This window comes from Pongo pygmaeus, chromosome 13 (assembly GCF_028885625.2).
Source record: "Pongo pygmaeus isolate AG05252 chromosome 13, NHGRI_mPonPyg2-v2.0_pri, whole genome shotgun sequence".
In the NCBI taxonomy this organism is placed as follows: Eukaryota; Metazoa; Chordata; class Mammalia; order Primates; family Hominidae; genus Pongo; species Pongo pygmaeus.
The window spans coordinates 77,482,335-77,541,364 of NC_072386.2; the positions used below are offsets into that span (position 1 = coordinate 77,482,335).

The 59,030-nt window shown below is 43.7% G+C and overlaps 1 protein-coding gene across 1 annotated transcript; it reads left to right on the forward strand.

The window, feature by feature from the left end:
• Window positions 1-11,128: 11,128 nt before the first annotated feature.
• Window positions 11,129-29,817, forward strand: LOC129044604 (putative inactive cathepsin L-like protein CTSL3P). Its single transcript, XM_054502612.1, has 6 exons — window positions 11,129-11,254; window positions 11,567-11,689; window positions 11,790-11,936; window positions 12,142-12,335; window positions 23,485-23,577; window positions 29,130-29,817. The coding sequence occupies exons 1-6, from the start codon at window positions 11,129-11,131 to the stop codon at window positions 29,269-29,271; spliced, it is 825 nt and encodes a 274-aa protein (XP_054358587.1). The 3' UTR covers window positions 29,272-29,817.
• The last annotated feature ends 29,213 nt before the right edge of the window (window positions 29,818-59,030 follow it).

Sequence of the window (59,030 nt, forward strand, 5' to 3'; positions counted from 1 at the left end):
TTTGTCTATGTTTATTTAGGCTCATTTTGAGTAAAATGATTCTTAAATCTTTTATTAAGCTGAACCACATCAATTTGCCACTTTGAAGGTCAAAAATAGTCAAATTTCAGCAATGTCATATGAATCAGTGAAAACCTTACCAGCACTCTTGTCTATACCACAGCCAATTTATGTTAAAATGTCCAGGCCTTTCCGCAGGGCAGTTTGAACAATACCACAAAGTGCTGAGACTCCCGTGAATTAGTTTGGTTGTTTTATGATCTGATTCAGGCTCTTGCCCCATCTCCTTGTTGCTTTGATTATCAACTGGGTGGGAGTTTTGGTAGCAGTTTTGGTAGCAGCCTGAACCAAGGCAAGCAGCTGTGTCTCCTACATGAAGTATCTGCTTACAGGGGCAATATTTTCCAAAAGTTCTTTCCTTTGCAGAGAAACCTTTTTGGTTCTGAGTGGAAATAGTGACTAGACACTGGTCTGTGTTGCTCTGAGGTGTGAAATATCACCTGTTTGCTGAAGGAACATCCCATAACCACTGCATCTGGGCCTCTCCAGCCAGATGATTCCTCATGTCACAGGACCATTCGTTTTCATCAAGATCCTCATCCCCGCCACTTAGCATCTTCAGGACATCCTCGATGAGATGACACTGCTCTTGATGCTTCCCAGAATACAAGGAAGATGAAGACTACAACTGATCCAGTCATCTGCTGGATCTGCACATTTGAGTATGAAACAGAGCTCAAACATACCTCTAAATCTGAGTCTATCCAGCCCACACACGGTCGAATAAACTCAATGCACCTGACCATGGAGCTTCACAATGGCTATTTGTGTTGCAACAGAGGATGAAGCAGATGGTCTTTCTAATGAAAAGATGTTGAGAAAGGCTTCGGGTGTCCCGGGGGGATCCCAGAATCAGAGTAAAGATTTGGAAGGGCCTTTGTTAACCACTGAGTCAAACTCCCCAGAATCCTTTTACAGAATCCCTGACCACCAATCCTTCAAAGATTTCAGGAATTTGCATACCTCAGGGAAGATTTCATGAGTGAAGAGATGAGAAATTCTGGAAACAAAACACACTTGAAATTATCATAAGAAGAATAAAATGCAATTTTGTTCCAGTTAGTAGTCCTTACTAAAAGAGATTTTAGGCAGGCATTGTATTGAACCAAAACCATTTTCTTCCACTGTGGCCATTCTAATTTCAAATTGCTCCTTCTGCTTCATAACCTCTTCAATTCCATCTTGTGTCAGATAGAGCCAGAATAGAAAGAAACACTGTTTAAAAAAACCCATTTGTGTCAGCTTGAAGGATGAACACCTGTCATGGGAGCATCTCAAGCTTTCTACAAGATTTCAACAGGGTCACTCCAGTTCATAGGCAGGTTGTGTGTCTTCAGTGTGTGGCCATTCTCTGTTTGGATAACAAGACATATTTTCCCTGGAGACCCTGCACCAGACTCTGCTTTTTTTCAGTCTTCCTCCTATTTTCTGTCCTCCCCAACACACTAAAACTGGAAGTACACCATGTCATCACACAAGCAATGCACCAGTGTCATAAAATACCTTGCAGATGGACAGTACACATCTCCATGTAGTAGGTAAGGATGATATTATTATTTACATTTTTCTATTGGAAGTTCAGAGGCACAGAGTGTTCAAATTACTTGCCTGAGGGCACACAAATGACTTCCCTTTTGTGTTTCAATTATACCATGGCTTAGTGATTGATTCTTTCTTCAGATGGTAGTTGTGAGGAGTGAAGGAAATTAAATCAAGTCTGGAAAGGAAATTAAATTAGTGAAGGGTCTGGCATGTGGGTTCTCAATGCAGGGTGATTATTGTTAGCATCAATTATTTATGGCAATGACCATAATATTGGTAAACATGATGGGGAAAATAATAATACCATAAATTAATAATAATAATAGGGTTGAAGTTAGAATGCTCCCCCAAATACATGGAAATTAGGGCAACAAATTACATCACATTTTGCATATAAAATGAGTTAGTTTATAAATTGAGAAGGAACGGGCATCTTCATTCACTGCAGGCATGAGCACACAATGGAAAAACTCTTGTCAGCAAGCTGATCCATTTCTAGGGATTAATTTGGTAATTATACCTGCACAAGTGAAAAAAATACATGTGCAAAGATATTCAATGCAGTATTGTTCCTAAATGAAACACAAAAAAGTTTGAAATGCCCATCAAGAGCAGAAAAGGAGATTGTTAAATACATTATGATGTGGTCTAACAATGGAATGCTCTAGCTATTGACAAAGAAAGATGTCCATGGTATAATATTGGATCTAAAATAGATGTGCTTGTATGATTTGATGCCACTTTTGAGCCTGGACATTTTGCTACTACGTCTGCTGGTGGACAGCAGGTGGATTCTTTACTCATTCTGTTAACATGGACACATTTTGACCCATGAGAAAGAATTTTAAGGTGTTGATGGCATTTGGGTTGACTCTTCCAAGGCTATAGGCCTCCAGTAGCTGTCGCATCCTCATTTGTTCTCCCCAAGTGGAAACACCAGCCCTTGATTTGGAGATCACCAACAGGACTCACTGTGCAGGAGCCTGAGGTCCAAAGGTGCAGCAATGTGACTCTTTCGAAATGGAAACCAGACACCAGGTCCCAATAGGGTGAGCTAGGGCAGAGCCAGGTGACAGATGGTGGGCCCTCATGATTAAGACAGAAAACCTGAATCGGCAAGGCACATTCTATCCAGGATGAAAGGCACCAGGCACCCTTGGTCAAATGTCTTTTGAGACAATGGGTAGCACATTGAGCTTTTACGTAAAGTCTTTCAGAACTTCCCTTTTTCCTGATGAAATCTGGAGAAGAGATGGCCATACTTTTTCAGATTTCCTGTGTTAGGGGGATGGAATGGCTACATGAGAACCTCCCACTCAGGGACCCACAAATAAGAAAACTGCCAAGATATTTAGGTCAATGGGGAAGAAAAGAGGTGTAAAGTCTGTAAATTATTCAAAGGGGTTATTGATTCTTGCCTACCACCCCATTTGACTATACGCTCCTGCAGCACAGGGAATGTCTCAGTGTTGGTTCATCCTTGATTCCTCAGCACAAGGCCTGACATAAAGGGACTCAAGAAGGATTTTCAGAATGAATGAATGAAAAAACACTGCTTCCTGAATCCCGCCATGGCACTGCCATAATCCCAAGCTCCCTGCCCTTCTCACCCCAATGTTTCATACTCTCTCCCTGAGAAAAATAGAGTGGAGACCACTGCAAAGGAAGAAATGAGGCCAATGGCCAGCCCCACAGCTCCAGCTAAGGGCTGGAGGTTAGAGCAAGGCCTTGTCTTTCATTTCACTCTGGACTCAGGCCTGGTCTCCTAGGACAGTGCCAGGTGAATCAGGCCTAAACTGCTCAACACCCTCTGCCTCAATTCCCAAGTGGAATTAGGAGCATACTTGACAATTTTATCACCCTTGTTGTGGGACTTCAAATTCATTCATGTTCATGTGGAATCTCTGCAGGAAAGGGCTTTCAGTGACGATGAGGTTAAAAAATGGAAGAAGCTTTGCAGATGAACATCCTCAATAGGAGAGTACCAGCTCCTATGGTTCAATGGTTATTGAGGATGTTTCCCTGTATTGAGTTAAATACTTCTGTAGTGCATTACACTAGGATTTCAGGTGGGTGAAAAATGGTCAAGGCAATAAACATGATCAATATACAGTATCTCAAGGTCAACAGTCTTTCCTGTAGAATTAGTATGTCTTCGGATTGAATGTCATTTCTCAAGGATATGTGGATATTTGAGGGAGAAATTCTGGATGTGGTTGGTTACATAAATACTCATGTTACCTTGTGTAATTTTTTAACACAACCTTATAAGGTCATTGAAATGTAAATACCATTTACATTTTATAGTAGATGAAACCACGGCTTGGAGAAGGTATGTCATTTGCCAAACATTTATGCCTACCAAAGATGAGGCTGGCATTGTCTACATTGCAAAGCCAACATAAATTGGGTACTAATTTGGGTCAAGGATTATATACATATATATAAAATCCAGAAGAGTCTTCTACCCTGATCTTCTTTTATAATCATTGTGAGAAATGTACAGTATTCGTAATTGAATTATTTCTAGCATATATATAAACATTGCTACATAAAACTCAATCCCTGTGTTGCTTTGGTGAGTGGTGAGGATAGAGAAGCCGCCGTGCTGTGAGAAGCTCAGCTTGTAGATGCACCTGCCCTGGGGGTTGCTCCAGGGGAAGGGTGTCTCTGTTTGTGAGTTTCTGGGACTCCTGGAAATTAAAGCATCATTAGAAAAGATCCCAGCCATGATGATGATGATGACGATGATGATGATGATGATGATGATGATGATAGGAATAGCTAAGTAACTCTTAGGCACCAGAAGCTGTTCTGAGCATTTTACAGGGGCTCCTCATGTCACCTTCACAACAACCCTATGGCAGTGGCTCTCAAACTTCAGTGTGCATCAGAATTACCTGGAGGCTCCTGAAAACTGTTATATCTGAATCTATCCCCAAGTTTCTGATTCAGTATCTGGGCTGGGGCTCTAGAATTTGCCTTCTGACAAGTTCCCAAGGGATGCAGGCGCTACTATCAGGGACCCCCCACTCAGAACCACTGCCCCAGGAGATGAGGGCTCTTCTATGCCCCATTTTATAGGTGAGGGTGATCACGGTAGTAAGGATACAGGATCAAGAGTGGGGTCAGGTTCCTTTCTAAAGTAAAGACATAACTTAAGTGCACACCAGGCCAGCAGGGCTTAGAAAAGGAAGCTGGGATTTTGAGCCTTCACCTCCTCCCTCCCCAAGCTCCCTCACTTGTTTGGCAAACTGAACTCTGGGAGTCAGAGAACACCAGGAGAACTGGAATATGAGCCCCCAGGCCATCAAGGTAAAGCCCGGAGTCTCCCCAACGCCAGTCTCTACAGTTCAATTAGGTTGAGGCTCAGCTAGTGTCATGCTGAAAGCAGGAAAAGACAGGTGAATCTCTGTTAAAAAATTATTCAGGCCGGGTGTGGTGGCTCATGCCTGTAATCCCGGAACACTGGGAGGCCAAGGCGGGCGGATCACAAAGTCAAGAGATCGAGACCATCCTGGCCAATATGGTGAAACCCCGTCTCTACTAAAAGTACAAAAATTAGCTGGGCATGGTGGCGTGTGTTTGTAGTCCCAGCTACTTGGGATGCTGAGGCAGGAGAACGCTTGAACCCGGGAGGCCGAGGTTGCAGTGAGCTGAGATCACGCCACTGCACTCCAGCCTGGATGGCAGAGTGAGACTCCGTCTCAAAAAAAAAAAAAAAAAAAAATTATTAAATGATACCTGTTACAGAATGATAAGAAATAATTTATTTAGGTCCTTGAGGTAGGTATAGGGACCACTGCAAGGAAGTCTTGCAATGAGAAGGAGAGACTGGGCTCAACTCTGAATACAGCATGGGCAAGCAGGAAATTATAGCCAAGGAAAAGGGTGGGGTGGGGGGGGTGGTGGTCAGTGGATGGGAAATGACTATGTGGAAACATCAGGAGTAAGGGAGGATTCTAGCTAAACTCACCTAACAGGATTCTCACTGAGAACAAGCCAAGGCTATCTGACATCACCTGGAGGATGGGGGAGGCTGAGGACTCTGATCAGATATGGAGAATGGGGATTCTTGCTAAACTGACTTAGCAGGTTTCTTTGCTAAAACTGAAATTTCACAAGGAAGTGCATAGATGAGTCTAGCACAACATTAAGAAGCCTGACTAAAGTCTGGTCAAACAAAACATTTTCTGTCACCACACAGAATGTATGCTGCTGGGAACAGACTGGTCCTCAGCATCTTCCTACCCCACCAGCTTCTGGGAGGGCATTTTGCCCTGCGCCTCCTGGGTGTTTCCTTGCTTGATCATGTCTAGGAGACAAAAGACTTGCACCTTATCATTTAGGATAAATTCAGTGTCAGATTTTTAATCCTAAATCAGGTGACAATGCTTCAGTGAACAATCTCAAGAATTAAAATAATGAAGTTCATTCATTCACCAATTCTTTGTGTGTGTGTGGTTTAAGACAATTTATTTTGCTCATGATTTTGTGGATTGGAGCCCAGCCACATTTGATCAGATGGAGAAATGGATTCCACCTCTTGAAGACAAGCAGAAGCATCACAGTACAGAAGAGCATACAGGCTGGAAGAGATTTCTGCAGCCATCTTTGGAGAATACAATACGCTACATACGTTATTAAAGATTCTTCATAACTGCAATGACTGAATCGTATTCTAATTAAAAATGTATCACCATCAATTTAGTGAATTTCAATTGCTGGAAACTTTAGAAACAATATTATAAACATCTTAATGATGAACATCATTCTACATAAAACTATCTTCACCCCTGAAAATTTTTTATTATGTTAATTAAGGCAGAATTACCAGATTATAAAGTTAAAACTATTTGATATAAATGGCCAACTTAATTCCCAGCAAAAACCCAATTGAGATCCACTTCATTTAAAAATATTTTACTCTTTGAAAGAAAAGCATTCCCATCAACACATAAAAATACTCGTGACTATTTTCATTTATTATTTTTACCAATAATTTTTAGATATAAACAAACTTCCCACTAAAATTTGTATTAGAATTCAATTAAACCTATAAATGAACATAGGATGTACTGGCCCATCTTAAATATAAGTCTTGTGGTCCAGAAGTCTTCTACTGTGATCTTCTTTTATAATCATTGTGAGAAATGTATAGTATTCGTAATGGAATTATTTCTAGCATTTTACACTTTTGTAATTGTTTAAGGAGGAGCTTTTTCCCCCATTATATACTTAAGTTACTTATTGATGCATAATTGGGAAAGTGATTGTTTTGTGTATTTATGCATGTTCAGAAATCTTTCTAAATTCTTTTTTGTTCTAATAGTTTTTAATTGATTATCTTAGGCTTTCTGGGTAGACAATCATATTAACAGCAGGTTGTGATCGATACTTTTTTTTCATTAGGTTAGAATGGGGAGAATTGATGGGCTTTTCTGTTTTTTACATTTTTAATTATTATGAATACATAATAGTGTACATATTTATGGGGTAAATGTGATTTTTTCCAACTTTTATTTTGGATTCAGAAGGTAAATGTGCAGGTTTGTTACCTGGGTATATTGCATGATCCTGAAGTCTGGAGTAAGAATGATCCAATCACCCAAATACTGAGCATCCAAGTTAGTTGTTCAGCCTTTGTTACCACCCCCCACACTCCTCTAGTAGTCCCCAGTTTCTATTGTTGCCATTTTTAGTACACAAAGTTTAGTTCCCATTTATAAGTGAGAATGTGTGGTATTTGATTTTGTTCCTGTATTAATTCACTTAGGATAATGGCCTCCAACTGCATCCATGTTACTGTAAAGGACCTGATCTCCTTTTTTATGGCTGTATAGCATTCCGTGATGTATATATACTATATTTTCTTTATCCCATCCACCATCGATGGGCAACTAAGTTGATTTCATGTCTTTGCTATTGTGAATAGTGCTGCAATTAATGTGTGAATGCATGTGTCTTTTTTGTAGAATGATTTGTTTTCTTTTGGACATATATCCAGTAATAGTTTTGCTGGTTCAAGAGGTAGTTCTGTTTTAAGTTCTTTGAGAAATCTCCAAACTGCTTTCCACAGTGGCCGAAATAATTTACAATCCCACCAAGAGTACATAGGTGTTCCCTTTTCTCCACGGCCTCCCCAGCAGCTGTTATTTTTTTACTTTTTAATAAAAGCCATTCTGACTGGTGGGAGATGGTATCTCATTGTGGTTTTGAACTGCATTTCTCTGATGATTAGTGATGTTGAGCATTTTTTCATATGTTTGTTGGCCATTTGTATGTATTCTTTTGAGAAGTGTCAGTTCATGTCTTTCACTCATTTTCCATGGGGTCATTTGGCTTTTGCTTGTTGAGTTGTTTAAATTCCTTACAGAGTCAATATTTGACCTTTGTTAGATGTATAGTTTGTGTCATTTACCAATTCTAAAAATACACATAAACATTTTTTTTTTCCACTTTAAGCTCAGGGGATTAGTGTGCAGGTTTGTTGCATGGGTAAATTTCATGTCACTGAGGCTTGGTGTACAAATGATCTCCTCACCGTGGTAGTAAGTGGAGTACCCAACAGGCAGCCTTCCAATCAAGGTACCCCTCTCAGTCTTCCACCACAAGTAGCCCTCAGTGTCATTGTTCCCATATTTGTGTCCATGTGCATTCAATGTTTAGCCCCCACTTATAAGTGAGACCATGTGGTATTGGTAAAACATTCTTTTTAAAAATGTTTGAGACCATGAAAAAGAAATAGAACTGAATAATCAAACACCCCCAATTGCTTACATGATCCCTTCAAAACCCCCAACCGGGGGAATCTTCTCCATATAAACTTTGGAACTTCTGTTAATCTCTCACTGCACTCTGGAGGTTTATACTTGTTTTTCTTATGCCCTGTTTTTCTCCCCCCTCCCACGCCCAGCCCTGCAGCAGCGGCTGCCTCTCTGTCTTGGTCTCTGTCTTGTCTCATTGTCTTCAAATCAGACCTGCAGCTATGGTCCCAAGCAATTCCAATTTCCCCCTCAAATCCACAGGATACCTCAAGGACCCAACTTCTACTGTTGAGAACTAACTCACCCTCTGAATAAGGGGTCTGATCTTTATTTGGGATCATTGCTAAGATAGAAAAAGAAAATAGCATGTAAGAATTCTGTGTAGAACTCAGTTCTGATTGGAGGAGGCAACAACTGCTTCTCTTAATCACTTCATTTTACGTTCACAGTATCCACAGATGTGGATACTCCTATTGTAGGAGGAGAAATCAGGCAGATGGCAGAAGGAACAGGTCAGATCTTGAGAAGAGATCCTCTGGCCTTCAAAGAAAAGTTTGTGGATTACAGATTCAGGAGTGAAGATTAGGAATCTGGGGAGACATTCTACAAGATCAGCAGCCTCTGCCTCCCAGGTTTATGTGATTCTCTTGCCTCAGCCTCTCGAGTAGCTCGGATTACAGGCACCCGCCCCACAGCCAGGCTAGTTTTTGTATTTTTAGTAGGGATGGGGTTTCACCATGTTGCTCAGGCTGGTCTCCAGCTCCTGGCCTCAAGTGATCTGCCCACCTCGGCTTCCCAAAGTGCTGGGATTACAGGCGTGAGCCACCGCGCCCGGCCAGCCACCTTCTTACCTAATGCATCAGGAGGCTTGGCCATAATTTTTTTAAAATATCTGTCAAACTCTGTGCCCATTTGCCGTAAAAGCAAGATTACTGAGTTAATCTTAGATTTTAAAATGGAAAGGCTGGACCTCAGAAAAGCAGTTAGGAAGGCTACTTGGACATTTCTAAGTTTCTAAGGCAATGCTCCAACTGTCCCAAGCAAAGGACAATAAGCACAAAGTTAGAGGAGCTTCATTAATTATTGACGACTGATTCATTCACTTACTTAATGAAAGACTTGAAGGAAGGAAGAATCCCCGAATGGAGGAGACTGGAAAGGACGCATGACAAAACGCCCGCGGTCTCTGGAGACCCAGCCAGTCCCCTCCCTGGTCCCCAGGGTCTGGCCTTGACCATTGCATGGCTTTTTTGGGGGGTGGGGGGTGCCTTTCCCTACCAGATTCTTCTAAAGCTCAGCTGCACCCACCCTTAAATGGGAGAGAAGGCTTCTGCTCGCGGGCTCTGCATTCTTCCACCCGGACCCACCTTTCTGTGGACTAAACAGGAACCACTGGACTAGAGTAAATCTCAGCCCTGCAGGAGATTTTAGTCAAAAACTAGGACTAAAGAAAAGCAGGGTTGGGCTGGTAATTCACACAGGGCTAGCTTTAAACTTCTTTCCATGAATCACTCGCCCAGCGCATTAACTCGGGTACTTTGTTGATCCAGACCCTAGAGGGAGAATTCCCACCCTCCACTCGGCAGCCCCTGGATGGCGCAGCTCCACCTCCCCCCACCCGACTCCTGCCTCGGGTCCTCTAGGCAGAAGCGCCGCGTCCTGCGACAGGTTGGGACTGAGCTGCATCGTGCTGCGCTGCGTCCCAGTGCCCTGAGACTACGCCCAGAGGCGGCGCAGCCAATCGCAGTGCGGCAGGCGGTGGGGACAGAGCCGCCTGGGTGGCATTCTGGTGGGGGACTTCAGAGGTCAAACTGGCAACCTTGAGGCGACCGCAGAGGACTGAAGACCCCTGGACCCTGCACTTGCCAACTGTGCCTGTACAGATGGGACAGGGGCCACCCCGGTGCCCGGCGAGTACCTCTGCTCTGTGAGTGGGGGTATTTCTGTGGTGCTGAGCTATGGTATTCCTAGGGCTGGTCGGGCAGGACAGGGAAGCTCGACCCCTGCAAGTCAGGTGGAGATGCCCCTTGCTCCTTGCACCACCGCACAGGCCCCGTGGCCACAGTGAGCCTGAGCAGAGGGTGGGGGCAAGCAGCATGGGACCTGGCCTGGGACCCGAGCCAGGAGCCCTGGTTTTGGAGAGGCAGATGAGGTGTTGGCAGCACTGGCGACATGTAGGGCTGCGGGAGCAGTGTGTGCTCTCCTTCCCACTGTCTCCTGGGAAGGCATTCCAGAAAGGTTTCCTGCAAGAAGGGGAGATTGGAAAACATAGCTCACCTCCTGCTGTGTATTAGCCAAAAACAAGGTGTGAAGTGACCCCCCAATTATTGGGGATCACTTTGTCCCTACTTGGGATTAGAAGTTTCCATTGGTGAGGTTTTGCCTGAATGGCCTCAGTACAATTGGTACAAAACCTAGATCAGTTGGTTTCCTAGCTGTTGCCTTAACCTTCTCACACACGAGGTACTTTCATATTTTTCTCATAACCTAAATTATCATCGCATAAACTGTTTCAGCTCCTACAGCTCTGGACAGGCCACTTTTCATTTTGGTGAGTCCATCCAGTACCTCCACTTGCCCTGTTTTTCTCCAACCAGATCCTTGGCCTCTTCCACAGTCCTTGGGTAAAAGCTTGGGAGAATAATTTAAATATTTTTATTCTACCATGGTGGCCAAAGTTTCTCAGGGAGCAGTAAGATGGCTTTTTAGGATTGGTCTAATCAGATCCTCATTTTTGTTCCCTTCCTAGGTTTTGAAACATGAATCCTTCACTCCTCCTTGCTGCCTTTTGCCTGAGATTAGCCTCAGCTAGTCTAACACTTGATCACAGTTTAGATGCACAGTGGAACCAGTGGAAGGCAAAGCACAAGAGATTATATGGCATGGTTGGTAGCACCTGAAACCGTCCAGAGGGATTCCTGGGAGAATGGTCCTTGGTGTTTGGAGATTATAGCCAAAGAGTAGCTACTAGAGGCCAGCTCTTACCAATAACCTAATGCAATAACGTAATGGCACCGATTATGAGTACGATATGGGCATACGCTCCTGTTGTTTCTTGGCTTGGAGAACATCTCCCAGAGGTGTCAAGCCTTCTCTGGCCATGGTTTCTTTTTCACTTTTGTCTGCAGATTCACTCGGTGAGCATGGGTTGGGTTTTAGTTAGAAATAAAGAGCATCAATTACATATTTGCCTCTAGAATGAAGAAGGATGGAGGAGAGCAGTGTGGGAGAAGAACATGAAGATGATTGAACTGCACAATCAGGAATACAGGGAAGGGAAACACAGCTTCGCAATGGTCATGAACGCCTTTGGAGACATGGTGAGTGTGCTGTGGACTGCTGAACTCTGTGCTTCCTCTCCTCGGTTCTTTACTAAAGTAATCTCTTGCTTTTCAACATTTTATTTCCTTTTCCTTGAAGACCAGTGAAGAATTCAGGCAGGTGATGAATGGCTTTCAATACCAGAAGCACAGGAAGGGGAAAGTGTTCCAGGAACCTCTGCTTCATGACATCCCCAAATCTGTGGATTGGAGAGAGAAAGGCTACGTGACTCCTGTGAAGGATCAGGTAAGATAGTGTCAGATTCAGACCTCCCATCTCCCCAGGAAAGCCAAGAGGTGATCGACCTCTTTGCTTTAGTGGCGTGTAGAACAACTTGCAGTTCATAGTATTCAGATATATGAGCTGTTGTCAAAGTTTTGCTGTTTGCTTTGTGAATGACAGCTTTTTTATTCTTTTATCAGGGTAAGTGTGCATCTTCTTATGCTTTTAGTGCAGCTGGGGCTCTGGAAGGACAGATGGTAGGAAAACTGAGAAACTAGTTTCACTGACTGTGCAGACCTGGTGGACTGCTCTAGGCTTCAAGGCAATGTTGGCTGCATTTTTGGAGAACCGTTATTTTGCTTCCAGTATGTTGCCAACAATGGAGGCCTGGACTCTGAGGAATCCTTTCCATATGAAGAAAAGGTAAGTGGAGCTCTTTACCTTGCTGTCATTCCAGCTCTGCTTTTGGAAAGTGGAACGTTTTCAGAGGTAACACACAGTTTTTTCAGAACTCACATTTTAGATGGTAGAATCTATATCTGCAAACTGTCAGTGCTGTCATTATAAATTATTAGGCTTTGCACAGTTTTATAATTATGTGGTTAATATATAGCTGTTCTTGCTATATTGTAGCAAGAACATATAACATAGAGAATATCCAAACATAGTAACATTGAGAAAATACAAACTATTTTACATATAATACACATTTCTCCACTGTGAAAAATTTCTTGTGGATAGTAAGCCTAAGGGTCTCATTCAAGAGACTTGAGCTAATGTTTAGTATCAAGTCAACTAATAGCATTTCATTTCCTGGGAAATCCTAAGTTGCAAACTGCTGAGCGTTGTGGTTCTAACTCATGTTGTCCAGGAGGAGGATGGTGGTAATCAAGTCTCTTCCCCTTTTACTTTTAAAAAGAAAAAGCCTGTAGGTACAATCCCAAGTGTTCTGCTACTAATGACACTGGGTACATGCAAATACTCCCTGTGGAAGAGAAGGCCCTAATGAAGGCTGTGGCAACTGTGGGGCGCATCTCTGCTATTGTTTACGGACTTCTTGATTCCTTCTGGTCCTATAAAAAAAGAAGGTAGGAGTTTTTCTTTGTAGACATCGAGGAAGAAAAATTGAAAACGACCATGACACACAAGCAAAAAAATTCAATGTTAATATTTGGGTTCGTAAATTTCACATAGTTTATTTTATACATGTAATCTTTCTTTCTTCCTTCTTTCTTTCTTTCTTTCTTTTTCTTTCTTATTTGAGATGAAGTCTTGCTCTTGTCTCCCAGGCTGAAGTGCAATGGCACAATCTCAGCTCACTGCAACCTCCACCTCCTGGGTTCAAGCAATTCTCCTGCCTCAGCCTCCTGAGTAGCTGGGATTACAGGCGCCTGCCACCACGCCCGGCTAATTTTTGTGTTTTTAGTAGAGATGGGGTTTCCCCATATTAGCCAGGCTGGTCTTGAACTCCTGACCTCAGGTGATCTGCCCGCCTCGACCTCCCAAAGTGCTGGGATTATATGCATAAGCCACCACACCTGGCCTACATGCAATATTTCTACCTGGTGTTTCCATACAATATATAACTACTTATTTATTTATTTATTTATTTATTATTTTTTGAGACGGAATCTTGCTCTGTCGCCCAGGCTGGAGTGCAGCGGCATGATCTCAGCTCACTGCAACCTCCACCTCCTGGGTTCAAGTGATTCTCCTGTCTCAGCCTCCCAAGTAGCTGAAATCACAGGTGCGCACCACCACACCTGGCTAATTTTTGTATTTTTAGTAGAGATGGGATTTTGCCATGTTGGCCAGGCTGGTCTCAAACTCCTGACCTCAGGTGATCCTCTTGCCTCGGCCTCCCAAAGTGCTTGGATTACAGGTGTGTGCCACTGCGCCAAGCCATAAATAACAATCCATAAAGCGTTATGAAGTATTTACATTCATGGGCACATAACCCCATGAATGCAAGTAATTCATAACGCTTTATGAATTGTTATTTATTATATAGCTTAATTTACTTAAGTTCTCTCCAATTGTTGGATATTTCAAATTGTTCCAAAGATTTTTTTACCTCTGTTATTAAATCTGAAAAGAGCCCTTGATTCAAAGATTTCAGTGTTCTGTACCTTAGACATACTAGAGTGAAGTAACAAGCTTTCCAAGAGTGGTCTTTTATGCCTCTGGGCAAGTTTTTACAAAAGGATTTATGCTCATTTGTATTTCTGCTAGCTTTAGATGGGAGCCTAAATCCCTAGCCTTGATAACAATAGGTCTTCTTGTTAGGCCTGATCTGGAATGTGTGTCATTTCATTGAATTTAGAGCTGCCTCCCTCCCTGTGGGTGACAGGGTGGCTTACTCTCGCGTGTCCCCTAGCGCTTCTCGCCCCAGCATTCCTTTCACTCTCACAGGCATTTATTATGATCCAACCTGCAAAGGAGGATATGTGAGTCAGGGTGCTCTTGTGGTCGGCTATGGCTTTGAAGAAGAGGAATATTACAGCAAGAGATATTGGCTGGTGAAGAACAGGTATAAATTGTCAAAAAAAAAAAAACCACCTACATTTGAAACACAAAAGGGAATTCTTGTTTGCAGTCAGCATTTGGATACAGTTCCACAAACCCTTAAGCACATTTCTGAAATCCCAGAAGTCTTTATCCTACTTAGGTTGAACACAGGATATGAATGTTTGAGTATAACATCAAGATGCTGTCACAAGTTGCGTTAGTGTAATATTTGTACCACCACATTTCTAAATTCTGAACATTTTCTTAATTCCGAAGCACATCTAGCTGGAAAGACATCCTATCCTTTCCTGCTTCTGATTTTGCAGCTCTTTGAAAGGTCTGGGATGGAAGTTATGTGCAGTTTAGACTCAATAATTCATAAAGGATGAACAGAAACACCTGACTTTCTTGATTCTCTCCATTAAGCCTATGGCCTCCAGCACAGTGTTTAAGCTGAGTGATCCTGTTAATAAACCAATGTTGGCCCAGTGCGGTGGCTCATGCCTGTAATCCCAGCACTTCGGGAGGCCGAGGCAGGCGGATCACCTGAGGTCAGGAGTTCGAGGCCAGCCTGGCCAACATGGCAAAACCCCGTCTCTACTAAAAATACAAAACTTAGCCAGGCATGGTGGCATGCACCTGTAATCCCAGCTACTCAGGAGTCTGAGACAGGAGAATCACTTGAACCTGGGAGGCGGAGGTTGCAGTGAGCCGAGATCACACCACTGTACTCCAGCTTGGGTGACAGAGTGAGACTCCATCTCAAAACAAAAAAAATCATAATTAATATATTTAAAGACTTTTTCATGTTTATCCTTAAGTCTTTATTGGGCCTCTCCTATGAGATGGTGCTGTGCTGGCCTTGAGGACATACAAATGAAGCATATACTCACGGCTCCTTCCTCTGGCGCTCCTATTCCCACGTAAACAAGCAAATCAAAGCCTGGCACAAATTCACAGGCAAGTGCAGCACTGTGGAGGCTCTAAAGGGAGCCGGGGACAGTCAGGGCACACACTAGGAAGGTGCTTCCCTCTAGGGGCCAGGGCCGGCCTAAGCAAGTAGCATCTGATCTCGATTTCAATTGTTCATAGCTGTCATATTTTGGATAGGGCATGAGGGGGCAGTTTCTCTTTGTGCTGTATTATTTCAATTTTTAAGTAATGAGCGTTCATTATTTTCATGAGATAAGAGATTCAGAAAGTATGCAGTTCAAGAAAAAAGTTAAAGAATTGATAAAGGAGAAGAAGCAGGAGGAAGAGAGGGAGAAACAGAGGGTCCTCAGATAACTTGATAAAGGCAAGTCTCCCATTTGGGGACTGATGTTCCTGAGATCTATGAGGACGCTGCTCAGCGTGTCCATCACATAGCACAGGCGTGATGGACACAGCACCACTGCCCGGTTGGACTCCAGCATGCTCCACGCTCGTCTCAGTCACACAGAACCTCTCTGAAGATGATGGCTGTTGCCTCCAACTTACCGTTCCCAGCCAAGAAAAACAGGGAAGGGTCTTTGCTAAGGGCTAAAGGAGGGATGGACAATGAGGAGATAAACCAGGGACATTGTTCTAATGAGACTGCTTTAGTAAGGATGCAGAGTGACTCTGCTCAGAACTCCACTCCCTTCAGCTGCCCCACTCCCCACAACCATGCCCAATCCCCTCATCCCAACCCGGGGCAGTATGTTGAGCTCTTAACAGAAATGCGCTTTCCCTGGTGCTTTATAGTCTTTCCTCTTCAGTCACATTCAAGAACAGTACAAATTGCGAATCACCCAGCACTCGGGGGAGTCCAATATAGGTAAAAAATAAGAGCAAATTCTTGGCTTTGGGTCCATAATTCTGAAAAAAAATTCTAGCAGCGACTTCCTGTTTCCATTACAGCATGAAAGGAGTTTGGAAGTTGTAACCATCTACTAACAAATAAAAACCTGAATAAATTTTAAAATCAACAACTCTTCTTAGATCCCTAAGACAAGCGAAGTCATGAAGCAAACCACTGCCCTAATAACTGGAGAGAGAAAGGAATAACAAGAATCACAACTCACTGGAGCACAGACCATGGCCAGAGGCCTCTGCAGAGACAAGTGCCTAGTAAGGAAAACCAAGCTGTAACTGACAAATTGCCAGAGGCAGGGTGTGGACAAGTCTGAGCATTAAAACTCAGCCCTGGGTTCGGTCCTGGCTTTGGTCCTGGCTTTGGTCCTGGCTTTGGTCCTGGGGGTGCCCTCAGATTGCATAGCTTAAGTAGCTCCACAAGGCTCTCAAAGTGAAAATCTGAGAATTCCCTTATGATTCCTGCAGGGGAAAGAAAAAGTAACAATTTTGGAACCCACCAGAGTATTCTGTTCTTCTTAACAAGGCCTACACTCAAGAGACACTGTTTTACCAAACTCTAACCTATTTGGGTTTTATCAAAGCTTAACCGACCTGAGGGATGGAAATACCCAACTCTAGCCTGCTTTAGCTTTCCAGGTGGAGAAGAGCAGGACCCAACATCAGCCCACTTTGGCCACCCTGTTCTATCAAAGCAGGGAAAAACTGAGAGGCACTTGTGAATTCCATAGCGCAGGGACACAGACTTGTTAAAAAACTGCAACTCACAGGACTAAGGAGTGCTTCTCCTCCCTCTAAACCACACCACCGCTTTCCTGAAGGGTCATTTATCAGAGCTTCTTTCACTGTACGTCAAGTTCCTCTTTCAAAAGAAAATTAGAAGGCATTCTAAAAGGCCAAAAGTGAGGCAGGAATATAGGGTCTGGAGGCAGAAAACATAAGGCCGATTCACACTTCAGCTATAACAGGAAATATCCTCTCCATAGGGTATAGGCCAAGTAAATGACTTTGTAACTTTACTTCATCCTCTCCATTTACATAGAGCATAAGCCAAGTAACCAAAGGAATCCTCTAGAGGGTATTTAAACTCCCCAAAATCTGTAATGGGGCCTTTGAGCCCCTATGCCCAGGCCTGCTCCCACACTGTGGAGTGTACTATCATTTTCAATAAAACCCTTCATTCCTTCCTTGCTTCATTTGTGCGTTTTGTCCAATTCTTTGTTGAAGACACCAAGAACCTGGACACCCTCCACCATTAAAAAAAGGACAACTTGAAGAGACAGAACAAGCCTAAGAACAAGAATCAGATATGTCATGGGTGTCAGAACGATCAGACCAGGAACTTAAAATAGCTATGATTACTATGCTAAGGGTTAATGGAAAAAAATAACAACTTGAGAACACATGGAGAATGTAAAAAGAGAGATGGAAATTCTAAGAAAGAATGAAAAAGAAATGGCCTCCCAAATTGTAGGGTAAAGTTGTTCTCTGAAGCTGCCTTATCTGCCTAAATTCCGGACCTACCAAAGAGGAAAATAATTACCTCTGTTTCCCTCTCTGAGCTTTCATTAACTGAGCTCATGTAAGAGGAAAGAAACTGAAGTCTGTCGACAAACCTGGACGGAGTTTTGTCACAAATCACTGTCTGCCCTGCGGGCCCAATAGATTTTGTCCCAGACCACTGTATGTTCTTCAATCCCATCGAACTCTCCCTAGCCATCATTTATTGCCCCTCAGCCGAATTCCTCTTCTGCCCCCTCCCATAACCTGTTTTTCCAGGATCCAAGCCCTGACTTTGTCTGTAACCTGGAGAGAGTATATAAGCTTCTGCATCCCACTGGGGAGTTGGATCTTCATTCTGAAGTCTCCATGTATACATGTTTAACAAATTTGAATGCCTTTTCTCTAATTAATCTGCCTTGTTTGAGTTGACTTTTTAGTGAAGCTTTGGAGGGTGAAGGAAAAGCCTTCCCTTTACTCCTACACTGGTATTATTCATCTTAAAGATGTTTTGAAAGATTAGTGTGCCCCGGTATCACTGAAACATCCTTGTTGGGATAATATTGTAAGATATGTCACTGAAGATTTTAGATAGAATGGTCAGGAAACACAAGAAAGTAACAGGGCATGTGACAAGTGGGGGTGGGGTGGGGCAGGGCTAGTCACCTGAAGTCTTAAAGCAGAGATGGACAGATTAGGGACACAGGGCCATAAACATGACCTGGAGCCATGTCAACACGCTGCCTGTGGTGAGCACTCTTCTATGCTTTGATGTAGGATTAAGGAACTTCTATACTTCTATGCTCTTCTCAGCCAAACCAGTTCCCATGATCATTGCTTACTCCCTTGTTTCTGTGTGTTGAGCTCTATATACGTGGGGACACACTGAAATAGGTCAATGGTGGGCATAATTTCTGGCTAAAATGTAAGCTTGCCAACCAGTGACCCATCTGGGAAACTTTTGTTCTTCCCCTTCTTCTCTTGCATATTCTCAGAAACATAATAACATGTCAAAAATCACTTTCTTGGACTGACCATTGTTGTGATGTCCTGGTAAACTGTGTGTAGAACAGACATGAGTGAACATTTGCCCTCAAACTCCAGTCTCTATGTCCTCACCTGTTCATAATTTGATGAAAAAGCCATTGATTTGTTATACAAATGCAGACTCTGTAAATGTTTACCAGATAGAACAATTAACCCACCAGCTCTCTGGTTTATAACCAATAATGTCTCCCATTCCCTCCACCTTGTCCAAGAGCACTAAGCCTGCCATTGAGGTGGCTTGGTTTCCTCCGTTAGTGCTTCCAATGAGTAACTTGCTCGTGGCCATTTTCAAGGATTCTCAGAGGACCTTACCCTTCATCCTTCCAGCAGTTTTATCTGTTGCTTCTCAATAATTTTTTAGGTAAAAAAACAAATACAACAAGTAATCATTATTCAAAACAAAAATATAGATAAACAAGAAAAATGGGGAGAAAATCCCCAAAGACTCACCCAAAATCTCACTGTACCTGTTTTTGGCCTCCTGAAACCAGTGGTCAACTGGGAACACACTGCTCACTTACATGTCAAGCATCGCATTTGCCTTGTCGTGTGTTATGGCATTTGATCATCAGAATAACCCTCATCCCCATTTTACAGATAAGTACAGTGAGGTTAGAGAGGTTACGGAGTTTGCCCAAAGGCACAGGGCTAGTCAGTGAGGAAGCCAGGATTTGATCTCAGGAGGTGGAACTCCAACAAACGGGAATGCAGTGCTGCAGGGGTGTACGGGACCCTGGTACTGAGGGCTGACAGTCATTAGAAGAATTGCAGGAGGACCACAGGGAACAGTTTATGCTAAACCTGACCTTCTCCACAGTTCACAGGAGCAGCAACCAAGACACCACACCCCTCCCAAGGGCCCCAGTCAGGAGGTCATTCCCCAACACACAGTTCCCCGCTCTCACCTCCTGCTTCCATTCAAAACGTCCTCGAAAGCACTTTCTGTTTTCTGTGACTCTCCATTGAGTTTTATCCGATGAATGAGAGCCCCTTTAAATGATTAGGCCCGGAAAGGCATTTAAAATGTAATAGCAGTCATGTCCCACTCCCCTTGAGCCAAATAATTATCTCTGGAAGACACTTGCTCTGCAGGCTCTAGATTAACTGATGCCAAGTAGCCATAAAACGCCACACGCTCTATAGTTCCACAATGTGTAGCCAGTCACTAACCAACATTACTTCTGTAAACCAGTGAGAATTCCTGACGAACAACTTTTGTAATTGCTCCCTCTCCTGATTAAAACTTTTGTTTTTCTTTAAAAACTTAGACTCCCTTTTGTTCCCTTGAGCACTCCCCAAAGAAGCTTGGAAGTGTGTCCCTGGCTGGAGTCCTCAACCTTTCTTTAACTAGATTCTGGCTTTTTGATTATTTCAGATTGGTAGGAGCCACCACCCACCCCTTTCTCTAGTAGATTTCCCCACGTCTGAGTTATTTCACCTGGAGCAGGTGCTGGAGCAGGTGGGGTGGAAGGAAGAGGAGAGTATCAGATTCTGACCCCTGCCCTATGCCTGCAGACCTGTGGTGTATATAATGCAAGGTGAGTGATGTATTTTTTAAAATATTTTTTGTGTTCTCTTTACAGGGATGTTTCCCCTCTATAGCCAGGGGTATTGTTGTCTCACAGACTATGGATTTTAACACAGGAATGCAAAGAAAAAAAAAGAATCAGTGTTCAGCATTAGACCTCCCAAACAGAATTTCTGACTTAACAATGGTCCAGAAAGTGAAGATTGAAAAGAGAGGAAAAGGTTTTCTAAATTGCAGGACCCAATCTAAAAAGCTACTGTATGAACCTAGAGAAGTGGTCCCCAACCTTTTTGGCACCAGAGACTGGTTTTGTGGAAGATATTTTTTCCACAGACTGGGGGGATGGTTTCAGGACGAAACTGTTCCACCTGAGATCATCAGGCATTATTGAGATTCTCCTAAGGAGCACAAAACCTAGATCCCTCCAATGCGCAGTTCACAGTAGGGTTCATGCTCCTATGAGAATCTAATGCTGCAGCTGCTATGACAGGAGGCGGAGCTCAGGTGGTCATGCTCACTTGCCTGCCACTCTTCTCCTGCTGCGTGGCCCAGTTCCTTACAGACCATGGACCAGTACGGGTCCATGGCCCAGGGGTTGGGGACCTTTGACCTAGAGGACAATGTCGTCAAGGAATTAATTGTCAATGGCTTGCTGGAGTTGGAGGAAGAAAGAAGTGTCTTCCACCATCACCTGTAAAATGGGACATGGAAGAGCCCTCATCTCCTAGGGCAGTGGTTCTCAAAGGTGGTTCTCTGACCAGTAGCACCTGCACTATTTGGGAATTTGTTAGAAAAGCAAATTATGGAACCCTGTCTCAGACCTACCGAGTGAAAAACTCACAGAATGGGCCCTGCAATCTGAGTCTTCAGGAGCCTCTGGGTGATTCTGATGCATGCTGAAGTTTGAGAACCACTGCCATAGGTTTGTTGTAAAGATGACATGAAGAGCACATGTGAAATGCTCAAAACAGTGCCCGTACCTAGGAGTTATTTAGCTATTCCTATCATCACCATCATCACCATCATGGCAGAGAACTTTTCTAGTAATGCTTTAATTTCCAGGAGTTGCAGGAACTCACAAAGGGAGACACCCTTCCTCTGCAGCAACCCACAGAGCAGGTACATCTGCAAGCTGAGCCTCTCACAGCACAGAAGCTTCTGTCTTCACCACTCACCAAACTGACACAGAGACTGATTTTCACCTAATGAGTATTTTTTTAAAAAATACAGTCATTTGTCACTTAACAACAGGGATATGTTCTGAGAAATGCATCATTAGGCCATCTCACTGTTGTGTGACTATCATAGAGTGAACTTACACAAATCTAGATGGTAGAGCCTTCTACACATCCACACTACTTGGTAGAGCCTTCTACACATTCAGGCTAGATGGTAGGCCATAAGCCTGTACAGCATGTGACTGTACTGAAAACTGTAGGCAATTGTAACACAATACTGTGTATTTATGTTTTTAGACATATGTAGACATAGAAAAAGTACAATAAAACACAGTCTAAAAGATAAACAATGATGTACCTGTAGTGGGCACTTGCCATGAATGGAACTTGCAGGACTGGAAGTTGCCTTGGGTGAGTCAGTGAGTGAGTGACTTTGAAGTAAACGTGCAGGCCTAGGACATTACTGTACATTACCGTAGACTATACACTGTACACCTAGGTGCCATGACCAGCTCGGCTGGGGAGACCTTAACCCAGTGGCGCTAGAGGAATTAAAGACACACACACACAAATAGAGAGGTGTGAAGTGGGAAATCAGGGGTTTCACAGCCTTCAGAGCTGAGAGCCCCGAACAGAGATTGACCCACGTATTTATTAACAGTAAGCCAGTCATTAGCATTGTTTCTACAGATATTAAATTAACTAAAAGTATCCCTTATGGGAAACGAAGGGATGGGCCAAATTAAAGGAATAGATTGGGCTAGTTAACTGCCGCAGTTAATGCACAGATCGCTCATGCTATTGTTTGTGGCTTAAGAATGCCTTTAAGCATGCCTGTAATCCCAGCTACTCGGGAGGCTGAGGCAGGAGAATTGCTTGAACCCAGGAGGCAGAGGTTGCAGTGAGCTGAGATTGCACCACTGCACTTCAGCCTGGGTGACAGAGTGAGACCCCATCTCAAAAAAAAAAAAATTTTTTTTCTTTAATAATAAATTAATCTTAACTTTCTGTCACTTTTTTCTATTATCTACTTCTAAATTTTTAAGTTTTTGACTCTTGTAATAACATTTAATTTAATATGCAAAGACATTGCACAGATGTACAAAAATTGTTCTCTTTATATTCTTATTCTATTATAGTTTTTCTATTGTTACAATTTTTAATTTTTATTTCTACTTTTTAAATTTCTTGTTAAAAGCTGAGACATAAATGCACATTAGCCTGGGCCTATACAGGGTTAGGGTCATCACTATTACCATCTTCTACCTGCACATCTTACTGAACTGGAAGGGCTTCAAGGGCAGTAACACGCAGGGAGCTGTCATCTCCTGTGATAATAATGCCTTCTTCTGGAATCCCTCCTGAAGGAACCGCCTCAGGTGGTTTTATATCTAAAATTTTCTTTTCACAGACAGGAGTACACCCTAAAGTAAGAATAAAAAGTCTAGTATAGTAAATACATAAACCAACAGCATAGTTGTGCATTATCATTATCAAGTATTATATAGTGTACACAATTGTATGTGCTAGACTTTTATATGACTGGCAGCACAGTAGGTTTGTTACACCAGCATCACCACAAATACGTAAGCAGCACTAAACGTTTCCACAGGTATGATGCCAGTAGGTGATAGGCAGTTTTTAGCTTCATTATAATCTTATATGACCACCATTGGCCATGACATATGTGGTCTGTCCTTGACTGACATGTCATTATGAAGTGCAGGCCTGTATATAGCATTATTTTGTTGAGTTATACTTTGCGTGACATAAAACTCATCATCTTAAAGTATTTGGTGGTTTTTAATGTATTCAATATCTTATGCAACTATTACCACTATCTAACACCAGAACATTTTCATCATCCCAAAAATAAGTCCTGTATTTATTAATCAGTGTCTTAGTCTGTTTTCTATTGCTTACAGCAGAATGTCTAACACTGGGTCATTCCTAATGAAACAAAATTTATTTCTTACAGCTCTGGGGACTGGGAAGTCCAAGGTCACAGAGGTGCATCTGGTGAGAGCCTTCTTGCTGGTGGGGCCTCTCTGCAGAGTCCTGAGGTGGCACAGGTCATCACATGGTGAAGGGGCTGAGTGTGCTAAGATGCTAGCTCAGGTCTGTCTTTCTCTTCTTATTAAAATACCAGTTTCATTCCCATGATAACCCATTAATTTATTAACCCATGAATGGATTAATCCATTCTGGAGGACAGAGCCCGCATGATTCTATCATCCCTTATATGGCCCATCTCTCAATGCTGCCATATGGGGGATTACGTTTCAACATGAATTTAGGAGAAAAAATTCAAACTATAGCCCACAGTTAGTTCCAATTCCCTCTACCTTCATTTGCATAATCCACTTTGCTTCTGTAGATTTCTCTATTCTGGGCCTTTCATGTGAATGGAATCATAAAATATGTGATCTTTTGTGTCTGGCTGCTTTTATTTAGCATAATGTTTTCAGGGCTTGTTCATATTATAGCATGCATCAGTACTTCATTCCTTTTTATGACTGAAAATACTGCACAGCATGAATACACTGTATATATTCCATTGAATGAATATTAATCCGTTCATCAACTGATGAACATTTGATTGCTTTCACTTTTCTGGCTATTATGAATAATGTGCTAGGAACACCTGTACACACATTTTTGCATTAACATATGCTTATCAATTTCTTGGGTATAATCATAGGAGGGGAATTGGTATGTCTGAACATTCATTTCCATCTTACTTCTTTGGTTTTTCTTTTGGATTGTAGAAGAAGTGAAAATTATTTTTGCTTTGTTTCTAATTTGTTATTTTGATTGAGATGGATGAGATAGTGGAAAATAATATTTTACTGGAAATACTAAGCTTTGATAACCAAAATTACAGAATATTTGAAAGCTTCTATTTTAAAACCTTTCTACATTACAGTCCTGTCTGCATTAAAAGAGTCAGTGAAAAAATGAGAAACCAATAGAAGCAACATCAGTATACTTTGATCCAATATACTACCCAACTTATATTGACTTTGGAATGTAGATAATTTCATCCTCATCTTTGGTAAGCATAAAATTTGGCTAATGACATACCCCCTCCAAGCCTTGGTTTTATCTACTATAAAATGTAAATAATTCCAGTGGCCTCATAAGGTTGTGTTAAGAATTAATTGAGATAATATGAGCATTAATATACCAGCCATATCCATAAATCCTCTCTCAGAAATGGACATATCCTTGAGAAATGATATTAAATCCAAAGGCACACAAATACTGCAACAAATGCTGTTGACGTTGAGATACTGTATATTGACCATGTTTATTGTTTGACCATTTCTTCTCATCTAGAATCCTACTTTAATGCACTAGAGAAGTGTTTAACTTGATTCAGAGAACCACCCTCAAACATCATAAACAAAAAGAGCTGATTCCTTCCCATCTGGGAAGGTCCATTTCTTAAACTCATTGTCCTCAAAATTTCTTCCATTTCTTAAATTCATTGTCCTTGAAAGCTTTCTCATCTGGGAATTCCACATGGAGCCATGAATGGGTTTGAAGTCTTGCAAGAAGGGTAATAGAATTGTCAAATATTCTCCCAATTCCACTAGAGAAGGGAGGGTAGAGATGAGGCAGAGGGGATTGATCAGTTTAGGCCTGATTCATTTGACACTGGCCTAGGAGACCAGGCTTTGAATGATTAAGCCTTGCCCTAACCTCTAGCCCTTAGCCAGAGCTGTGGAACTGGGTATTGACCCCATTTCCTTCTTTGCAGTCTCCACTCTGTTCCACCCAGGAATGGGGGATGAAATGTTGGGATGAAAAGGGCAGGGAATTTGCGATCATGGTAGCACCATGGCTGGATTCAGGCAACAGTGTTTTTTCATTCATTCATTCTGAAACATTTTATTGAGTCTCTTTAAGTCAGGTCTTGTGCTGAGGAATCAATGATGAACCAACACTGAGACATACCCTGTGCTGGAGAAGCCTGAATGTGTAGAAGGCTCTACCATCTAGATTTGTGTAAGTTCACTCTATGATAGTCACACAACAGTGAGATGGCCTAATGATGCATTTCTCAAATTGGGCAGTAAGTGGGAATCAATTTCCCCTTTGAATGATGTATAAACTTTGCACCTCCTTTCCTCCCCATTGAACTAATGTTCTGGGCAGCTTTTTCATTTGTGGGTCCCTGAGTGGTGAGGTTTCCCTGTAGCCATTCCATCCCCCTAATAGAGGGAATCTGAGAAAGTGTGGCTACCTCCTCTTCTCCAGATTTCATAAGAAAAAAGAAGTCTTGAAAGACTTTACATAAAAGTTCACACATTGTGTCAAAAGACATTTGACCAGGGCTACCTGGTTCCCTTTCATCATCGATGGAACGTGCCCCACTGACTCAGGGGTTTCTGTCCTAATCAGGAGGGCCCACCATCTGTCACCTGGCTCTGCTCTAGCTCATCCTGTGGTAACCTGGTATCTGGTCTCCATTTCCAAGGAGTCACATCACTGCACTGTGGAACTGCAGGCCCCAGCACAATGAGTCCTGATGGAGATCTCCAAATCAAGGGCTGATGTTCCCACTCAGGGAGAACAGGTCACCACAAGAATGGTGCAGCTCTTAGAAGTCTGTAGCTTTTGAAGTGTCAACTCAAACACTATCACAACTCTAGTGTTCTTTCTCAGGAAGCACAACATCCATGTTAACAGAATGAGTGAAGTCCATCTTCTGTCTGCCATCAAAAGTTATAGCAAAATGTCTAGGATCATAAGTGGCATCAAGGAATATAAACTCTTCTATTTTATTTATTTACTTGTATTTTTTGAGCTATGGTTTTGCTCTTTCATTCAAGCTGGAATGCAGTGGTGAAACCATGCCTCACCGCAGCCTCAAACTCCTGGCCTCATGTGATCTTCCCGCCTTGGCCTCCCAAAGTGCTAGGATTACAGGAGTGAGCTACCACAAAACTCTTCTATTTTAGATCTAATACTATACCATGGACTTCTTTCTTTGTCAATACATTTAGAATTTTCCATTGTTGACCCTATCATAATTCATTTAACAATCTCCTTTTCTCTTATTGATGAGTATTTCAACTTTTTTATGTTTCATTTACAAATAATACTGTACTTTATATCTTTGCATGTGTATCTTTATAGAGATGTGCAAATAGCACTATAAAACTAATTTTTTGAAATACATCTACTTGCTGAAAAAATGTGATTTCATTGTGTGCTCCTACCTGTAGTGAATTAGCATGTGCATTTCTTCACAACTTACTAATTAACTCATTTTATAGGCAAAATGTGATGTAATTTGTTGCTGTAATTTCCATGTCCTTTGCAGGGAGAGTTCTAATTTCAACTTTATTATTATCATTAATTCAAGATATTATTTATCAAAAATGTTAATCATCATCGTGGTCATTACCACAAATAATAGATGCTAACAATAATCAACCTGCATTAAGAACCCACATCCCATGCACTTTCCACACAGACTTTATTTGATTCCATTCACTCCTTACAACAACCACGTGAAGAAAGAATCACAAAGCAATTGTATAATTGAAACACAAAAGGAAAGTTACTTGTGTGCCCTTGGTCAAGTAATTTGAACAGTCTGTGCTTCTGATCTTCCCGTAGAAAAATATAAATAATAATATATTCATCATCTACTGCATGGGGGTGTGTCAGAAATTAAAGTACTGTATATCTGCAAGGCATTTTATGCCACGTATGCATTGTTCATTGATTATATAGTGTGTCTCATGTTTCAGCATGCTGGGAAGGATGGATTATAAGACAAAGACTGAGAAAATGCAGAATTTGGTGCAGGGTTTGATGGCAGCCAGCCCCTCCACACCTGTGGGTGTTTCTCGTCAGTGGGATGAGAGACTGAGAAAAGAAATAAGACACAGAGACAAAGTATAGAGAAAGAAAATTGGGCCCAGGGGACCAGCGCTCAGCATATGGAGGACCCACGCCGGCACTGTTCTCTGAGTTCCCTCAGTATTTATTGATCACTGTCTCTACCATCTCGGAGAGGGGGATGTGGCAGGACTATAGGGTAATGGTGGGGACAGAGTCAGCAGGAAAACATGTGAGCAAAGATCTCTGTATCATAAACAAGTTTAAGAAAAGGTGCTATGCCTTGATGTGCACGTAGGCCAGATTTATGTTTGACTTTACACAAACATCTCGGTGCATTAAGGAGCAGTATTGCCGCCAGCATGTCTCACCTCCAGCCATAAGGCGGTTTTCTCCTATCTCAGTAAATAGAACGTATGATTGGGTTTTACACTGAGACATTCCATTCCCAGGGATGAGCAGGACAGAGATGCCTTCCTCTTATCTCAACCGCAAAGAGGCCTTCCTCTTTCACTAATCCTCCTCAGCACAGACCCTTTACGGGTGTCAGGCTGGGGGACGGTCAGGTCTTTCCCTTCCCACAAGGCCATATCTCAGGCTATCTTATGAGGAGAAACCTTGGACAATACCTGGCTTTCCTAGGCAGAGGTCCCTGTGGCCTTCCGCAGTGTATTGTGTCCCTGGGTACTCAAGATTAGAGAATGGCGATAACTTTTACCAAGCATACTGCCTTCAAACACATTTTTAACAAAGCACATCCTGCACAGCCCTAAATCCATTAAACCTTGAGTCAACACAGCACATGTCTCTGCAAGCACAGGGTTGGGGCTAGGGTTACAGATTAACAGCATCTCAAGGCAGAAGAATTTCTCTTAGCACAGAACGAAATGGAGTTTCTTATATCTACTTCTTTCTACATAGACACAGTAACAGTCTGATCTCTCTTTCCCCAGCAGGGTTTCCAGTGGAAAAGACATCTTGTTTCCTAAACAACAATTGGCCACACACTGAAGACACATAACCTGCCTATGAACTGGAGAACCCTATTGAAATCTTACAAGAAGCTTGAGATTTTCCTCAGACAGGTGTTTAATATTCAAGTTGGCACGAATGGGTTTTGTTAAAACCCATTTTCTTTCTATTCTGCCTCTATCTGGTACAATATAGAACTGAAGAGGATATAAAGCAGCAAGGTGCAATTTGAAATCAAATGGCAACAATGGAAGAAAATGGTCTTGGTTCAACCCAATGCCCACCTGAAATCACTTTTATTAAGGACAACCAACTGGAACAAAATTGTATATTAGTCTTCTCATGATAATTTCAAGTGTGCTTTGATTTGAGAATTTCTTTATGAAAGTCTTCAAAAATCCCACCTCTTAATCCATGGAATTTTCCCTGGAGTCTGAAAATTCCCCAAATCTCTGGAGACTTGACGGTTATTCACTGGTCAAGGGCTCTATAAAAGTGTTCTGGGGAGCTTGACTCAGTGGTCAACAGAGGCCCTTCCAAATCTTCAGTCTGATTCTGGGATCCCCAGGGAGACCTGGAGCCTTTCTCAACATCTTTTGATTGGAAAGAGCATGTGCTTCATCCTCTGTTGCAACAGAAATAGCCATTGTGAAGCTCTTTGGTGAGGTGCAATGAGTTTATTCAACCATGTGTGGGCTGGATAGGCTCAGATTTACAGGTATGTTTGAGCTCTGTTTCATACTCAAATGTACAGATCCAGCAGATGACTGGATCAGTTTACTCTTCATCTTCCTGGTATTCTGGGAAGCATCAAGGGCAGTGTCATCCTATCGAGGATGCTCTGCAGATGCTAAGTGGTGGGGATGAGGATCACAATGAAGACAAATGGCCCCATCATGACATGAGGAGTCATCTGGCTGGAAAGGCCCAGGTGTAGCAGTTATGGGATGTCACTTCACCAAACAGGTGATGTTTCACACCTCAGAGCAACACAGAACGTTTTGACTGTCAGTGCCTAGTCACTATTTACAATCAGAGCCAAAAGGCTTCTCTGAAGAGGAAGAAACTTTTGGAAAACATTGCCCCTGCAGTCAGACACTTCATGTAAGAAACACAGCTGCTTGCCTTGGTTGAGGCTGCTACCAAAACTGCTACCAAAACTCCCACCCAGTTGTTAATCAAAGCAACAGAGAGATGGAGCCAAAGCCTGAATCAGATCATAAAACAACCAAACTAATTCACAAGAGTCTTAGCACTTCAATGGTATTGTTCCCACCTCCTGCGGAAAGGTCTGGATATTTTAACATAAATTGGCTGTGGAGTAACAAGAATGCAGGTTAGCTTTTCCTTGATTAATATGACATTGCTGACATTTGACTACTTTTGACCTTCGAAATAGCCATTTCAAGTCATTCAATGTAATACTAGGTTTAAGTTTCATTTTACTCCAAGTGTGTCTATATGCACATAGATAAATACTAAAATAAAGATAAGCAAATTCCTAATATTTGCTTCCTGGAAAACTCATCATTACTCTTTTATTACCTTCATTTTCAGTCTAGGTGAGGAGAAAATAAGCACTTTATGAGCTTTCTAAAAATTAATATTTATTTTGAAATTTTAAAATTAACATAACAAGGAACAAGAAAAAATTTATTTAAAAATTAGAATTTTGTACATAAGGGATTTTCTTTCTATAGAAGCCAAAATCTGACACCTACATATATTTCTCTGGGCAACCAGACTCTACTGTTTCAGATCAGCGTGTAGCTGGTGGCCGAATCTGCTCCATGGATAGGTGTACCATTGTGACCACTTTTTGGAATGTGATTTTTTTTTTTTCAGTAAGGAGTGTACCTTTCAGTTAGCAAGGGTACACTCACTGCCTCTCCAGACTCCCGTCGGCATTCATAGGCACTTTCTTGCAGGACCCCCTGCCCCAGCATTTCCATTTTCCACCTCTGTCTTAGATGACACTGATGTCTCATGGCTCCTCCCGTGATGTGATGAAATCTTCTAAGTCAAGGACTGAGGAGGGGAAGCCACGCCCCCGCCATGGAGTCCAGCTATGGCCCCTCTTTGTTCTCAGATGTGAGCATCAAGAGAGGCACACCAGGAGCAGAAGCTGAGCCCTCTTAGGGCCCATGAGATGCAAGGCAAATCAAAATCTCTTTCTATCTCAAATCATTGACTTTTTCAAAAGTGTCGAAGTTGCTGATATTTAGAGTTGGTGAGAGTGTGCAGGAATGGGTCCTCTTGTTTACTGTTACAAAGAGATGTGATATTCTTGTCTTTGGACTTGGAATTGTTCATTATTTTTAAGGGAAATGCTCCCAGACCCAGCAAATCCATTTCCATCTCATAAAAATAGTCATAGAAGTATAAATATTAAATGTCACATATTCACAGATTTTTAAATAAATCCAAGTGTTTATCAATAGGGAAAATTTAATTATGATCCATCGGTATAAACATGGAAATGTATCCTTCATATGCCACTGAGAGCAAAAAGCAAATTCCAGAACAGTGTGCATAGCATGATCCCATTAAAAGCCAAAATAGAATAAAATAACTATGTCTATGTATTTTAATAGGTGAACACAGGTTTATACACAGAAAAAGCCTAGAGGCATATGTATTAAAATAGTAACCATTATCTTTGCAATGGGAAGGAATGGGAACAGCATTGGAAACACTGATTTTTACTTTATGTTTTATTTTGTGAATCATTTTTTTTATTTGGGCAAAAATTTTTTATAATAGAAAATAAAGTCACATAATTTAAACCCCTATCTCCAAAATACAGGAAGGTGGACAGTAAAAACTTTTTATCCACTTCAGTCCCCAGCCCACCCATACAACATGTATTGTTAGTTTCTTTTTATTATTTGTGTGTGTGTGTGTGTGTGAGATGGAGTCTCGCTCTTGCTGCCCAGGTTGGAGTGCAATGGAGTGATCTCAGCTCACTGCAACCTCTGCCTTCAGGGCTCAAGTGATTCTCCTGCCTCAGCCTCTTGAGTAGCTGGGTTTATAGGTACCTGCCATCACGCCTGGCTAAGTTTTTGTATTTTTAGTACGGACGTGGTTTTACCATGTTGGCCAGGTTGGTCTCAAACTCCTGACCTCAGATGCTCCGCCTGCCTTGGCCTCCCAAATTGCTGGGATCTATTGTTAGCTTCTTAGTGTCCTTCTAGAATTTATTTATGCAACTGAGAACAAATACATATATGCCTTCTTATTCTCTCTTTTTCTTTTCCACAAAAAGTAAAACATTATTTGCCGGTTGACATTTTATTTTTTCCTTCATATATGTTACTTTTTTATTGTTTGGAAAATTTTTTTTACAATGCTCTATATTTCTTTAAAATTAAAATAAATGAGAAGTTTTGGAACTTAGGTGGGAAAGAGTTGCAACTATATAGGGAGAGGCTACTCCACTTTCACAAAGATGATGGGGCCACATCCAGCAGTTGGGAAGCTAAGCAATGTTTCAAAAGTTGAAACAAAAATAGTTATTCAAGCTGAGAAGGGCATATCAGTGGATAATGAATTTGCCCTCTGTGTATTGATTTTGCTTTACTTAGAAACATCATTCCCCACCTCTAGGCAGCTGGTCCTGCCTCCTCTTCCTGAAACACCTCTGTCAAAGCCCTCCTGTGCTCCCTCTTCACATCTGCCCTTAATCACTGCAGGCACCCAGAGCACAGGGACAGGGTAGGGGAGGATGTGGCAGAGGCAGCACTGGGAGGGACCAGCCATTCCATGGTTTCCAGCTTTGGGGTCTTGGGCAGGTTGCACACCTCCCCTTAGCCTGTTTCATTACTCAGGAAATGGGGATAACAATTCTGCTTTCCTCACAGGATCGTTGTGAAGATTAAATGAGATATGTAAACATTTGCATGTAGTAGGGCTAACCTATTTTTTTTGAGATGGAGTCTCGCTCTGTCACCCAGGCTGGAGTGCAGTGGTGCGATCTCGGCTCACTGCAACCTCCACTTCCCAGGTTCAAGTGATTCTCCTGCCTCAGCCTCCCGAGTAGCTGGGACAACAGGCACGCACCACCACACCCAGCTAATTTTTGTATTTTTAGTAGAGATGGGTTTCACCATGTTGCCCAGGATGGTCTTGATCTCCTGACCTCATGATCCACCTGCCTCGGTCTCCCAAAGTGCTGGGATTACAGTCGTGAGCCACCGTGCCCAGCCAGTAGGGCTAATCTTATACCCCTTTATTATGGGGTCAAAGACAGAATCTTTCCAGAGGTCTTGGTTATTTAAGAAAATATTTATTCAAGGATTTGATGCACAGGTAACCTCACTTATTTCTTTCTTCCCATGAGCCAGGTTACCAAATTGGTGAAATTAATTACAATGTTATTGTGGTGGGTAAGCATATATGTTAAAAGCAAAGATACAGTTCCTTATATTATTGAATTATGCTCCCAAATTTATCAAATTAGGTATACATGTCTTGAGACTGTTTCAATAGGACCTAAAATATAACCCATTGTATTTTGTGTTTGACCTATAATAATAGGGATATAGGGAATGCAAATTACTACACATATAATGGAAAAATAGTGTGGAGGTTCCTCAAAAAATAGAACTACTGAATAATGCAGAGGTCCCAGAACGGGGTCTATCTCCAAAGGAATGAAAACCAGTACGTGGAAGAGCTATCTTCACTCCCAGGTTCACTGCAGCCCTCTTCACAATAGCCAGGATACAGAGTCAACCTAAGTGTTCATGAACAGACGAACGGATTAAGAAAAGGTGACATGTATGCACCATGGAATACTATTAAGACTTAAAAAAGAAGAAAATCCTGTCATTTGTGTGAAATGGATGGACCTGGAGGAGATTGTGTTAAGTGAAACATGTCAGGCACAGAGAGACAAATAGTGCATGATCTACCTTATATGTGAAATCTAAAAAAGCTGAACTCATAGAAGTAGAGAGTAGGATGGTGTTTGCATGGGACTTGTGAGTGGGTCGTTAAGAAGGTATTGGTCAAAAGATGTGAAATTTAAGATAGACAGGAGGAATTTAAAAAACAAATAAGAGTGGCCACACAGTCATCATTCAGTAAAGAATGTTGAGGTCATTTTGTAAAAAGGTCACACCTCATTGGAGGTATTGATAGGACTCTGTCTGGGAAAAGCAGTCCTCCACAGGAACAGTAACATGGTATTTGTAAGGTTTGACCTTCTCATGCCAGTGGTGCTTTGGGAGCTGCAATACCCTCTCAGGATCCTGGGTGGTGGTTGGTGCCATTCAGTATCCTGAAGAAATGATTTTCTCAAAGGGAAATGAGCTCGTGTTTTCCAGAGTGAAATTTCCTCCCTGGACACTGGGATCTGCAGCAGCTTTGAATGACTAAATGTCTTTCTAGAAGCCTTTGACTCACGGGGTAACGTGGAGTAGGGAGTGCCTGCAGGAGGTAGGCCCTCTCCAACATCATCCCAGAATCAGCCTGTGTTTCCTGGGCTTATTCCCAAGTAGGTGAGGGAGGCCAGGTGGGGATGGGTGCAGGTTCTCTGGGCTTCCTTCCAGTGTGAGAATCAGGGCACAACTTCTTGAGCTCTCTAAGCTCCAGTTTTCTTATTCTGTGAAGAGGAATGAGAAGAAACTGGTTGGCTTATAAAACCTGCTGATGCTACACTCACAGGGTCTCAGCAAATAGACAAAGATGTAAAGATGTGTGGTGCCTGATGCTCCCTTGAGGTGGATAAAGAGCAGGGAACCACATGGTGCTGATGTCTGCCTATAACTGAGCCATGCTTCCCTCATGGATGCAAATCTCTGCGGGGCTGGGAGGACAAACAACATTCTCTTATGAGTGTTATTTTTAAGGCCCAAAGAGAAGGCTGATTCAGCCTCAAGAGTAAGGTTGGCTGCCCTCCTCCATCTGACCGGATACAAGTTGAGGGCAGTTGAAATGATTCTGAATAACAGTGGGGTGAGTCTCCTTCACTATTTGCTTCCCTCCTCTGAAAAATTTCTTCCTAACATGCTCAGTACTCACTTCCTGACAACTGGTACCTACATTTGCCTTGGTCCTAGCTTTTCAGATTGCAGAATCCAGATATGTTCCTTGGAACAGTTCGTATTTTCTACAGTTTTGAGGCCTCGTTGAGTCCTAGACAATTTCCTTAAAGGAAACTGTGAGAAAAACTACTGAGATGGCTCTTCCTTCCCAAACATAAAGACAGAGAGAGAGAGAGAGAGAGAGAAAGAGTTGCTGCTTTGCTCAACAGCATCTGCTTGGTGAAGAGCCTCAAGATCTGACTCGGGCCTCCCAGCTCTCAGGAACCCATTCTCCACTGGCAGGGGTGGCGTGTTTACCCTGTTTTTCATGGAGGAATTGGACCACAAACATTTGGGGATGTTAGGTTGAGAGCTGGAAAACCCCAAGCCTCTGGCTCGAAAACCCAGGGCTTGCTAGGAGCACTTGCAGGATACGCCCATGTCCTGTCATCTGCCTAAAGAAGCCTTTGGGGCCAGGCACAGTGGCTCACGCCTGTTATCTCAGCACTTTGGGAGACTGAGGCAGGTGGATCACCTGAGGTCAGGAGTTTGAGACCAGCCTGGCCAACCTGGTGAAACCCCATCTCTGCTAAAAATACCAAAATTAGCTGGTATGGTGGTGGGCACCTCTAATACCAGCTACTTGGGAGGCTGAGGCAGGAGAATCGCTTGAACCCAGGAGGCAGAGGTTGCAGTGAGCCAAGATCACACCATTGCACTCCAGCCTGGGCAACAGAGTGAGACTGTGTCTCAAAAAAAAAAAAAGAAGCCTTTGGGTGCTTGTCAGCTTCTTGGAAGTGAAGCCAGACCATTTCCTTGCTCAAGCCAAAGAGCTCATTGACTCAAGGAGCATCATAGCAACTGGGCTGCATCTAAAAGGGAAGAATCAAGGGCGTGATCCACAACCAAGACCTGAGGAAGCAGGGCCCATAGTTGACCTGCACAGTATGAGTCATGACCCATGTGCTGGGGCTCTAGCCATGGGCGGTGCCTCTTTCCATTTCCAGCTTCCTCCCGCAGAGAGTGGGTGTTAATGGTCTTCATTGCTCGTAACCTTCTCAAAGGCATGAGTTTCGGTTTTTGCCTTCCCTGAATCAAGTCTTCTACATTGCAGTTGCTGTAACAAAAACTATTAGCAACAACACAGCACTACAGAAGCAAGCTCCTTGCTAACAGTGATTGCTGATGACATTGTCTTCTAGAGACCACTATAGTGGCTCAGCAGCCTTGGTGTAGAGCTGATGATAAAACCTTTTCCTGCTTTTGCCAGTCATGAGGAGCATTTCTTTGTCTAGATAAGGGAACTGAAACCCACTGGCCAGCCAGAATATACTCAAAGCAGTCATTGGGATATGAATCCCACCATCATCTCCCATGTTATCCCTTTTGTTATCTTCAAATATGGTCCCATTTACTCAGGACCAATATTCCCTTATGTGGAGAGCAGGACTAGTGCCCTTGAGTTACTTATAGTGACTAATCTTTGAGTGGGGAATGTGTTAGTATTTTCAGCAAATGTTGAATGTGATGAAACATTTGCTGAACTGTCTCTCCGTTTCGAAATAAGCTAACAGCACTCAGGAGCTCTATTTACAGCAATTGGGTGGAGTCAGGAGTGGGAATGCTGTCAGGAGTGGGAATCACTGTCACCTTGATTAACAATAGCTCTGACCTGTGGAGGACGGTCAAGTCCTGTCTCCTATAACGTGGGGCAGTGATGGGTCAGGGTCATGGCTCTTGCATTTGGGTGAGGCCTTCTCGTCATTTTTAGACAAGCAAGTGCAGGGTGACCGCAGGCCTCCCCACTTCCATCAGTATCCTCCCAACTCCCCCTGACCTCTCTCAGGAAGCTCCCCACTGATTCAGAGATCCCGTCCTGAGGGGCTAAAAGAAACGTTCATTAACCTGTCTAGAAAGTCATGAATAATTCATGAATTACATTGAATTCATCCCTAGTATAACTATCTTCAGAAATTCAGACTTGGTAACCCGGTAACCTCCTTCCTCAATGTCTTTCCAAGGCCCCAGGTGATCTCTATGTTCCATACATAACGCTTTACAGAGCAAAGTGCTTCTGGGGGTTGGAGCCCACTGACCTTCCCTGGAATCCTGACTGCAGGTTCTGTTTAGAACATGGGGTCTCATTTTGAGAAGCTCTTGGTATTTATCATTCACAGGAAGTTCAGAGGCTCCAGAAAACACAGGACAGCATTCAGGGAAAGAGAAGTGGCAGAGATGGAGACACCTGGTCAGTGTGGCCAGAGCATCCTGGGGGAAATGCACTGAGGGACAGCAGGGCAAATGCACGTGGGTGGTTGGGGAGAGGAGCAATGCAGATAGCAAAGACACTGTCCAGACAACCTCCCAACTCAAGAGAAGGGACTGAATCTAAGAGGAGAAGAGGAGGGATGAGACAAGATGCTGAGGGTGCCACAAAGTCAGAAATTATTTGAAGTCAATGAAAGTCAGACACCTATAGATGTGACTGTGGTTTGCTGATAGAAGAAACAATGCTGGCCATATTTATTAAATACATGGATATTATGGGAAAGAAAACATCTTTTGAGGCTAGACTTAATTTTCATTCTATCTGAACAAGGGTTTGCTTATGATTTATACTTTACTTACATTTTTCAGCTTTGTAATAAGTTGAGCTGGTTGATATAGTGTGCAAGATATTTACAAAAACAACAGAAAAAGAATAAAGTCCTTAAAAAGTCTCAACATGAATTGTTTCTGCAGGGCAACTAGGAATTTCCACTCCTGTGCCAGAGAGCCACAGATTTGTCTGGACTCCTTAGGGGCCACAAGGACACTGGCCCCGATAATTCAATGGACTACGAAACAAAACAGTGGCTTGCAGAGCCACCATTATGCTTCCAGTCCTTAGGTTTTCAGGAGAGATAGTAATCATTTATTCTACAAATATTTATTTAGGATGTACGTGATGTCAGGTAAGTTATAAGCACCATGGTTGACAGGCAGAGACAGACAATAATCAAATGAACAAATAAAGAGTAATTAAGACCGCTGATTTTGGAATTAAATAGTTCAGATTCTTCACAGGCATGTAACTTTGAGCAAGTCTCTAAAACTTATGGAGCCAACATTTCCTCACTTGTAAAAGGGGACTTAAACTGTCTACCTCTGTGGGTATTTTGAAGATTAAAGAGATAAGTGTGGTTACCAAAAAAAACCCCAGAATAGAGCTACTATTATTCTTCTTAAAGGTGTTTTGGAATCTAATAGGGCCCCTAGCTCATGGAAACACCACTGTTGGGTCTTACCTTAAGACATACCACTGAAGATTTTAGGCAGAATTTTCAGAAAACACAGGAAAGTAACAGGGCGTGTGATAAGCTCTTGAGACCTGGGAGGTCTTAGAACAGAGATGGACAGATAGGGACACGAGGCTGTAAACATGACCTGGAGCCATGTCAACAGGTTGCCTCTGCTGAGCTCTCTTCTGTGGTTCGATGTAGGGTTAAGAAGTTCCTGTGCCCTTGGGATTTCCTAGCCAAACCAGCTCCCATCCTCATTGCTTTCTCCCCTGTTGTTTCTGCTTTTTGTTTCCCCAAATATGTACGATGCACTGAAAGAGGTCAAAGGATTTTTTAAATCAACTGATTTTTAAAATGCTGACTTAAGACAAGGATTTTTAACAACAGACATGCAAATAAAAAAATCAATATTCAGCCATAGACTTCCCAAATAGACTTCTGTGTCCACAATAGTCCTGAAAGTCAAGCTCTGAGGACGGTAAAACATTCTCCAAAAGCAGGAGCCAATTTGAAAATCTCCCCTATAAGCTGAGAGGTCAACGTTATCAAGAAATTTATTGTTCCTGGCCTAGTGCAGTTGGAGGAAGAGAGGAGAACAGTTGTCCCCAAGGCTGGGAGAGGGGCAGGGGTTTCTGCAGGAGGCCGAGGACTGTAGCCTGCTTGCACTCATGCCTTGGTGGCTGGGCTTAGAGCACATAGGATCTGGATTATTTCCACAACCAGGCTTGGCATGGAGGGTGGGGAGGCAGGTCAGACATCTTGAAGTGACCAAAGGCAGCAAAACACAGACTGCTCAGAAGACCCCAGGACGCCTCACAACCATGGGGAGGAGGAGTGGCTCCTTGAAGAATAAAAGAGACTGGATTTTTTTGGGTGGCATTTAAGCCAAATTTGTTTTAAGAAGATAAAGGAATGTGGTAGTTCTGGGAAGTTGTGGTGGAGTAACTGAGCTCAAGGGCAGCATGGGTGAAACAGAAAGGAGCTAATTAGTTCCTTTCTAATGAAATGACCAGGAAATGAAAGGAAATGACAGATGATTGATGAGGCCTGGAGAATTTAAGTTTACAATTTCTCCTTAGGCTTGTGCTGTAATTCCCAATGGCCATACTTTAATGTCCAGTTCTATTCAGGCACTAGCAAGGATAAAGGTTAACAAACATAGAAAAGAAAGTGTCAGAGTGTCTTTGACGGGTTAGGGCATTTTCACTTATCGGCCACGAGCACTCAGTCATGGGGTGATGCTTCCTGGCTGGTGACCTTCTTTCCCACACCCCATCCTCCTCCCCCATGAGTTCTCTACATTGCTGTTACAGAGGGAGGTGTTCTTGGCTGATGCCTTACAATTTGCATGGTGGAATGTTCAATGAACTCAGAGGGATCTGCATAATCTAGGTACAAATCCCACCAAGGCTGAGACAGACAGTATTCCTAGAATAATCAGGACCTAGTGCCCAGGATCACCCATCCAGAGGCCTTGCATAGGGTGGACAGACCAGCCCTGAGGGCCCACAGCTTGAAGAGTTGAGTGCCGGCTAAAATTTGGGCCCTGCAGGATCTCCCTCCAGGCACCACTCTGCAGCCTACAAAGTTTGCAAGGACTGACAGATAATTGGCTGCAGCATGCAAGACCCAGAGCTCACCCCTGCTTTCTCAGAGCTCACCTTCTAGAACACTCTGGGAAGGCAGAAGTCAAGGCTGGCTTGCCACATTCACATGCTAGAACCAGGTACCTGGATGCACCCTTGTTATGCTCACCAGTCTCCCAGGCTATCACCACTGTTCTTGGGAAAGCTCACACTATTGGTGGGCCCAACTTTTGCTTGTACTCTGTTTGTTGTTGTTGTTGTTGTTGTTGTTTTGAGACGCAGTTTCGCTCTTGTTGCCCAGGCTGGAGTGCAATGGCATGGTCTTGGCTCACTGCAACCTCCACCTCCTGGGTTCAAGCGATTCTCCTACCTCAGCCTCTTGAGTAGCTGGGATTACAGGCACATGCCACCATGCCCAGCTAATTTTGAAATTTTTGTAGAGATGGGGTTTCTCCATGTTGGTCAGGTTGGTCTTGAACTCCCAACTTCAGGTGATCTGCCCTCCTTGGCCTCCCAAAGTGCTGGGATTACAGGCGTGAGCCACTGCACCAGCCTCTTGTACTCTCCCCAAGGGGGTGGCAAGAGTTTTTCTTACTCACCTGCTTATTGGGAACCAACTTAATATTTTTATTGTGGTAAAATAGACATAACATAAAGTTGACCATTTTAAACATTTTTGAGAGTACAATTCAGTGGCATGAAGCTCATTCCCATTGCTGTGCCACCATCACCACCATCCATCTCCAGAACTTTCCCTTCAACCAAAACTGAAACTCCTAACCCATTCAGCACTAACTCCCCACTCTCCTCTCCCTAGCCCCTTAATTGTAACTGGAATGAGGATAATAATAATGTTCATTTCTTGTTGACTTTCTTATTGGTAACCTGTCCTTGATTCAGCCAGAAGTAGCCTTCATCTTGGGAACTGTTAGGATTATTAAAGGATAGATGGAAAGTAAAAGAGTCAAACTTCAGAGTTTAACTTCCAAAACACAAGTTTTGAGCCCCTGGCTTTCAACCAAAAACCAGGCTCTATAAAGACAGGTGAAATGTCCTTCCAAATTCCAACAGGCTCCTGGGAAGCTGGGTGGACACTCAGGATGGCCTGGCTCCAGGTCACCTTGCCTTGCACCACTGTCTTTAGGAGTGAAAACAATCCGTGAGCAGCATCATAGCTGTGCTATCAAATAGTGGAGCGGGTATCGTGGAGGAGGATTCAAGGCTTCTTTATAACCTGGAAGACAGAACAAGGGACGAGAAATACAGGTAGCAAATGTCAGCTCATGTAGGAATTAAAATCTGCTTTTCCAATCCTCCACCCCTGGGACTGCTTGAGCAGACTGCCTGGCCCCTGTGTTTCATGGTGGGTGGTGCTCTGGATGAACTGAGAAACCTCCCATTTCCTCTTGACTCTTAGATCCTGTGCCCTTATTTTAAGAGCAACCAGAATGACTGTGCTTCCTAAAGTGTGGCCCTCCCACGAAGGCCTTAGGTAAGTTTTAGTGTTCAGGGGATGGAATAAACGTGGCCATGAAATATGTCATGAGATGGGCCTGAGGGCTTTCCCTGCACTTCTATGCATAGCAAAGAGCAAAGGCTCCTGAGCAAACAAGAACAAAAAACCAAACACCGCATATTCTCACTCATAGGTGGGAATTGAACAATGAGAACACATGGACACAGGAAGGGGAACATCACACTTCGGGGACTGTTGTGGGTTGGGGGGAGGGGGGAGGGATAGCATTGGGAGATATACCTAATGCTAGATGACGAGTTGGTGGGTGCAGCGCACCAGCATGGCACATGTATACATATGTAACTTACCTGCACATTGGGCACATGTACCATAAAACCTAAAGTATAATAATAATAATAATAATAATAATAATAAAAGAAAAAAAATGGAAAAAAAAAAAAACACAGCCGTAAACTTTTAGAGTCACGCAGCCCATGGTGAACTTATCACTAGTCCAGGGAAATGGAGGAAAAAGAGGAACACTGGGTGGTTATTTTTCCTAACATTAAATTATTCCATTGAAGGAAATTACCATTGTTCTACCACTATAACTTTCCTAGTTTTCTTAGTTCCCTTCCTCTCCCCTCCCCTCTAGTCCCCTCCCCTCCTCTCCCCTTCCCTTCCTTCTTTCTCTCCTCTCAGGGTACTATAATTGGTGACAGCATTGGATAGTTGTTGCTTTCAACTGTTCCGTTAGCCTTATGGAAGGGTAACTTAAAATGTCACTGGGAAAAGATAGATAAATCCACAAGTAGGAACATTCTACAAGATAACTAGTTTTGCATTTTTGCTCCATGGCTGGGTTCTTAAACCACACCCCAGTGCTGAATGTCACACAACCAGAGCAAAGCCTCCTATTTTGGGTCATTTCTTCCAGGAATCACTTGCTGGGGGGTTGAATATGTTCCTTGAATTATGATTACCCTCTGTGTCTGCACACACATTCTCTGCCTCAGGTCCCCCAAAAATTGTCTCCACGAGGACACCTCACTGCCTTTTCTCAATGGTTTTTGCACCCAGGAGGCCTGTTTGGAGCTGGTAACTCCACACCGCATGGAAAGCAGCCATCCTGAAGGCTGCCAGTAATAGCAGGTTAGTACCAGGTGCCCAGGGGGAGCAAAGAGAGACCCTGTCACCCAGGAGAGTGGGCACTGCACTCCAAAACTATCAGGCTCTGGAAACAAAAGCAACACACAAGACAAAATGACAGCTCGTAAGGTGAGCTGAGAACTGCAGTTCAGAGCGTCACTTGAGGCTGTACGTGATTGTCACACGTCTGGAAATATTATCAGTAGTTGGCCCATTTCCACACTGCCTCCCAAGGCTCATACCACCTCCAAGAACTGGAATTTGGGACAGGTGTGAGTTCCTGGTGCTCCTCACAGCCTCCTGCCTGGACTGCTAGGGGCTCACCTCGCCTGCACTGTGGAGCTGCTGAGCAATGCACCTGGGGTACCCCCGGATGACCAGAGGGTTCAGCTGGTCCTGCACTTCATACACAAACTGCTGCAGTGACATCAGCTGGTTGGGTCCATTGAGCTTCCACCAGGAAGGCAGCATGGAGATGATTTTCTCACACAGGTGAGTCATGGGAGGGCAGACCTAGAAGAGGCAGGGCTGGACGGGTTAACTCACCTGCAGCTGTGGGTGCTCTGAGCAGAGCTGCGGTGGAGAGGACATCTTTCATTCAGGTGCCTTGCAGGTGATTTGGTGAACAAATAAGCACGTTTATGCTTGAGTACTGGGACAGTTATTATTTTAGTTACCATCAAGTGGAATCAATTTATCAAATATAAAGTTTTATAGAGGCTCTTCAGTTCTACTGGAAATCTATTAAACAGATTTTGAGTCTTCCAAGAATGTTTTTGGAATTGTGGACTCAGTCACTCAATCAACTAATGTTCACCAACTCCTAATGTTTCACTCCCTCACTTCTTCCTCCCTCCCTCCTTTTTTCCCTCGCTGTCTCTCCCTATTGTGACTGTTTCACTCATGTAATGATCACTTTATGAACAAAAAGAGAGGAAAAGAGCATGAGTATCATCATCAATGTCAGAGTGGGTTTTGACCAGTAAGTTAGCATTCATGGGGACTGTTGTTGAAATATTGTTTCAAATTAGACCAATTCTTGGTAATTAGCTTGAAATGATTTTCTAACCTTTTAAGTTGGTTAAATAAATCAGCCTATGTTACAGATTCATATAATTGACACACCTCCTGATTAGAAACCATACATGCCATGCGCTGCACTGCACCGTTAATTCCGCACTCCCCTCTCAAATCCTTTTATATCAACTAAATTCCACTCCCTATTCCCAAAACAGAATTCTCAGGGGTGAGTGCAGTTGACGTGGTGGGCTCCACCTGCCTGAACTCAGGAGTTTAGGGGTTGGGTGGGGGGTATCTGAGAAGCAGCAGACCATGCCACAGCCCAGCTCAAAAATCTCCAGGGACACTCCCTCCTGCCTCGGGAATGCAGCCGCAATCCAGACCTGGTGGGGAAGCACTGGGGCCCTCACAGACCACTGTTAGTTCCTAGATCACCGCCCCTGGTTTCTGTGACAGATTCCTCCCAGGCCTCACCGGACTACTCCCTTTGTGTTTCCTGAGAATTCCAAAAGCATGCCTGGATCCAGCACCTGCTGTCGGGAGAGCGGGGTTTTGGAAGGGGGGCCCATAACAGGAGGTGGCCCCTGCTGGACAGGAGAGGGGCCCAGAGCTGACACTCAGGCTTGGGCAGTAGGAACCTTCTGAGAACACGTTACCACTTTCCACTGGGATGTCTGCCCTTTTCTTACTAATTTTGGAGAGTTTTTGAGTATTATGGGTGGTAGTAACCCTCTATCTGTGAAATGCATTGAGAATATTTTTTTCCAGGTCTATTTCACTTTGTAACTTTGTGGAATCTATTTGCCAGAAAGTCTTTTTTTAAAAGTGTGTCAAATATGTACATTTTCTTTAAACGTATCTAGGGTTTTAAAAGGTTTCTAAACTTCCAAGTTGTTTTAAAAACAAGTTTTCCCAAATTTCCATTCAAGAGATTGTTGTATCATTTCACGGTGAAAAGCTCTAATCCATTTATCTTTATGCTCTGTAGTGAGCGGGAGTTCAACGTTGTTTACCTTTAGGCAAACAGCCAGCTGTGTCAAGATCGCTTATTAAACAAACATTTTCCCCATTAAATTGAAATAACATCTTTTGCTTTCTATTAGATTTCTGTAGATATTGTGATTGAGTTCTATACTCTCTAGGCTGTTCCTATAACTTATTTGATCGTATTGATTATAGAGCCTTTATAATGTTTTATTTATTCTTCTATTAAAGTTATAAGATAGGAAACTCAATCTCCTTAGTCCCATTCAGATGCTAACTGGAACTCTATTAAATTTATATAACTCAGAGAAATAGAAACATCCAGTCCTATCTTGCTATCAGGGATAGAAATCTCCTTCCATTTGTTCATCTACTATTTTATGTCCTTCAATAATTTTGTTAGTGACTGTTTTTCTACTTCTCTGAATTTTCTAAATATTCCACGATGTCACTTTGGAATTACTTTTGTAATTCGAGGGCAAGATCTGGGGGCCCAGGACAAGCTTCTCCTCTCTCTGTGCTGCCACAGCCAGTTCTGCTCCAGGGAGCTCAGGGGACACCAACTTTCCAGAGAACAAAATGCACATGGACTCTGATTCTATTCATTAGAGACAGAAAGTCATAGTTGATGCTGAGATACAGATGTAGGGAATGTTTTCTTTCAATGTTTCAGTGTGTTCTTTGCTCTCAAATATTTCTGAAGGGTGAAGCTTTACATCTTCCCAGGACTACTTCATCCAGCAACCATGGCATGCTCTGTGCAGGACCCCAGCTGGTCTCATGCCACTTGAACAGGAGTGCCCTGCCTGTGGGGTGTGGTCTGGTGCTGATGCACAGGCTCTAAGAGCATCAAGTGACTGTTGAACTGCCTGGCCCAGGGCTGGTGGCATCTTCTCTGGTGGCATCTTCCCATCCACCTCTGGGTCCAGCTGCTGAGCTATGCCTCCTACCCAGGGCTCCCTCGGACTCGAGGCTGCAGGTGCACACTCCAGGTCAAGCTTACCCCACACCAGGCAGGAGGAAAAAGTGCTATGGGGCCTGTGGGCACGGCCTCCTGCCTCTTTACAGCCTCAGGCAGATGCTGGTTTAACTGTAGGTGAAGCTCCTTACTTTCAGGTACTGGATAACACTCTGCCTACCCCTCTGGAGCCAATGGACCACCTGGGCATTAAGCAATGGGGGCCTCCATGGGGTTGCACACATCTCTTGTTCTTGCCAGGTCCTCCCAGAGGCTGCACGGCTTTGGCCAGAGAGCTCTGAGACTGAATGTTGCCTCTGACATTGACTAGGCATGACCTTACCAGGGCCCACACACTCCAGTGCATTCCTGTGTGGGGTACTGTCCTTCTCCCCTGGTTGGGAATGTCATCACAGAGCAGAATTTCCCACCAGGGGCAGGACCTGCTTCTGAGGTCTCTCTCCTGTTCTAAGGGACTCTTGACTCTTGGAGTTGGAGTGCAGGTGGAGAACATCATGAAATCAGAGCCTGTGTCCCTCTAAGTGGAGCAGCTGCCGCCTCCCTGCTACCCAGCACCACGCAGGAAGGTGCATCCAGTGTGAAACAGGCTTCCCACAAGAAGCCAAATATCCACATTTTTAGGTGTGATCTCCTGATTTTTAAAAGACGGTCAATGTCCCCCCTCCCCTCCTCATACTCAACAGAGCACTGCAGCTTGTAGGGGAGGCCCCCGTCTGCTGTATTCCCCTCGCCTGGGAAGACCCACCTCGAACTTCTGAGCCTCAGGTTACTTTCCTCTGAAATGGGCTCAAGAGAGGACTGCACAGATCCTGGCAGTCAAATGACAGGCTGTGTGGACAGCATCTGGAACCCGGGTGAGCACCAGCTACAGGACTCCCCAGGTCCTTCCCACTGGGCCTGGCTCCTATGGAGGGTCCCACATGTATTCTTGCCCAAGGCTCACTAAGTAATAGAGCCTGGACAGCCCCAGTCCAAGCACCATCACATCTCCCCTGGTTGCCAAGATCATCTCCTATCAGGTCCCTCTGCTCCCCCTTCTGACCCTGACGCTCCAGTCTGAGCAGCCAGGGGAATTCCTAAACCGAAGGCAAATCTCACACCAGCCAGCTTAACACACTTGGCCCAAACCCAGTATCCTCACCCCCTGGGTAAGGTCTATAAAGCCGTGCCACCTCTCGGGTCATGTCATTGGGGTCACATAGTCGGGGTCACATCGCTCGCGCATCATTCTCTGCCTGCACCCCCAGGCCCATCCTCTGGCCCTAGCCCAGTTACTCTCCTTCTTCATTGTTTTATGCTTGAGCTCACCCAACTCCACTGCCCGGCCCCTTGCACTCCCTATTCCTCTGCCTTCCTCCAGCCCTTCCTTGGGCTGCTTCCTTCTTCTTGCCCTTCAGGTCTTGGTTTCAGTGTCACATCAGAGAGGTCCTCATCAGCCAGGTGAAGGTAGACTCCACCATCCTCTCATCTCACTTCATCCTGTTTCAATTCCCTGCATGGCACCTACCCCAGGAGGCAGCAACCCTTTCTGTAGAGGGCCAGATGGTCTCTGTGGCAACTCAACTCTGCCATGTATGAACACCAGCCGTAGACAAGAGTGTGTGGCTGTGTCTCAATAAAACTTTATTTACAGAAGCAGGTGGTGAGTTGTAAGCTGTTATTTATCACCCATTGATTCAACTTATGCTATCTGGCATTTTTCTTATCTGTTTCCTGGCTGGGTTCTGCCGATTTTGTTCACCGTGGTCTCTGCAGTGCCCAGAACAGCTCTTGGCATACAGTAGACACTGGGAATATCTTTTCAGTGCATGAGTGAATCAATGTTATTTGGTAACAGCATTGCTCTTTGAAGCCCTGGTGGATCTCCTAGTTTCTAGTTTCCTTTATTCCAGCACCAACTATGGCAATTTATTTTCATTTTTCTCATCAGAAAAGAGGACTAAACATCTGCAAACTAATGAGGAGACCATCCACGGTCTGGGAAGGCCAGATAAGAGCACTGAGAGGCAATGTGGCCCCTCTCACGTGGCAGGGTGTAGTGAGAGCCCATGGATGGAGCAGCAACTCTTAATTATGCAAATGCAGCTTGCAGGTGGTGAATTTTTCATTCTGGGCAAACTCACCCTTTTTTTTTTTTCACTTTTCAAAATATTCCTGGGCACCTTTCTTCACTGTCTGATGAAGTAAAGGCACACTACTTTTAATATCAGTTCATGGAAAATCTGATTAGAAGGAGAATCAAACAGAATAAAAATACGCCAACTCCTGAAACTCTTATTTTAAAATCAGATAAGAATGAGACTTGCAGCGATTGTAGTAAAAATGGATGCTGATATAAAATCAAGATGCATCCCCCATCACTATCTGTCATAGAAGGAGTCCCTCTTTTCTTTTAGAAGGAGAATTGGGTTTGGCTAAGCAACACCAGCATCCTCAGGCAGATTTGGATGGCTGTGTTGATGGCCAATGTGACATCTCGGTTCTTGTCTTCTTGGTTTAAAAGAATTTAAACAAAAGGCACACAGCAAAGGAGATGCAGCATAGAGTGATTTTATTGCAAAGGAGAAAGAATATTTTGAAAGTTAGGTGCAGAAGAGACAGTACACCCTTAGAGAGAGGGAGTTCGGGGCGGCTGCTCCTTAGGGTGAGACGGTGAGACAGCATTGATTGTTGTTGGAGAAACCCCCTTTATGGGAGTCTTACATGATTATTAATAAGGAGGTGGGAAGAGGTTTTGCTAATAAGCATGTTCTGGGTGGTCTTCTGGGTGCACATGTGTAGTAACTGTACATGCTTGTTGCTTGTTCATATGTCTCATGTCTCATTAACATCTTAAATCTCTACCCAGTGGTGGGTTTTTTTTTCTTTTTTCTTTTTTTTGGAGATGGAGTCTTGCTCTGTCGCCCAGGCTGGAGTGCAGTGGCACAATCTAGGCTCACTGCAACCTCCACCTCTGAGGTTCAAGCAATTCCCCTGCCTCAACCTCCTGAGTAGGTGGGATTACAGGTGCATGCCACCACACTTGGCTAATTTTTTGTCGTTTTAGTAGAGACAGGGTTTCACCATGTTGCCCGGGCTGGTCTTGAACTTCTGAGCTCAGGCAATCCACTCGACTTGGCCTCACAAAGTGCTAGGATTTCAGGTGTAAGCCACCACACCTGGCCATGTTTTTTACAATTATGAGCAAAGGGTCATTTTGAGGAGAGGTAAAATCAAAATGTGCATGCTGTCTAGAAGGGAAAGTCCCTACTGAAGATCGCTTTGCTTGCGTGAGCTCAATTACAATGCAAATGCTAAGACTTACTGTGTTAGCTGTACGGTAACTGGTAACCATGGTTGCTGCATTCCGAAAACAGGGCCATTTCCTTGACTACCTATCCTGCCTCAGCTGCACTGGGCTTTGTTTTATTGGTAGCAGTGAGCACAGAGGAGTAGAAGGTGCAACCTCCTTCTGTAATAAGGTGGTACCTACAGCTAGGGTGGAGGTGTGGGGGCTATTACAGACCCCTAAAACAATGGTGAACTGGTCAGCTACCTCTGGTGGGCAGGCAGGCACCGATCTGTAGCATTTGCTGATTCTTGTGGTATAAATGCTCCCACCCTGGCTGATTTCAAGTCCCCCATGTGACGTCACTGAGCTGGGAAGACATGCACGGCTCTCAGGGACATCACTGGAGGCTCCCGCACACCACTGCCCTAGTTCACTTCCTGTGAACTTTCAGAGTAGATCCCACACAGATCAGCCCTGGCCCATGTTCTTTCTTTCCCCAGGAACTCCAACCTTGGTCTCAGTCACCTTCAATCCTGTCCTGCCCCACCCAGTTGAGGAGCTCACTTGGGCCCCTGGAATGCCCTGTCTGCAAGGTCCTATTTCCTGTGGGGCAGCCCCCTGCACTGTCTAATAATGAAAACAGCCAGTCCCTCTCCCCTGCGCATCCTCCATTGGTCCAGGGAAACAAGAGGACTTTGGTTTTCTCTCCAGATGCCCAGTCCCGTTGATTCTCTAGCAAATGTAGTTTAAAAACACATTCCTAGGCAATGTCAACTGATGAGAGCCGGGAACACAGAAAGTATTTCTTTTGCTCATTTGGCCCATTTGGAAACCAAATAACGTGGCCACCTCCCTCAGCTGTTCCAGATACAGACCTCTCCCCACCACTATGTGGCTCCACAGTGGCTCCACAGTGCCTTGCTCCACAGTGGCTCTTGCAGAGTATGGCAGCAACCCAGGGGGCATCAGACAATGTGTGTAGGTATTGTTTTGGTTTTCACAATATGGGGCTGTAGGGGATGCTAGCATGTTAGATGCTTGGCAGCCACAGACAAGAAATATCCTGCAAGGACAGGAGTTCCCACTCACCCAAATCCCCAAAGGCACCCAGTGAGAAACACTGGGAAATATCAAGAGAAAGGACATGGAAAGGAAGAAAATGGTCCTAAGATGCTCTGAAGGGTGAATGACCTCTTCTTCCCCTTCCCTCTCCCACATCACATGCCCCATTGTCTCCTGCTCAAGGTGACCCGAGTCAGAACTGCAGGTCAGCCCCTTCCTGGCTTCCTCCGCAGGCACTGCCTGCTCCTGAACTCCCACCACAATCCTCAGTGATGCATTCTCCAAAGAAGCCACTGTGACAGCTGTCATTTTCAAAAACCAAATTCCAGTACCTGGTGTGCCCAGGTGCCAAGCAGTTATTTGTGTGGGGATTTATGTTCACCCACAAGGAAGACAGACTGTGATTAGCAATGCTTGGCAAACAACTCATCCCATTCTGGCTAATCCAGAAGCTAAAGTCAAGAGCCCACTGAGGGATGACGAAGGTAAACAACCTCGAGGGGCTCCTTGAACATGGAGTCTAGAAGATTCTGCTGAAGGTAACGGGGATACCAAGTCCTCACAGCTCCACAGATGCTGGAAGCATTCATATGCACTTCACGTGTCCATCAGTGGATGAATGAGTTTTTATATGTGGCATATATTCACAGTGGAATACTGTTCAGCCTTAAAAAAGAAGGAAATGCTGTGATTTTCCACAAGACAGCTAAGCCTGGAGGGCAACGCATTGAGTGAAATAGGCCAGACACAGAAAGAGAAATATTAATACTAAATGTCTCCCTTCTACGTGGAATCTAGTAGAGTTGAACTCATAGAAGTAGAGAGTAGAATGGTGCTTACCCTGAGATTGGGGTATGGTTAGGGAGATGTTGATCACAAGATACAAAATTTGTTAGACACGAGGGAAAAAAAAAAGGAAGAAGGATGGCCAAAGACCCACCATTCTCCTCTACTAAAATAATCTCCAGAAATTCAGACTTAGTAACTCCCTTCCTGAATGTCTTTCCAATGCCACAAGTGACCTCGATGCTCCATAGACCTCGATGCTCCTTCAACAGCAAAGTGCTTCTAGGGGTGGGAGCCAGCTGACCTTTCCTAGAATCCTGACTATAGATTCTGTTTAGAATGTGGGGTCTCATTTTGAGAAGCTCTTAGTATTTAACATTCACAAGAAGTTCACAGGTTCAAGAAAACATAGAACAATATTCAGGGTAAAGAGAAGCAGCAGAGATTGGCTGGGTGTGATGGCTCACACCTGTAATCCCAGCACTTTGGGAAGCTGAGGCGGGCAGATCTCCTAAGGTCAGGAGTTCGAGAACAGCCTGGCCAACATGGTGAAACCCCGTCTCTACTAATAATATAAAAGATGGTGGCAGGTGCCTGTAATCCCAGTTACTTGGGAGGCTGAGGAAGGAGAATCTCTTGAACCTAGGAGGCGCAATTTGCAGTGAGCCAAGATTGTGCCACTGCACTCCAGCCTGGGGGACAAGAATGAGACTCCATCTCAAAACAAAACAAAACAAAACAAACAAACAAAACAAACAAATAAAACAAAAGAGAAGCAGCAGAAACCAGATGCTCTGGTCAGTGTGGCCAGAGCATCCTGGGAGAAAATGCACTGAGCGACAGAGGGGGCAAATGCAAGTGGGTGGTGAGGAAAGGATCAAGGCATACAGAAAGGACACTGCTCAGGTAAGCCTGCTAACTTGGGAGAAAATAATAGAGACAGGAGACAGCAAAATGCCACCCACGTCATTGTGCACAGGGGGCTTGCCTAAACATGCCCACGATGAAAAATTCCTTCCTTAACACATGCGCAGTAAGGGAAATAAAGCAATGTGGAGTGGCTCAGACTAAGGGCCGGCCTCTGCACTGGGGGAATGGGGGGTGGAGATACCAGGAATTCACGCCTTATGCAGCGGGGAGAAGCCTGTACTCTTCATCTCGTGTGTGGTGGCCTGGTATTCAGTCTATGAGGTGGGAGCCTGTTGGCAGGATCCCTTTTTTTTTTTTCACTGAGGCTTTCTTTTAATAAATTCTGCTCTCCTTACCTTTCAATGTGTCCACGTGCCTAATTTTTCCTGGTCATGAGACAAGTACCTGGGTTTTAGCTGAACTAAGGAGCACAAAATTCTGCATCTGAAGGACTGAATCGAAGAGGAGAAGAGGAGAAAGAAAGCTGAACACTGAGGAATGCCACTACGTCCGAAATCATTCGAAGTCAATGAAAATCAGTCACCTGTAGATGTGATTTTGGTTGTTGATAGGAGGAACAGTATTTGCCATAGTGTTTAGAGTATTGACATTTTGAGGAAAATTTCTCATTTGTGGCTTGATTGGTTAGCTCCCTCTGAAAAACATTTTGTTCATGAATTCTATTTAAATTTATGAGCTTTGTAACAACTTGAGGAGGTTGATCTAGCATGTAGGATTTTTTTTTTTTTTTTTAATGAGTTCTTGCTCTGTTGTCCAGGCTGGAGTGCAGTGGCATGATCACAGCTCACTGCAGTGTCAACCTCTCCAGATTCAGGCGATCTTCCCACCTTAGCCTCCCCAGTAGCTGGGACTACAGTTGCGGGCCACCACGCCCAGCTAGTTTTTGTATTTTTTGTAGACATGTGGTATTGTCACATTGCCCAGGCTGGTCTCAAACTCAAGAGATCTGCCCACCCTTCCAAAGTGCTGGGATTACAGGAGCAAGCCACTGCATCCATCCAGCTATTCTTATTCTTCTTTTTTTTTTTTTTTGAGACAGGTCTCCCTCTGTCACCCAGGCTGGAGTGCATTGGCATGATCTCAGCTCACTGCATCCTCCAACTCCCAGGTTCAAGTGATTCTCCTGCCTCAGCCTCCCAAGTAGCTGGGACCACAGGCATGCTGATTGGTTTCAGGAGGTGACTAATCAGAGGCTGAAGTGAAACCAATCAGATATTTGCATAGGATGTAACTTTGTAACTTCACTTCAGCCTCTGATTGGTTGCCTTCCACAACCAATCAGACTGGTTGCAGGCCACTCTTTCATTTACATAGGGTGTAAACCAAGTAACCAACAGGAAACCTCTATAGAGTACTTAAACCCCAGAAAATTCTGCAATCAGCGCTGTTGAGCTGCTTGCTCAAGCCCACTCCCACTCTGTGGAGCGTACTTTGGTTTCAATAAATTCGTGCTTTTGTTGCTTCATTCTTTCATTGCTTTGTTTGCCAGGGTTTCTGGGTAGGCAGAATGGCCCCAAAGATACCCCAATCCCCAAATTCTGTGAATACCAAGCATTAAATGGCAACGAGGAATTTTCAGATGTAATCAGGGTACGGATTTCAAATAGGAAGATCACCCTGGGTCATCCTGGTTAGATTAGTCCAATCTAATAAAATCAGCTTTTACAAGCAGAGAACTTCCTGTGGCTAGGGACAAGGGAGATGGGGCAAGATGGGGAGGTGGTGTCAGAGATTCAAAACTTTGACTAACTACTGCTGCTTTTGAAAATGAAGGGCTACCAAGCCAAAGAACACGGGCAGCATTCAGCAGCCAAGAAGGACCCTGGCCATCAGCTAGCAATGAAACGAGGACCTTGATCCCACCACAGAAAGGAACTGAATTCCGCCCAAACCTAAATGAGCCTGGAGACAAATTATCCCCTGGAGCCTCTTGATAAGGAGCCAGACTGGCTGTCATCTCAGTTTTGTACTCAGGAGACCCTAAGCAGAAAACCCAGCCAAGCCGACTGGACTTCTGACCTACAGAAGTGGGAGGAAATCAACAAGTGTTGTTTGCTGCCTCTAAGTGTGTGGTGATTTGTTCTGGCAGCAAAAGAAAATGAATACCGTTAAGAGGTGAGATGCAGAAAGAAGAAACAGAGTGGATCTTCGGATGCCCCCTGGAACCTAATAAGGCAGAAAGAAGAAACAGAGTGGGTCTTCGAATGCCGCCTGGAACCTAATACTATGTTTGACATTGGTGTTGCATCCAGATTTCAAAACAAGATCCCGGCTGTCCTTCTACATTACCGCCCCAGGAACAACAGAAAGTAGTCACAGGGAGAATCACCAATTCAGTTCTTCTAATGAGGAGCTTAGGAAGAGAGAAGTTTGTGGTTTGCCTGCAGTGGCTTTTCTAGTTAGCAGGGGGACAGAGATTAGGACTCCAAACTCGTGACTCTCAGCCTAGGAACCTTCCAGAGACCACTCCAGGAAGGACGCATGAAATGTCAGCCCTCCTCACATTTTGCCTGTCTACTCACCTTTCTGTAGATGGCAAAGATGGTTCCAATGGAGGCCAGGCAGTCGATGCTGGAAGATCCATCCAGTGGGTCAAAGCAGACCACGTATTTCCTCTAAATCAGAGAGGGAAGCACCACCCAGTCAACACATCTTCCCATTAGCACAATTGCGCTGTCAGGGCTGTGTGCAGCAGAGAATACCACATGGAAAAAAGATAAGAGAACCACGGCATATCCTTATCAAAAAACACCATGACTTACAGAGGGCAGGGTGTGTCAGCTTACATAAAAATATTCCTTTGGGTTTTGTATTGGACAACTCGCCTGTCCAATGTGAAGACGAGAAGATAAAGCGGGTGGGGTCTTGAAAGACCCATTTCCCTACACCCAGCCAGTCTGCCGTCACAGGCAGCTCCAGCCATGGAGGGAAGTCCCTGGGTCCTTTGTACAGCCGCCTGTGTGCAAGGTCCTAAGAGAGTCCTTAGTGATGGGGACTGGAGCCCCTGGCTCATTAGACACCGGTGACAAAACTTCAAGTGAGATGAGGGTCATTTCTCCCTCTACTCAAATTAGTTTTCCCTGACTTTCCAACAAGTATTAGCCTAGTTTCATTTGAGCTTTGTTTCTGTTTTTTTGTTTTACTTTGTTTTGTTTTTTCCATGCTCAGAGGCAGACAAAAAAAGTTTGATAATCTATAAACTTAGAAATTCTCCAACATCTCTACAGTAATCTAATGTATCCCATAGTGACCCGATTTAGCCCACTCATACATGCTTTCATTCAGCAGATACTTGTTGAGCTTCCAGCATATGCTGGGAACTGTTCAGGGCACTGGGATTTCAGGGAGGTGGCAATACTGGCAGCAAGGCTGATTTCTTGGAACTGAGATTCTAGTGTGAGAAAAGTCAGCACACACACAAATAGGTTGTGGTGTGTGCCCTAAAGAAAACCTACGCAGGCTGGAGGGGCTGGAGACCCATGAAGAGGGTCACATTTGATGACAGCCTTGACTAGCATTAAGGAATGAAGACACACAGAGAGACCCAGAGAACAGATTTTTTTTTTTTTTGAAGACAGAGTCTCATTCTGTTGCCCAGGATGGAGTGCAGTGGTGTGGTTACAGCTCACTGCAGCCTAGAACTTCTGGGCTCAAGCAATCCTCCCACCTCAGCCTCCTGAATAGCTGGGACTATAGGAGCACACCACCATGACCACCTAATTTTTCAATTTTTTGTATTTTGATTTATGTTGCCCAGGTGGGTCTCAAATTCCTGAGCTCAAGTGATCCTCCTACTTCAGCTTCCCAAAGTGCTGGGATTGCAGGCGTTAGCCACCATGCTCATCTTAGAGAGGAGAGTTTTAGGCAGAGAGATTAGCAGGTGTAGAGTATTCAAGAGCTGGCATGAAAACCTGTGTAATTCAGACCAATGGTAGAAGACAATGGTAGATTAGACAGGAGAGAGAAACAAGGCTCATGTCAACTGAAGTTGAAAGTTTAAAATAATAGGGGTGATGTGGCTTAAATTATGTGAGACAAGTGTAAAAGTGCCTTGCACAGTACCTGGCATATAGCAGAGGTTAAATAAATTTGGCTTTACTTTACCTTTTCCATTCTTCCAGCTAATCACAAAGAAATAGCCTCTTGTCCCCAATTTCCAATGTGTAAAAGAAGGGCAAATAGCCCAATAGATGCTATTCTATTTGAGAGAGAGGCAGTTCAGTGCTTTGTTTCATAGTTCATTGAAATATCAGGGCCAGTGTGCTTGTGACTCCTAAGGAGTTCAGCCAACTTTTTGGGTCAAATAGAATAGCATCTATTCTGCGTTACTATATTGCTGCTGAACATTGGTTGAACCTTTTGACCGCCAGCAAACCTCTCTATAAAAAGCTATTCATGGACCCATAGTGAATACGGTCCCTCCCTAGCCATGCCCTGCACTAATCAACTTTACCATCGTGTTGAACAAGAGCACAGGATCCTCGTGATTTCCTTTCTAGAGTAGTCTAACAGCTCATCAGGCATGAAGAAATCTCTGCTGGAACCATAACCCCCTTGCAAAATGTGGGGTGAGGGTGGGGGTGGAAACAAGAAGAGGGGTGAGAGTACGAGGCTTTAATTTTCAGCTCTTCCCAGGAACTCTGGTTTTTACTGGACTCCACAAGTTCAAGCCCCAAAAGATGCGTCACTTGTCACTGACAAAGTGAACAGCCGTGAACAGCCGTGAACAACCGCCCACTGAGGTGGTTCCATTCATCACTCTGAACTATTTCCTGAATGAATCACTGTCCTACTGTAGAGTCTTCTTTCACTAGACAGCTCAAGATTTCCAACTAGAAAAGTGGCAATCCATTGTTTCTAGAAAACAAATAAATGTTAAGAAATAGAGGAAAATCCCAGAAATTAAAGAAAAACAGATTGTTCCTGGCTCAGTAGCATCATCTAATGGCGAGCAGGGGCACTGCAGCCCCTGGACGCACCTTCCTGGCGATGATGATCATGTCCTTTTTCTTTTGTATGAGATGGGGATCATGGGCTGAGCAGATGCCCCAAAGATGTCTGCCATGCTGTATGCAGGAATGCTGAGGTTTCATGCAAAAGCGTATGTTGGGATCACTTGACAGGGTGCATGGAAAGTATCCTAGCAGAGTTTTGCTAACAGAGAATGTGCCCTCCTCTAGTACTCTAGAGTCACAGCCCAGATCCTAGCCTTCGGGTGGAGGTCCCGCCCTATGAACTGCCATCAGACTGTCCTATTGTTCAGAGACTCCTTTTGTCCTTACTACTTCGTCTCAGGCCTGCGAGGATCTCTACCAAGCAGAGCAAGCCCATAAATAAGTAGCTTTGTGCTCACCGATGCATCAGTGTCGCTGAAATAACTGTGAAGTGGACACCACTCTCCCTCCCTCTGGGCCTTTCAGCTGCTCTGTGTGTCCACGCTGTTGTGTGCCCTGAAAGAATTTTGAGATTTGCTGAAAGGTCTCCAGCTGCAATATCAGACCTTGTGGGTAACTCAAATGTCTAACATTTAAATATGGCTGAAAGGGGTCAACAGCTGGGCTGGATGGTGGCAGAAGTAGCAGGCCTTCCCTTGGATCTCTTTACAGGGAAGAGATGACTCCTTACAAATGGCACTAGTAATCCCTCTCCCTCCTGATACCCATCTAACAGGAAAGTGCATCCTGCTCATAAGAAAACCCCAGGCCACATTTGTCTTATGTGACCCTGGTCTCTGGCTACAGCTGACTTGACACAAACTAAGACAATCAGATTTTTCTCTTCTGGAACTTGCTGTGAGACACAGAGACACAGTGGATTGGATGACAATGCTGGGACGTGAAGGATGTGTCCTCGAGGCTAGGAACGCAGTAGGTGCTGGATTTCATGAGAGTCCCCTGAAATATTCCAACAAATTCCCTTTCTGCTTCAGCCAAAATGAATGGGTTTCTGTTACCTACAGCAAAATTGGCCTTGAGTACAACAACAGATATTACTATTAACATTTTGCAAATGAAGAAAGGGAGACTCAGAGAGGTTAAAAATGTTGCCAAGCTCAGTCTACCCTAGTCAGGATAGCATAGGTTATGCTGCAGCAATAAATAAGCCGGAAACCCCAGTGGCTTAGTACAGCAAAGGTTTATTTCTCCTTCTCATGCCAGGCTGATAGCAACAGGGTAAGTGGCTCAAGCCTCCAGGCTCCTGCTGAGCTGTGACCCTGTCTCTGAAATGCATGACTTCAGAGGTGGCTCAGAAGGGAAGAGAGAGGATAAGGGATTGAGCATTGGGTGTCAACCTAGATGTAATTCTACCTCCACCCCATTTGACAAAACCCCTGGCCCTCAACTAAAAGCAAGAGAGGCTAGGAAATGTATTCTTCCTATGGGCCCAGGAAGAGAAATGAGTGTGGGGAGACTGATCTCCACCAGCCTCTCACACAGCTGGGATGGGCAGAGGCAGAACCTGGCCTAAGGCCACCCTGACCCCAGCATAAGGCATCTCGCCAGCACTGGTGCCAGCGGCCTTCTCTGCAGCTCACCAGGACTCCACTCTCCATCACCAGCATCTCCATCCACCTCACTCCAGCTGTGGCTGCCATAAGGAGTCCTTGCACCTTATAGCAGCACCTCAGTGCTTCAGGGACCAAAGGATGCATCTCTTTTTATTTTTCTCTTATTTTTAGTTTTTTAATTTTTGTGGGTACATAATAGGTGTATATATTTATGGGGTACATGAGATGTTTTGATACAGGCATGCAATGCATAATAATCACATCAAGAGAAGAATGTGGTATCCATTCCCTCAAGCATTTATCCTTTCTGTTACAAAAATCCAATTATACTTCTTAAGTTATTTTTAAATGTACAATTACTTTATTTTCGACTATAGTCACTCTACTGTGCTATCAAATAGTAGATCTTATTAATTCTTTGTAACTATTTTTTTATACCCATTAACTATCCCCACCCACCCCTGCCAATGCCATCCCACTACTTTTCCCAGCCTCTGGCAACCATTCTTCTGCTCTCTATGCCCATCAGCTCAATTGTTTTGATTTTTGGATCCCATGAATAAGTGAGAAAATGCCACGTTTGTCTTTCTGTGCCTGGCTTGTTGCACTTAACATAATGACCTCCAGTTCCATCCATATTGTTGCAAATGACAGAATCTCATTCCTTTTTATGGCTGAATAGTACTCCATTGTGTATATGCACCACATTTTCTTTACCCTTTCATCTACTGATGGACACTTAGGTTTCCTCCAAATCTTAGTTATTGTGAACAGTGCTGCAGTAAACTGGGGAGTGCAGATTTCTCTTCAATATACTGATTTCCTTTCTTTTGTGTATATACCCAGCAGTGGGATCACTGATTTGTACAGTAGCTCTATTTGTAGTTTTATGGGGAACCTCCTAACTGTTCTCCATAGTGGCTTTATTAATTTATATTTCCACCAACGGTGTATAAGAGTTTACTTTTCTCTAGATTTATACTCGTATATACATAAAATGCCGAAGATTCCACCAAAAAAAACCTGTTAAGATAAATGAATTCAGTAAAGTTGCAGGATACAAAGACAAAATACAAAAATCGGCAGCACTTGTATACACTAATAATGGACTATCTGAAAAGAAAATGTAGAAAAAGATTCCATAGAAAATAGCCACAAAAAAAGAGACTCCTAAAAATAAATTTAACCAGGAGCTGAAAGACCTCTGATTTGAAAAGTATAAAATATTGATGAAAGAAATTAAGCGGATGCAAATAAATGGAAAGATATCCTGTGTTCTTGCATTAGAAAAACTAATATTTTTAAGATGCCAGTCCTAACCAAAGCTATCTATAGATAATGAAATCTCTATCAAAATACCAGTGACACTCTTCACAGAGATAGGAAAAGCAATCCTAAAACTCATATGGAACCAAAAAAGACCCCAAATAGACAAAGCAATCTGGAGAAGAAGAAAAAGAAAGTAAGCTCCAAACATCATACTGCCTGACTTCAAAATACACAATATACTACAAAGTTATAATAACCTAAACAGGATGACATTAGCATAAAGAAAGACAAATAGACCAAAGGGACAGAACAGAAAGCCCGGAAATAACTCCATGCATCTAAGCCAACTGATTTTTGACAAAGTGCCAAGAGCACACGTTGCAAACAGG

Bases quoted from the DNA above. Each gene is read 5' to 3' on its own strand.
- LOC129044604 (XM_054502612.1), top strand. From the start codon at position 11,129: ATGAATCCTTCACTCCTCCTTGCTGCCTTTTGCCTGAGATTAGCCTCA. The intron at 11,255-11,566 runs GTTGGTAGCACC...ATTTGCCTCTAG, and splicing joins ACAAGAGATTATATGGCATG to AATGAAGAAGGATGGAGGAG. The intron at 11,690-11,789 runs GTGAGTGTGCTG...TTTTCCTTGAAG, and splicing joins TGAACGCCTTTGGAGACATG to ACCAGTGAAGAATTCAGGCA.